Below are 72,089 nucleotides of genomic sequence, written 5' to 3'. Positions count from 1 at the left end.
TCAAGTCAGATGCTTCAAGAAATCAAGGAAGGTGAACTTTCACAGTAAATAACATTGAGGGCTTCCTGTATACCAGGTACTGCTCTGTGTGCTTTACAGACATTACCTCTTAATCTTCACAACAAACCTCCTGAGGTCAGTAATATTGTCTCCTTATCAGAGATGACAAAACTGAGGTTCAGATACACTAATTGGCATGTTCAGCATCACATGGCTAGTAAGTGGCAAAGTGAGAATTTGAACCCAAACTTGTCTGTCTCCAAAGCTCATGTTATTTTCATTACCCCACACAGCCTCTGGTGATAGATCGTCAAACATCATTGCAAGTAACTTGAACCACGCCCATCCCCCAACCCCAGCCTATCTATTGCCATTGCTAATTATATTTAGTACCAGGAGTCAGAGAGTTGGAATGTAATAGAAAGTGAGAAAATTTCTAAGCCTTATTTGGACCAGTTAGTTTCATTTTCTTTCATCACTCCCCTCCAATATCCCCCACCCCTAAAAACTAAAGAAGTGAAATGTAGATGATTTACTTTCCTTCGATGCAGTGATAGAAGCGGGAAAAACCAGGGGCTGGCGGCAGAAATCTGAGAAAGGAGTGGAAGCGTCCTGGGCAAGATGTGATGAATCCACTGGAAACATAAGAAAGTTCATTTTCTAGGCTAGGCCCACTCCAACTAGGGAGGCTTATGGTTTATGCTGGGCCAAAGCAAGAGTCAGTGGCCAGGGAGGGAACAGATGCAGAGTTTTCTGAATCTCAGACACCACCTTATCTTACACTAGGCCAGAGATGGCAACAGTACCCACTTAAGGCTCAGGAAGAGGTAAATCGTGTTGAGTAAAGGCCACAGCACTGCAGGAGCATATTTAAAGAGGTCAAGCATGTTCAATTGGCCTCAGGGCCAGGTTTCTGACTACACCTTCAGTATGGGGACTTTGGGCTCCTGAACATTTCATAGCAAAGTCCACTTATCAGCGTGAACCCCTTCCTGCTGAATGTCTCCTACTTTTCCACACCCTCAGATAATCTTCTCAATGGACCATTTATAGACTCATTTTTTTTGGCTGTGCCGCATGGTCTGTGGGATCTTAGTTCCCTGACCAGGGATTGAACCCAGTCCCTCAGCACTGAAAGCATGGAGTCCTAACCACTGGACAGCCAGGGAATTTCCTAGACTCCTTCTTTCTAATTCCATAATTTTATCTGGAAAGCACACATTCTCACAAAGATTACCTCTAATCTTTATTCATTTCTCTCTCTTTTTTTCACTTTGCTTCCATAATTTTCTTTGCTCCTTTTCTTTTCTTACTGACAAGCATTCACCTCACTCATCAAGTACATATGACTTCATGTTTGCCAAAAAAGAAAAGCTCAGATTTGCAGATATCAGTAAGGGAGGCAGTTCTATTATTTTCTGTGCTTTCACAATAGTTTATCTCTATTAGCTAATAAATCAGATTCTTTTTAGCCAGTCAGATTATTTTCTTGGAGAGTTTTGAATGAGAGCCATGGCAAAATAGTTGGTTATCGGTAGAAATGAGGAAGTGGAGATGCTGAAGCTTAAGAATGCTGGACACCCCAGAGATGGAGATGAATATAGCTCAGGTGTGGGGGAGTCTCTTTTTAGCCTGTGGAGAAATCAGGCATTTTGTCTTACAGTACCTTACTCCAGATGGGGAAGGGTTTGTTATAAGAGTCTCCTCTATTGCTGAAAACCAGTGTTGATTCTGTTAAATAATGCACATAATGGATTCAGGTCATCCCTTCATTAGGCCACCTTATTCTGCTAATCAGCGATCACAAGAACAAACATTCAGGGCTATGATGGAGTTCTTTACCGGAGGAGAAGTAGATCTCAAAAGAGTGGTTCAGTGTTAGGGGAAACTCTGTGCCACTAAGGGTTCTTTGGATGTACAAAGGAAGTCCTTTCTAGACTAAAGCTTCTGTAAGAATGGTGCCCCCATGAGTTTCCCCTCTTCTCTCTCTCCAGTCCTTCAAGACTCTCAGCTGGGTACCCTACCTGTCTAACTAGAAACAACTTCGTTCCTCAAGAATGGAGGAATTTGTGCCCTTAGGTCTTGTAAACTCAAATGGCACCTCGGGTTTCTTTTCTACAGCCCTTTCTGGAATGGGAGGAAATGAGTTCCAGGGCTGATTTCCTCACTACTAATCCTTAGAAGTAAGCCCCTTGTCAATAGAGCATTTTCTCCTTTCTTTTAGTCCTCTTTTCCCAAGGGTTGAGTTAATTATTATGGCAAATTTGTCGTCATTGGTCTTATACAAAGCCTTTCTCTTGTTTTATTTTACTGATTTATTGACTTTTACCCCCATAATCAACTCCCACCCATGTTCTGCATAGGCATCTCTTCCTATGTTTTATTATGTATATTTTAGTGTGTATATCTCTTTATTTTACACGTGTGGTTTTCTGTCATATATCTCATTCTTATTTTTTTTAATTGCTTGTTTTTTAAAAAACCAGCTCTAGTTTTTAAAGAAGTCAACTTTACTGAGGTATCATTTACATAAAATAAAACGCGCCCCCCTCATTTTAAGTGTAAAGTTTGATGAGTTTTGACACCTGTGTTTAGAACATTTTCATCATCCTAAAAGTTCTCTCATAACGGTTTATTAGTCACCAAAAGGGAAGAGGCAAAATGTGGAGGGGAGGGCAAAATGTGTAAAGTGGGTCAACTGTATGGTGATGATGGAAACAAAACTTTTGGTGGTAAGCACGGTGTAGTGTATACAGAAGTTAAAATACACGTAAAACTTATGTAATGTTATAAACCAGTGTTACCTCACAAAAAAGATTTGGGGAACCAGACCCAGAAAGACAAATGCTGCATGATATCACTTATATGTGGAATCTGAAAAACATTTTTTTATTTTTTAAAGTCCAACTCATAGAAACAGGGAATAGAATGGTGGTTGCCAAGGGCTGGGGGCGGGGTGGTGGGTCAAATAAAGAGAAGTTGGTAAAAGGGACACATTTCAGTTATAAGATAAATAAGGCCTGAAGAGCTAATGTGTAACATGGTGGCTATAGTTGATAATGCTGCATTGTATAATTGAAATTTGCTAAGAGAGTAGAACTTAAATGTTTGTACCAAAAAAAAAAAAAAAATGGTAAAGATGTGAGGTGTTGAGATGTGAGGTGATGGGTGAATGTGTTAATTAACTGGATTGTAGGAATTCTTTCATAAGGTATATGTATATCAAATCATCACTGTGTACACTTTGAATAAAAATTGACAGTTTTATTTGTCAATTATACCTCAATAAAACTGAAAAAGATAAGCTCTCTCATGACCCATCCTACTCAATGTCCATCTCCTCTCACCAGCTCCAGGCAACCACTGATACATTTTTTTATAACTGTAGATTAGATTTGTCTTTTCTAGAGTTTTACACAAATGGACTTATTCAGTATACAGCAAGTCCCCTACATATGAACGAGTTCCATTCTGAGAGTGTGTTTGTAAGTCCAGTTTGTTCGTAAGTCCAACAAAGTTAGCCTAGGTACCCAACTCACACAATTGGCTATTGTAATAGGTTTATAATACTTTTCACACAAATAGTACATAAAAAACAACCACAAAAATACAGAAATCATTTTAAATCTTACAGTGCAGTACCTTGAAAAGTACAGTAGTAGAGTACAACAGCTGGCACACAGCATCTGGCATCGAGTGATAAGGCAAGAAAAGTTACTGACTGGAGGAAGGAGAGGAGGTGGGAGGTGGTAGAGCTGAAGAATCGTCAGCAATAAGAGACGGAGGGCAAGTTGCAATTTCACTCACGTCTGACACTGATGGTACAGGTTCTGGTTCCTTGCTGGATTCAATTCTATCTACGTTCTTGAAAAAATGATCCAGCGATATCTGGGTAGTAGCTCTTTTTTTTCTCGTCATAGATGACATGGTAACACTGGGTTGCATTCTGAACAGCAGCTGCAACCTTTGTGTACCGTTCTATGTTTGGGTTCTGTGCCTCAAAAACTAACAATCCCTCCTCAAATAAAGAAAATCCCCTTGTCATTTCCTGCATGGTGAATCTCTTCGGTTCTTCAGTTACTTCTTCTTCTCTTGTCTCTCTTTGTCCTTTCTCTGAGCCTCCGATTCCATCAGGTCTTCATTAGTAAGCCCATCGTGTTGCAGAGCAAGGAATTCAACAAAGTTGTCCTCTTGCAGATCTAGCTCCAGCTTCTCGCCGAGGGTCACTAAGTTGCTGAAGACCTCTTTGAACTCCTCATCCACCTTCTCAAATCCATGAAAATCTTGAATGTGGACAACTGTTCTTCCAAACCCCATTCATAATGACGACCATAACCTCATGCCTAACAAAGTCAATGTGTTTTTTGTTTGTTTGTTTGTTTTGCGGTACGCGGGCCTCTCACTGTTGTGGCCTCTCCCGTTGTGGAGCACAGGCTCTGGACGCGCAGGCTCGGCAGCCATGGCTCACGGGCCCAGCCGCTCTGCGGCACGTGGGATCTTCCCGGACCGGGGCACAAACCCGTGTCCCCTGCACCGGCAGGCGGACTCTCAACCACTGCGCCACCAGGGAAGCCCAAAGTCAATGTTTTTTATGGCCTTGTAGATGTTATAGTCCTTCCAAAATTGTCGCAAGGTTTTTCCTGATTCGTCACTCACCTTTACTGCCTGACAAAAAGTGTGATGTAAATAATATTTCTTGAAAGTCGCTATAACTCCCTGGTCCATAATTTGGATGAGTGATGTAGTATATAGTGGCAGATGCACTACTTTGATGTTGGGATGAAAGTTGTCCATGAATGGGGGGTGGCCCAGAGAACTGTCGAGCAGCAAAAGAACGTTTTGAATTGGATGTCCATCTCCAAGAAATATTTCTCTACCTCCGGGATAAAGTGGTGGAAAAATCAGTCCTGGAGAACGGCCTGTGTAACCCAGGCTGTGCGGTTACTCTTCCACACAATGGGAAGAGAGCCCTTGGCTATGCTTTTAAGGACTCTTGAGTTCTCTGAATGATAAACTAAGGGAGGATTCAGCGTCATACTGCTGGGAGCATTGTCACCAAGCAACACAGTAGCCTATCCTTTGCTGCTTGGTAACCTGGCGTCAACTTTTCCTCCTTACTGATGTAACTTTGGTCTGGCATCCTCCTCTAGTACAGTCCTATCTCATCCACATTAAAAACCTGCTCAGGTAAATAAGTACCTTCATCAATAATTTCTTGGAGTGTTTCAGGAAATTCCTGGGCAGCTACCATATCTGCACTCACTGCCTCGCCACTTATTTTACATTGTGAGAGTTGGTTCTGGCCTTGAACCTATGAAACCAGCCATGGTTGGCATTAAGAGATGTGCCCTCTGATTCTTCACCGTGTCTCTTCTTCAAGTCTTCATAAGGGCTTTTAGTTTTCTCTTGAATCAGCATTAAGCTGAGCGGGACTCGACACTGATGCTGATCCTGTATCCACACACTGAGAAGTTTCTCCATCTCCTCCATCACTTTTCCATGCTTCTTCGATATTATTGTCGACGTCATCGCACAGCAGACTTCACGTGTTCCGTGATCTTGTCCTGTTCTTTAGAATTGTGCTGAGGGTTTAATGACTCATGTTATAAGAATAAGCAGTGTCTACCATCTTTTTACCTTGCTCCACTTTCTCAGTTATTTTCACTTTTGTTTCCATCGTTATCACTTGGTGCTTCTTAGCAGTACCTGCTACATCACCACTGCTCTTAAGCTTGCTTCCGGACATACTGGGCTTGAAATAAAGATACTGTACTCTATACAGTACTGTACAGTAAAGTACACTAAAGCACAACCACTTGTAGAGGATGCACTCATGTGACAACATATGCCAGACACATGAACTAACTTACGTGATTGGACATGCCAACGCACGTTCGCATCTTTGAATGTTTGCAACTTGAAGGTTCGTATGTAGGGGACTTACTGTATTCCCTTTTCATCTGGCTTCTTTTACTCAGTCAAATGCTTTTTAGATTCCTCCAGATCGTGTGTAGCAGCAGTTAGTTCTTCTTTATTACTGAGTAGTATTCTATTGTATGGCTATAGCGTCATTTATTGTTTACTACTTGATGAATATTTAAGTTGTTTCTACTTATGATGGATAAACCTGCTGTGAAAATTCATGTGTCTGGGACACATGACTTGATTTATCTGGAATAAATACCTAGGAATGAATTGCTGGGTTTATGATAAGTGTATGTTTAACTTTATAAGAAATTGTCAAACTGTGTTCCAAGTGGTGATGCCATTACAGTCAGCACTAGTTTTAAACATCCATCCATACTTATTTGTATACACCCAATTCTCTAACTTACGACTGCTACATAACACTCTATGGAGTGTGTCCATCACGTTTTACCTTTCAACTCTCCCAGTGATGGAGTCCAGATTATCTACAAATCCCTGTCACCATGAACCTTTCTTTAACAGAAGTCCTGTGCATATTCTCTTATGACATGTGTGTAGCCTTCTTTGGGACATGTACCCAGGAGTAGAATTTTTAGGTTAGAACAAATGCTTACACTTAATTGGACTGAAGGTCATTAGATTCCTACCCAGAATGGCTGCCTCTATCTCAGAGGAAGATCTAGGTTTTGTGGGGCCTTATACCTTTACAATTTGGGGATTCTTTTTAAGAAGAACACAAAATTAAAAATTCAAAGTTAGGTCCAAAAGTTAATATTTATTTAGAAGAAGCTAAGAAATTACAATAGATTATTGGGATCTCTTAAGATAATTTACCTGAAATGCTTACTTACCGATGTTTCCTGATTGCAACCTGGTTTTCCTTCCTTACCTAGAATATTTTAGAATTCCCATCGCTCACATGGGTCCAAGAAAGTGAAGGGCCCTAAACCTTCACAGTTGTTTTGTCTCTGATCTACATCCCACCAGCAGCATGTGAGTATTCCTCTATCCCATGTCCCTGACATTATTTGGCATTATTCATCTTTCTAATGTTTGCCAGTCGACATCTAGCTGGCTGCCTGATTTTGCATGGCCCATGAGCTACGACTGGTTTTTACATTTGTAAATAGTTGAATAAAAATCAAAAGAAAATAATTTTTGACATGAAAGTTATGTGAAATTCAAATTTCAGTGTCTATAAATAAAGTCTGATTGGAACAGAGCCACACCCATTCATTTACGTACCGTGTATAGTTGCTTTTGTGCTATAAATGGAGAGTTGAGTAGTTGTGACAGACTGTGTGCCCTATAAACTCTAAAATATTTACTACCTGGGCCTTGACAGAAAACGTCTGAAGACCCCTAGTCTAGAGCATTAATTTTTCTTGGAGACGACAATCCTATTCTATATCGGAAGGAACAGTTTCTGATATAGTTTGTTAGTTTGTCTTTGTTTCTACCCATTTTGAAATGATAGACCCTGCCATCATTGTGCTAAAAAGCATTTGGCTCTTTTCTGATCTAACTTCTGACCTTATGGATTAGGACGCCATTTCTATGTAACACTCCACTCCAAAATTTGGCTTAAAACAGCAATCCTTTATTATTGCTCGTATGTCAGCAGCTAGCTGGAGTTTGGCTGGATTACTCTGCTTGAGGCTGGAGTGACAGGGGCAGCTCTATTTCTCTATTTCTCTGTAGATCTGTGGGTCATCTGGAATGCCTCTGCTCTCTGCTCCATGTATCTCTCACTGTCTTTGCACCATCAGTGCATATTCTTCTCATGGTGATGGCAGAGGCACGAAAGGGCAAGTGAAAACATTCATCACCTCTTAAAGCCTGGGCTCAGAACTGGCACACTGTCACTTCTGCCCATACTTCATTGACTAAAGCAAGTCACACAGCCAGGATAAAAATGAAGGGACAGGGAGTACCTTCCTTTTAGGATGAGACCTTGACAAAAGTGTGGATTCAAGTAGGGGTGAAGGATTGGGGTCAATAATGCAATCTGCAATACATTATAAGAAATACCACAATAGTGGTAAATGGCTTTTCTTTGCTACCTACAAGGATGCTACTTGTTCTTATTAAACTTGTGCTGTTAAAAGTAAGGTCTGTGATCTTCCTGCTTATCTCACTTCACAAATGTTGACATTTTAGTTTCCAGTGGTGACGGCCATGGAGCTATCAAGGTATTTCCTTCTGCTTCTGCCCTTCTTTCAGTGTCCTTAAAATGAACCATTAACATATGGGACATCCTAAGATGTCCTATTGCTGGAAAGACCCCAAGGAACATAGAAGTACCATTTCTCTCTCTCTCTCTTCTCATTACCAGAAATGAATTAATAGTAAAAACAAACATATATAAATAGCTCATACAACTCAACATCAAAAAACAAACAACCAAATTGAAAAATGGGCAGAAAAACTGAAAAGACATTTTTTTCCAAAGAGGTAATGCAGATGGCCAAGAGGCATATGAAAAGATGCTCAACATTGCTAATCATCAGGGAAATGCAAATCAAAACCACAATATCACCTCACAATTGTCAGAATGGCTACATTAAAAAGAACACAAACAACAAATGTTAGCAAGGATGTGGAGAAAAGAGAACCCTCGTACACTGTTGGTGGGAATGTAAATTGCCTTACAGCCTGCTACCCTGGGACCTGGTTCCACCAACCAGTGGGCTGGCAACAGCCCCAGGTGTCCCTGGCCCCCCCAAACAAGCTGTACTCGGGCCCATCTCCACCCACCAGCAGGCTAGCACCAGCCATGGGCCCCAAGGGCCAGGCAGCCAGCCACACTAGGACTTGTTCCCACTCACTAGTGGGCGAGCACCAGCTTCAGACACTCCAGCTGTGCTGGGACCAAGCCCCACATACCAGTGGGCCAGCAACAACCCTGGTCACCCCAAGCCACAGAGCCAGTCAAACCAGGAGTTGACCCCACGCATCAGTGGGCTGGCAGCCTCCACATGAGACAAAGCATGACAGCCAACCAGGCCAGGGGCCTACCATCATGCCCACAGTAATCAGCCCTCCTGCAGCAGAATGGCCAATGCAGCCCACATAGAAGGCACCCCTAGAGCATATACCACTGTTAACCAGAGGAAAATGTGCTGCTGAGTCCCATAGGATATCTCTTACACAGGGCCACTTCTCCAAATTCAGGAAATGTAACTGACCTACCTAATACATAGAAATAAAAACAGAGAATTAAGCAAAATGAGGAGACAGAGAATTAAGCAAAATGAGGAGACAGAGAACTATTTTCCAAAAGAAAAAACAAGACAAAAACCTCAGAATAAGAACTTTATGGAGATAAGCAGTCTACCTGATAGAGTTCAAGGTAATGATCATAAAGATGCTCAATGAACTCAGGATAAAAATGGATGAAAACAGTGAGAAGTCTAGGGGTGCTGAGCAGAGGCCAGTGAGTCCTGTGGCTGAAGCTGGCCCAATAGTGGGCACGTAAGCCCCCAGCACTAATAGGTTAGGAGGGAGACTCAAAAATGGTGATGCTAGAACCAGTGTCTCTGTGGTAAAATGACTTCCCAAAATGGCTGCCACCACCATCTGTGTCCCCAGGGGGAGTCCAAGTTGCCTCCTGCCCCTCTGGGAGGTTCTCCAAGTGGGTCTGACCCAGGCTCCTTTCAAATTCTTTCCTCTGTGCCAGGACTTGGAGTCTGTGAGATTTTGTCTGTGCCCTTCAAAAGCGTAGTATTTGTTTCTTACAGCTATCCAGTTCTCCCATATGCAAGCCCCATTGGCTTTCAAAACTAGATATTCTAGGGGCTCATCTTGCCAGTGCAGGAACCCCAGGCTGAGGAGCCTGATATAAGGCTTGGACCCTTCACTCCTTGGGAATACCTCTGCAATTGTGATTATACTCCCATTTTTGTGGGTCATCTACCTGGGATCAGGCATCTTGACTATACTGTATCCCTGCCCTTCCACTCATCTTGCTGTGGTTCCCTTTTTAAATCTTTAGTTGTGGAAAATCTTTTCTGCTAGTCTCCAGGTCTGTCTCATAGATGGTTATTCTGTAAACAGTTGTGATTCTGATGTGCCCACTGGAAGAGGTGAGCTCAGGGTCTTCCTACTCTCCCATCTTGGGCGCACCTTCTCTATCAGTAATTACATTAAATGTGAATGGCTTAAATTCTCAAACACACACACACACAGACTGGCTGAGTGGATTGAAAAAACAAGATCCAACTAAGAGGCTCACTTTAGCTTTAAGAACACACATAGGCTGAAAGTGAAAGGACGGAAAAAGATATTTTATGCAAGTGGTAACCAGAGAGAGTAGAGCTGGCTCTATTTATGTCAGAAAAATTAGTCAAACGAAAGAAAGGTAGTCACTACATAATGATAAGGGATCAATTAAAGGGATATAACAATTATAAATATATACACCTAAAATTGTATTACACAAATATATAAAACAAATACTATCACGACTGAAGGAGAAATATACAGCAATACAATAATAGTAGAGACCTTAAATACCTCACTTTTAAAAATAGATGGATCATGCAGATGGAAAATCAATAAGAAAACTGGATTTTAATAATATGATAGACCAGATGGAACTAACAGACATTAACAGAACATTCCACTCAACAGCAACAAAATAAATATTCTTTTAAAGTACATGTGGAAATTTCCCATGACAGATCAATTATATGTTGGGCCACAAAACAAGGCTCAACAAATTCAAGAAGATAGAACTTATATCATGTAGCTTTCCTGACAACAATGGAATAAAACTAGAAATAAGTAACAGGAAAAAAAGCTATAAAATCCACAAATATGTGGAAATTAAATACACATTCCAGAAGAACCAATGGATCAAAGAAGAAACCAAAAGGGAAATTGAAAAGTACTTGAGACAACCAAAAATGAAAGCTAAACATACTCAAAGTCTTGGGATGCAGCAAAAGCAGTTCTAAGATGGAAGTTTTTAGTGCCAACTATTTATATTAAGAAAAAAGACAGATCTCAAATCAATAACCTACTTTATGGCTCATGGAACTGGGAAAAGAACAAACTAAGCCCCAAGTTATCAGAAAGAAGGAAATAATAAAGATTACAGCAGAAATAAAAAGAGACTAGCAAGACAATAGGAAACGTCAACAAAACTGAGTTGATTTTTTAAAAACATAAACAAAATAACAAAGCTTTAGCTAAACTTAACCAAGGGGGGAAAAAAAGACATATTACACCATACACAAAATCAACTCAAAACTGATTAATGACTTAAATGTAAGACCTGAAACCATAAAACTCTTAGAAGAAAACATAGTGGAAAGCTATGTGAAATTAGTCCTGCAATGTTTTTTTTTAATTTGACTCTAAAAGTACAGGCAACTAATGCAAAATTAAACATGTGACTACATCAAACTAAGGAAACAATCAACCAAGTTAAAAGGCAATCTCCAGAAATATTTGAAAACCATACAACTGATAAGTAGTTAATATCCAAAATATATAAAAAACTCATACAACTCAATATCAAAAAACAAACAAGACAATCAAAAAAATGGGCAGAAGACCTAAATAGACATTTTTCCAAAAAAAGTCATACAGATGACCAAAAGGCACATGAAAAGATGCTCAACATCACTAATTATCAGAGAAAGGCAAATCAAAAGAAAAATGGTACAGCTGGACCTATTTGCAGGGCAAGAATAGAGATGCAGATGTAAAGAATAGACATGTGGACATGGTGGGGAAGGGGTGTGGGATGAATTGGGAGATTGGGATGACATATATACACTACCATGTGTAAAATAGATAGCTAGTGGAAACCTGCGCTATATGTATAATGGAATGTTACTCATAAAAAAAGAATGAAATATTGCCATTTGCAGCAACATGGGTGGACCTAGAGATACTAAGTGAAGTAAGTCAGAAAAAGAAATACAAATAACATATGATATCAGTTATACGTGGAATCTAAAACATGATACAAATGAACTTATTTGCAAAACAGAAACAGACTCACAGACATAGAAAACAAACTTATGGTTACCAAGGAGAAAGAGGGTAGGGGAGGGATAAATTAGGAATTTGGGATTAGCAGATACACTCTACTATGTATAAAATAGATAAAGAACAAAGCCCTACTGTATAACACAGGGAACTCTATTCAATATCCTGTAATAAACTATAATGGAAAAGAATATAAAAAAGAATATATATATGTATAACTGAATCACTTCACTATACACCAGAAACTAACACAACATTGTAAATCAACTATACCTCAAGAAAAAGAAATTTTAAAGGGCAACAATATGAGGTGGTGGCTGTGTTAATTAAGTCGATTATGTATACATATATCAAATCATCATGATGTTATCTTAAACATATATACAATTTTTATTTGTAAAAATATAAATAAAGATTCCTCTTGAGGAAAAAAAGGAATGAATATATATGGCTTAGGGAAGGTAGAAGAACGGTTTGGGTGTTGCTTACAGAGAAGCATAAGTCTGGTTTGCAAGAAGAACCTTCTCAGCAAAAGGGGACATGTATAAAAAAGGGCAAGAAATATATTAATTCCCAAGAACACAAGTTGCTTGTGAGGTCCATGGTGGGCATTGAAAGGGACACTACTGAGGTGAGCAGGGGATTATCATAAAGGGAGTTTAGAATTGATTCCTGTAATCACTGTACAGCTTTTGAAGGGTTTGGGAGGAAAAACGAAAATGTCAGATTTGGGTTTTAGAAATGATCCCCTGGCAACTGTATGGAAAGATTGCAGTGAGTCAAAGGCATAAAGAGAGACAAAGAGGTCAATAGGATGCAAATGTTATAGTATGTGCGCATTAATCTGATAGGGTTGCCATAATAAAGTGCCACAGACTGGGCGGTTTAAACAGCAGAACTTAATTTTCTCACAATTCTGGAAACTAGAAGTCAAGGTGCTGGTGAGATTGATTTCTTCTGAGGTCTCTCTCCTTGATTTGTAGATGTCCATCTCCTCTGTGTCTTCTCATGGGTTTCCTTCTGTGGTGTGTCTGTTTCCTAATCTCTTCTTATAAAAATGTCAGTCATTTGGATTAGGACTCACCCTAATGATCTCATTTTAGCTTAATTACCTCTTTAAATTACCTGTTTATCCTATCTCCGAATGCAGTCCCATTCTGAGGTACTGGGGATTAGGACTTCAACATATGAATTTTAAGGGATCACAATTCAGCCCATAACAATGGTCAAGGAAAGATGATGGCTGAATTAGAATAGTAGGGGTAGGGATGGAGAATAGGTGCTATGGAGGCAGACTTGGAAGCTCTCTGTGGCTGACATGATGAGTGGGGGCAGGGAGCAGTGAGGAAGAAGAAGGTATCTAGGATGTATTTTAGGATTACGGTTTGAGTATTTATGTTGAGAGCACTCTCCTCTTTCTCAGTCTCTTTTCATTCTTCACGCCTTTGCTATCTAACATGGCATCTTCTGAAGTCATAGGTAAAGAATGGATCTTCACCATAATTTAAAGAGTGAAAATGGCTTTAAGAGTTGAAAGGCATATGGATTTTATAATCTAATACTTCCATTTTGGGGCTGGACAAAGTAAGTAGTAAGGTGACTTAGTCCCATCCTATTAACATATCTGTATTTCCCCTGCATCCTTTTCACTTCTTTGGGACTGTGGACATGGAGTCATGTTTATGAAACTCTCTAAGACTCCTGGGTCTACTTGTGGGCATAATTCCTCTAGCCAAAAAATACATTAAAATACTTAGTTCAAGAACAGGTAGGCTTGTAGGTATTATCTGCAGCCATTGGTGTAGTCTGGGTTGGAATTGAAGTGTTAATTGGAATCACTGTGCCTAGGTAATCTGAGATCCAGTCTCTAAGCCACTCCCCCAGATATCCCAAGGACATCCTTTAAGGTTTGGGACATGAATGTTACCACATATTATCACAGTGGGAAAAAACTAGAGAACTGAAGTGAAAGTACTTTGAGAAATGAGTTGAAGGGTTAGAAATTGCCATTATTTGATGATTTATGTACCTTGTCTTCAGTGTACATTCTCCAGTTATTATGTCAACAGAGGCTAGAGATAATATTCAACTTTAGACCTGACTGGCATTGGCCTCTAAACCAAGACTGTCTGCTAAATGGGAACAACTTCCTCCTTAACTGCAACTGGGGATAATTTCTAGTTGTGCCTGGATATACCATTTAGTGCTGGGTTTGTTACACATTTTAACCACAAGGAGGCTCACAAAACTTTCCCTTTCACTACACCTTCCACATTAAGGAAGTAGATCCTGGGTGGGAAGAGTAAAGGGAAGCTTTTATTACTGCAGCAATCATTTTTCCACCTTAAGGAAGAATAATGTCTGAGCTCAGGCATCATGGGTTCAAAGTCCTGCTACTGAGCTAGATATTTGTACCACTTGGGGCAAGTCACTTAAACTCTCTGTGACTTGGTTTCCTCTTCTGACCAAAAGACACAATACTATTTCCTACCTCATGGAGCTATTGTTAGGGCAAAATGAACTTATATATGTAAAGTGCTTAAGACAAGGCCTTGCACACAGTAAGTTCTCAGTAAAATTTGAGGGTTTTTTTGTTGTTTAGTTAGTTAGTTTTCTTGTTTTACTGTTTTCCCCTTCCACTTGTTTGGGACTGGTAATTGTTTTTGTTTTTGTTTTTTCGTTTTTGTTTTAACATCTTTATTGGGGTATAATTGCTCCACAATGGTGTGTTAGTTTCTGCTTTATAACAAAGTGAATCAGTTATACATATACATATGTTCCCATATCTCTTCCCTCTTGCATCTCCCTCCCTCCCACCCTCCCTATCCCACCCCTCCAGGCGGTCACAAAGCACAGAGCTGATATCCCTGTGCTATGCGGCTGCTTCCCACTAGCTATCTACCTTACGTTTGGTAGTGTATATATGTCCATGCCTCTCTCTCGCTTTGTCACAGCTCACCCTTCCCCCTCCCCATATCCTCAAGTCCGTTCTCCAGTAGGTCTGTGTCTTTATTCCTGTGGGACAGGTAATTGTTGTCTCCTGGTCAGAAGGCATGCCAATCTTTTAGCAGCCAAGTGTGATTAAGGGGTTGGGGTAAGGGGCAAATTCCAAGAGTGAGACAATAAGGCAGAGCCTTGGGGTAAACCTTGAGCCAAAGAGGCAAAAAAAGATTTCTGGATCACACTGGCCTGTCCCAACAATCCAGGATGGGACAATAGATAAGAACGTGTGACCACGGTGGAATTTGCACTAGCCTGGAAAACTTCCACATTCAGAGACTTACAGCATCTAGTTAGAGGCTTAGGAATTCAGGATTCAGATTCTATAAAACTGGTTTACCATGAGAACTGCTATCCCAGTCATACCCTGGGACAACCTAGGGATGTTAAGCTATAGAGGACTGGAGAGACAAGAAAGAATGATAGCTGGAATGAGCATATATATATATATATATATATATATATATATATATATATTTTTTTTTTAAGAAGATGCTGGGGGTAGGAGTTTATTAATTAATTTATTTATTTTTGCTGTGTTGGGTCTTCATTTCTGTGCGAGGGCTTTCTCTAGTTGTGACAAGCTGGGGCCACTCTTCATCGCGGTACGTGGGCCTCTCACTATCGCGGCCTCTCTTTTTGCGGAGCACAGGCTCCAGACGCGCAGGCTCAGTAGTTGTGGCTCACGGGCCTAATTGCTCTGCGGCATGTGGGATCCTCCCAGACCAGGGCTCGAACCTGTGTCCCCTGCATTAGCAGGCAGATTCTCAACCACTGCACCACCAGGGAAGCCCGAGCATATATTTTTTAATGGATCGTGTAAGGACCCAGTATCCTTAGCTACTAAAGATCTAAGGACCATGCAGGTGACCTGGATGGCAACCTTACTGACTCATTACAGTAACTGCCAAAACTCTCTTGTCAGAAGTCTTAAGTTGATACTTAGCTGTACTTGCCATAGCCCTGTAGGTCATCTCTTCTTTCTTGGCAGGTTCTGATGGTTTATGCTTTGCAGGGATGCAACAAAGCTTTCTTAACCCACATTTTTCTTTCTTCTTCTCATTTTCTTTGCAATGCTTCCTGCACCTGCCAGTTCCATAACCACACTTTCTGGCCCATCCATCTATCAAAATAAACAAATACATGAAAAAGTAAAGACAATTATACTAAAGACATTGGTAATTGTAGTAATAATGGTTAGAACAAACTACTGGAGTGTAATGGCATTCTTGGGAATATCAAATAAAGCTGTGCATGTAGGATGCTTACTGCTGGTCTTGATATGTATTAGATATGAGTAGTTATTGCCCTTCCTCCAACCAGATCTAATTGGACTTTATTTTTATGCTTAGGCTATTTCCATCTCCATCATTTTTCAGTCTCACCAACACTGGTTCTTCCTTGTTCCCAAATCTACATGCTTGCCAAGGAATGAGACTATGCCTTCAATTACCTGTTTTTTCCCTCTGCATTCATTATTCACTCAACAGTGATTTTTTGAGCACCTACCATGTGCCAGGCACTGTTCTAGGTGCATGCCCCAGATGATGTCTGGAGCAGTACTTTGAACACTGAGTGATCAATTTGTATTGCTGATCGGCAGGCAGATGGTCTAAGCTCTACATAGGTCAATAGAACACAGAGTATAGACCCAGCTTCCTCAGCACATTAAGTTCAGTTGAGAGACCATAATACCTTGGTTTAAATTATGATTACCTTTACTTGTTTTTTCCTCCAAACTCCCCTCCTGGGAGATAACTCCCAATTTTTTCTTTCTCACTAGGATATCTGGACTGGAAAAAGATCAGAGTCAGGATGACTGCACTCCCTCATCTATTCCAATTGCCCTCACTGTAGTTTAAGGCAGGCTGAAGCCAACTCAGGGTTAGCCCATGATTATCTTCTTTTGCTTCTTTTGCTTCTTTTGCTTCATGGCTCAGCAGCCATGGCTCATGAGCCCAGCCGCTCCGCGGCATGAGGGATCCTTCCGGACCGGGGCACAAGCCCATGTCCCCTGCATCGGCAGACGGACTTTCAACCACTGCACCACCAGGGAAGCCCTAGAAGATCATTTTTGAAGGAACTTCAAATGGCAGAGGAGTAAGACGTGGAGATCACCTTCCTTCCCACAAATACATCAAAATACATCTACATGTGGAACAACTCCTAGAGAACACCTACTGAATGCTGGCAGAAGACCTCAGACTTCCCAAAAGGCAAGAAACTCCCCACATACCTGGGTAAGGCAAAGGAAAAACGAAAAAAAACAGAGACAAAAGAATAGGGATGAGACCTACACCTGTGGGAGGGAGCTGTGAAGGAGGAAAAGTTTCCACACACTAGGAAGCCCCTTCACTGGTGGAAACAGGGGGTGGGCGGGGAGGGGAAGCTTCGGAGCCATGGAGGAGAGTGCAGCAACGGGGGTGCAGAGGGCAAAGCAGAGAGATGCTTGCACAGAGGATCAGTGCCGACCAGCATCACCAGCCTGAGAGGCTTGTTTGCTCACCTGCTGGGGCGGGTAGGGGCTGGGAGCTGAGGATCAGGCTTCAGACTTCAGATCCCAGGGAGAGGACTTCGTGAACACAGCCTGAAGGGGGCTAGTGCACCAAAGCTAACTGGGAGGGAGTCCGGGAAAAAGTCTGGAACTGCCTAAGAGTCAAGAGACCATTAATTTGGGGTGGGCGAGGAGAGGGGATTCAGAATACCACCTAAACAAGCTTCAGAACACCACCTAAATGAGCTTCAAAGATGGACGGGGGCCGTGGCTATCAGCGTGGATACCAGAGACTGGCATGAAATGCTAAGGTTGCTGCTTCAGCCACCATAAAGCCTGTGTGCAAGCACAGGTCACTATCCATAACCCTCCCAGGAGCCTGTGCAGCCCACCACTGCCAGGGTCCCTTGATCAAGAGACAACTTCCCCAGGAGAACACACTGCACGTTTCAGGCTGTTGCAACATCACATCAGCCTCTGCCACAGCAGGCTCTCTCCATGTTCCATACCCCTCTCTCCCTCCAGCCTGAGTGAGCCAGAACCACCTACTCAGCTGCTCCTTTAACCCCCTCCTGTCTGGGCAAAAACAGACGCCATAGGGTAACCTAGATGCAGAGGCAGGGCCACATCCAAAGCTGAACCCAGGAGCTGTGCGAACAAAGAAAAGAAAGGGAACCTTTTCCATGCAGGCTCAGGAGCAGCAGATTAAATCTCCACAATCAACTTGCTGTACCTTGCATCTGTGGAATACCTGAATAGACAACTAATAATCCCAAAATTGAGGTGATGGACTTTGGGAGCAACTGTAGACTTGGGGTTTGTTGTATACGACTGATCAGTTTCTGATTTTTATGTTTATCTTAGTATAGTTTTTAGCACTTGTTATCATTGGTGGATTTGTTTATTGGTATGGTTGCTCTCTTTTTTTTATTACTTTTTAAATTTTAATAATTTAATTTCTTTTTCATTTTAATAACTTTATTTTACTGTATTTTCTTTCTTTCTTTCTTTCTCTTCTCACTTTTCTTCTGAGCCATGTGGCTGACAGGGTCTTAGTGCTCCAGCTGGGTGTCAGGCCTGAGTCTCTGAGGTGGGAGAGCCGAGTTCAGGACATTGGTCCACCAGAGACAACCCGGTCCCATGTAATATCAATTGGTGAAAGCTCTCCCAGAGATCTCTGTCTCAACGTTAAGACCCAGCTTCACTAAACATCCAGCAGGCTCCAGTGCTGGACACCACATGCCAAATAACTAGCAAGACAGGAATACAACCCCACCCATTAGCAGAGGGGCTGCCTAAAATCATAATAAGTTCACAGACACCCCAAAGCACACCACCAGGTGTGGTCCTGCCCACCAGAAAGACAAGATCCAGCCTCATACATCAGAACACAGGCACCAGTCCTCTCCACCAGGAAGCCTACGAAACCCACTGAACCAATCTTACCAACTGGGGGCAGACACCAAAAACAATGGGAACTACGAACCCGCAGATGGCAAAAAGGAGACCCAAAAACACAGTAAGTGAAGCAAAATGAGGAAACAGAGAAATACACAGCAGATGAAGGAGCAAAGTAAAAACACACCAGACCAAGCAAATGAAGAGGAAATAGGGAATTTTGTAGCAATACAATTCTACCTCAAGAAACAAGAAAAATCTCAAATGAACAACTTAATCTTACACCTAAAGCAATTAGAGAAAGACAAAAAACAACAACAAAGTTAGCAAAGGAAAAGAAATCATAAAGATCAGATAAGAAATAAATGAAAAAGAAATGAAGAAAACAATAGCAAAGATCAATAAATCTAAAACCTGATTCTTTGAGAAGATAAACAAAATTGAAAAACCATTAGCCAGACTCATCAAGAAAAAAAGGGAGAGGATTCAAATCGAGAGAATTAGAAATAAAAAATGAGAAGTAACAACTGACACTGCAGGAATACAAAAGTCCATGAGAGATTACTACAAGCAACTATACGCCAATAAAATGGACAACCTGGAAGAAATGAACAAATTCTTAGAAAAGCACAACCTTCCGAGATTGAATCAGAAAGTTATACATAATATAAACTGACAAATCACTAGCACTGAAATTGAAACTGTGATTAAAAATCTTCCAACAAACAAAAGCCCAGGACCAGATGGCTTCATAGGTGAATTCTATCAAATACTTAGAGAAGACCTAACACCTATCCTTCTCAAACTCTTCCAAAATGTAGCAGAGGGAGGAACACTCCCAAACTCATTCTACGAGGCCACCATCACCCTGATACCAAAACAGGACAAACATGTCACAAAAAGAAAACTACAAGCCAATATCTCTGATAAACATAGATGCAAATTCCTCATCAAAATACTAGCAAACAGAATACAACAGCACATTAATAGGATCATACACCATGATCAAGTGGGGTTTATCCCAGGGATGCAAAGATTCTTCAATATATGCAAATCAATCAATGTGATACAACATATTAACAAATTGAAGGAGAAAAACCATATGATCATCTCAATAGATGTAGAAAAAGCTTTCAACAAAATTCAGCACCGATTTATGATAAAAACCCTCCAGAAAGTAGGCACAGAGGGAACTTACCTCAACATAATAAAGACCATATATGACAAATCCACAGCCAACATTGTTCTCAATGGTGAAAAACTGAAATCGTTTCCTCTAAGATCAGGAACAAGACAAGGTTGTCCACTCGCACCACTATTATTCAACATAGTTTTAGAAGTTCTAGCCTCAGCAATCAGAGAAGAAAAAGAAATAAAAGGAATCCAAATCAGAAAAGAAGAAGAAAAGCTGTCACTGTTTGCAGATGACATGATACTATACATAGAGAATCCTAAAGATGCTACCAGAAAACTAATAGAGCTAATCAATGAATTTGGTAAAGTTGCAGGATACAAAATTAATGCACAGAAATCTCTGGCATTCCTGTACACTAATGATGAAAAATCTGAAAGTGAAATTAAGAAAACACTCCTATTTACCATTGCAACAAAACGAATAAAAAATCTAGGAATAAACATACCTAAGGAGACAAAAGGCCTGTATGCAGAAAATTATAAGACTGATGAAAGAAATTAAAGATGATGCAAATAGATGGAGAGATATACCATGTTCTTGGATTGGTAGAATCAACATTGTGAGAATGACTCTACTACCCAAAGCAATCTACAGATTCAATGCAATCCTTATCAAACTACAAATGGCATTTTTCACAGAAGTAGAACAAAAAATTTCACAATTTCTATGGAAACACAAAACACCCCAAATAGCCAAAGCAATCTTGAGAATGAAAAATGGAGCTGGAGGAATCAGGCTCCCTGACTTCAGACTATACTACAAAGCTACAGTAATCAAGAGAGTATGGTACTGACACAAAAACAGAAAGATAGATCAATGGAACAGGATAGAAAGCCCAGAGATAAACCCTCGCATATATGGCCATCTTATCTTTGATAAAGGAGGCAAGAATATACAGTGGAGAAAAGAATGCTTCTTCAATAAGTGGTGCTGGGGAAACTGGACAGGTACATGTAAAAGTATGAAATTAGGGGCTTCCCTGGTGGTGCAGTGGTTGAGAGTCCGCCTGCCAATGCAGGGGACACAGGTTCGTGCCCCGGTCCAGGAAGATCCCACATGCCGTGGAGCAGCTGGGCCCGTGAGCCATGGCAGCTGATCCTGCGCATCTGGAGCCTGTGCTCTGCAACGGGAGAGGCCACAACAGTGAGAGGCCTGCGTACTGCAAAAAAAAAAAAAAGTATGAAATTAGAACACTCCCTAACACCATACACAGAAATAAACTCAAAGTCGATTAAAGACCTAAATGTAAGGCCAGACACTATCAAACTCTTAGAGGAAAACATAGGCAGAACACTCTATGACATAAATCACAGCAAGATCCTTTTTGACCCACCTCCAAGAGAAATGGAAAAAAAACAAACAAATGGGACCTAATGAAACTTAAAAGATTTTGCACAGCAAAGGAAACCATAAAGAAGACCAGAAGACAACCCTCAGAATGGGAGAAAATATTTGCAAATGAAGCAACTGACAAAGGATTAATCTCCAAGATTTACAAGCAGCTCATGCAGCTCAATAACAAAAAAACAAACAACCCAATCTAAAAATGGGCAGAAGACCTAAGTAGACATTTCTCCAAAGAAGATATACAGATTGCCAACAAACACATGAAAGAATGCTCAACGTCATTAATCCTTAGAGAAATGCAAGTCAAAACTACCATGAGATATCATCTCACACCTGTCAGAATGGCCATCATCAAAAAATCTACAAACAATGAATGCTGGAGAGGGTGTGGAGAAAAGGGAACCCTCTTGCACTGTTGGTGGGAATGTAAATTGATACAGCCACTATGGAGAACAGTATGGACGTTCCTTAAAAACTACAAATAGAACTACCATACGACCCAGCAATCCCACTACTGGGCATATACCCTGAGAAAACCATAATTCAAAAAGAGTCATGTACCAAAATATTCATTGCAACTCTATTTACAATAGCCAGGATATGGAAGCAACCTAAGTGTCCATCAAGAGATGAATGGATCAAGAAGAAGTGGCACAAGTATACAATGGAATATTCCTCAGCCATAAAAAGAAATGAAATTGAGTTATTTGTAGTGAGGTGGATGGGCCTAGAGTCTGTCATACAGAGTGAAGTAAGTCAGAAAGAGAAAAACAAATACTGTACGCTAAAACATACATATGGAATCGAAGAAAAAAAAAAAGGTCATGAAGAACCTAGGGGTAAGATGGGAATAAAGACACAGATCTACTAGAGAATGGACTTGAGGATAGGGGAAGGGGGAAGGATAAGCTGTGACAAAGTGAGAGAGTGGCATGGACATATATACACTACCAAACGTAAAATAGATAGCTAGTGGGAAGCAGCTGCATAGCACAGGGAGATAAGCTTGGTGGTTTGTGACCACCTAGAGGGGTGGGATATGGACGGTGGGAGGGAGGGAGATGCAAGAGGGAAGAGATATGGGAACACATGTATATGTATAACTGATTCACTTTGTTATAAAGCAGAAACTAACACACCATTGTAAAGCAATTATACTCTAATAAAGATGTTATAAAAATTATAAATGTGTCTAACTTTTGACTCAGTAATCCACTTAGGGAATATCTACTACAGAAATAAAATTATCAGCCTGTAAGAAAGTAAAAAAAAAAAAAAGAAAAGAAAAGAAGTATAGCTGTCACTGTTTGCAGATGGCATGATACTATACATAGAGAATCCTAAAGATGCTACCAGAAAACTAACAGAGCTAATCAATGAATTTCGTAAAGTAGCAGGATACAAAATGAATGCACAGAAATGTCTTGCATTCCTATACACTAATGATGAAAAATCTGAAAGAGAATTTAAGGAAACACTCCCATTCACCACTGCAACAAAAAGAATAAAATACTTAGGAATAAAGCTATCTAAGGAGAGAAAAGACCTGTATGCAGAAAACTATAAGACACTGATGAAAGAAATTAAAGATGATACAAGCAGATGGAGAGATATACCATGTTTTTGGATTGGAGGAATCAACATTGTGAAAATGACTATACTGCCTAATGCAATCTACAGATTCAATGCAATCCCTATCAAACTACCAATGGCATTTTCCACAGAACTAGAACAAAAAATTCCACAATTTGTATGGAAACACCAAAGACCCCAAATAGCCAAAGCAATCTTGAGAAAGAAAAACGGAGCTGAAGGAATCAGGCAGCTGGACCTCAGACTATACTACAAAGCTACAGTAATCAAGACAGTATGGTACTGGCACAAAAACCAAAAATATAGATAAATGGAACAGGATAGAAAGCTCAGAGATAAACCCATGCACATATGGTCACCTTATCTTTGATAAAGGAGGCAAGAATATACAATGGAGAAAAGACAGCCTCATCAATAAGTGGTCCTGGGAAAACTGGACAGCTACATGTAAAGGAATGAAATTAGAACACTTCCTAACACCATACACAAAAATAAACTCAAAATGGATTAAAGACCTAAATGTAAGGCCAGACACTATCAAACTCTTAGAGGAAAACATAGGCAGAACACTCAATGACGTAAATCACAGCAAGATACTTTTAGACCCACCTCCTAGAGAAATGGAAATAAAAACAAAAATAAACAAATGGGACCTAATGAAACTTAAAAGCTTTTGCACAGCAAAGGAAACCATAAACAAGACAAAAAGACAACCCTGAGAAATGGGGAAAATATTTCCAAACGAAGCAACTGACAAAGGATTAATCTGCAAATTATACAAGCAGTTCACGCAGCTCAACACCAAAAAACCAACAACCCAATCCAAAAATGGGCAGAAGACCTAAATAGACATTTCTCCAAAGAAGACATACAGATTGCCAACAAACACATGAAAGGATGCTCAACATCACTAATCATTAGAGAAATGCAAATCAGAAGTACAATCAGGTATCACCTTACCACTCAGAATGGCCATCATTAAAAAAATCTACAAACAATAAATGAGTGTGGGGAAAAGGGGACCCTCTTGCACTGTTGGTGGGAATGTGAATTGATACAGCCACTATGGAAAACAGTTTGGAGGTTACTTAAAAATCTAAAAATAAAGCTACCATATGACCCAGCAATCCCACTCTTGGGCATATACCCTGAAAAAATCATAATTCTAAATGAGTCTTGTATCACAATGTTCATTGCAGCACTATTTGCAATGTCTAGGACATGGAAGTAACCTAAGTGTCCATCAACACATGAATGGATAAGAAGATATGGCACCTATATACAATGGAATATTAGCCATAAAAAGAAGTGAAATTGAGTTATTTGTTGTGAGGTGGTTGGACCTAGAGTCTGTCATACAGAATGAAGTAAGTCAGAAAGCGAAAAACAAATATCGTATGCTAACACATATATATGGAATCTAAATAAAACAAAATGGTTCTGAAGAACCTAGGGGCCAGACAGGAATAAAAGACGCAGATGTAGAGAATGGACTTGACACAGGGAGGGTAAGCTGGGACAAAGTGAGAGAGTGGCATTGACGTATGTACAATACCAAAGGTAAAATAAATAACTAGTGGGAAGAGGCCACATAGCACAGGGAGATCAGTTCAGTGCTTTGTGACCACCTAGAGCTGTGGGATAGGGAAGGTGGGAGGGAGATGCAAGAGGGAGGGGATATGGGGATATATGTATACGCATAGCTGATTAACTTTGTTATACAGCAGAAACTAACACAACATTGTAAAGAAATTATACTCCAATTAAAAAAAAAAGAAAAGAAATCCTGGACTCTGCTGATGTTTACCAGGTTCCCCTATGAGAAGCACCATCATGGTCAAGGTTACAGTCTGCCTTTACAATGGGGCATATTCATTATAAGGCTTTTCACCAGATCTGTACCATCCCTCTGAGCTGTTCTCATTCCCATACATGTTTAGTTTTCCAATGATTCTATGAGTTGAACCCCATTGTTACTCCTTTTTCCCTCCTCTCCATGATCTCGTTACCTGGGGAAGCCTGAGTCAGGACCACAAGGACAGCTAAGGCCAGGAACAAGAGTTTGCTATATCCTGAGAGGGGTGAGGAACCATCCAGCAGCATACTGATTGTGCTAGGGAGGGTAGGTTTTCACTCTGTGTTTTATTGACTTGGGTAGGGCTGAGTCACAGACAATAAATCAGAGAAGGACAGAATGTTCCGCTACCCAGGACATCAACCTATAGGTCAGCAATGTAAATTGATCATCCAGTATTGAGTCCTTCTCTTGACATCATCTGGGAAGGTGGAAGGCATTAGCAGAGGACATACAAGTCCTGCAAGTCTGTGGCATTGTGGAGAGAATGGACCCGCTTTCCAAGAAGCCTTTCCCACTCCTCTCCTTGGGCAGTTGAGCCCCCTCCCTTATATTCTCACAGCCTCTGTGCTTCCTTTTTTCTGTCATAATGTTTATCATGATAAGTTGGAACTAAGTATTTTTCTAATTTATCTCCTCTATTGGATGACACTGGCAACTTTTACAGACCACGAGACCTCTGAAAGTAGGGACTGGCTGTGATTTCTTTACATCCAGACTGTGCAGTGAACACTTGTTGAAAACAATGAATGAATAAATGCATTATGGTATTCCCTTATAGCCACATAGATCTTAGAATTGGCATTTCTCAGTTAAGAAAATGCAGGCCCACAGAGTGGAAGAGAATTGTCTAGAGTTACACTATGGGCAAGAAAGAAAAGACTGAGGGCCCTCATAACCCAACTCATAGTCCAGCTCTTTTTAACTGCATTTTTCTCCTTATTACCTACTCCAAATCCTTGATATTAGTGCTTTGAGGCCTTTCTTGGACTCTGGCTCCGAAGAAGGGAGCAACAAAGACGGTATAGAAGGGGGCATCCCTTGGCTCCTTCAGGACGTCTGTGAGTCCACTGGATTTTCTTTTTTGACTCCTTGGTATGTCTTACGGCTGTTTTACATCTTTTAATACGTCCAGTGTTCTTCTATTATACTCTCTTCTTTGTGAAGTTGGCAGGTGTTAGGGGCAGCATGATGGGGTTCATGAAGTCTTTTTCCCTTGATATCCAGATAGCATGTTGCCCAGGAAAGCAGTGAGCATTGAGCCACCCACTGAATCTCACTGTCTCTCAGTAACTGTGATAAAAACTTTACATACTTGACCCCTTAGAATCCTCACAGGATCCCTGACGGGTAGATGCGATATGCTCAGGGTTACATAGTGTTTAGAGTGAAGTATGGATTTAGATCTGGTTTACCTGTCCCCAGAGCATATGTCCTTTCTATCATCCCAGAGGATCAATGCCTGAGTAATGAAGGAAGAAGAGGCCCCTTTAACCTGAAAAGCAGTAATGGGCTGAAGAGAGTTATAGTTGTTATCTTCTGAAAAGGCATGTTCTGTGCAAGCCTAGAGGGCAGAACTAAAAGTTCTGGGTGGAAACTGTGGGGGAGCAGGTTTAAGCTAATTGGAAAGACCTCTGATGATTGAAGTCATCCAGAAACAATTGGACAGTCTGGGAGAAGTGGTGGCTCCCAATGTCCAAATGCTGCAAACTGAGTCTGTGTGACCACTTCTCTCAGATTCTGTAGGAAGCACTGCTGTGTTCGCTGGATATGGATCTATTTACTAGGCACAGTTCTAGGCACTGGGTCTAAAAGGAGAAGAGAGCAATGTCCTGCCACTCTGGTTAGGGAGAGAGACAACAAACATATAATGCCAGATGGTGACGTGTACTATAAAGAAAAATAAAGCAGGATAAGGGATACAGAATAATATGATATATGGGGGGTGTGTGTATTTTGAACAGGTTGTGCAGGGAAGGACTCTCTGAGGAAGTGATATTGAGTAGAAAACTACGTGTACTGAGGAAGTGAGCCACATGGATATCTAGAATCTCCAGGCAGAGAGAACAGCAAGAGCAAAGGCTCTAAGGAAAGAAAGTGCTAGATGTGTTAGGAAGAGCAAAAGTCAAGTGTACCTGCAGTAGAATGAGTTGAGGGGATGAATAAAAGAAGCGAGAATCATACAGGCAGGCAGAACTATAGTATGTCAGATCTTGTAGGTCTCTATTAAGTACTTTGTAATGTATTTGATATATGATAGGGAATTGTGACTTACATTTTAAGAGATCATTTAAATCTGAAAGTTTGTTTTTGTCTTTTTGCCTGTAAGACATCACTTTCTCCATCTGTGAAAGTAAAGTATTTGGGCTAAACAAGTGTTTTCTGGAATGTGTCACTGCCCACGTCACTGGCAGTATGTGTTTTTCATAACTTTTATTTTAATGCTTATTTGAGAAAAAAAATCACTAGACCTTGATCTGCTGATTTTACAGATAACATCACTTAGGATGTGATCAAATACAGATTTAAGAAAATGGTCTGTTGGTTTCTATAAAAAATATTAAGTAAATAATTCTACAGCTTATAGATGATAATGCAAAAAAATTGTAAGATGATATATAAATGGCTAAAGTTTGGGCTACAAAATTGAAAAAGATCATTCTTTGGAAGAGAAAACTGAAGGCCAGAGAGGTCAGTCAACTTTCTGAAGGCCACACAGCTGGTAAGCCATGGAGTCAGGAATGGGACTTTAGTCCGCCTGACTCCAAAGCCATTGCTCCTTACAACAGAGAATATTGTCTCACCAAACACATAAGTCTTCTGGCTGTAATTATGTCTTTATTTATTTATTTTATTAATTTTGGAATTATTATAGATTAACAAGAAGTTGCAAAGATAGTAAAGAAATTCTGTATACATTTTACCCAGTTTCCCCAAATATTACATTTTGAATAACTATAGTACAATGTCAAAACAAGGAAACTGACATTGGTACAATTTATATGTATATTTCAATGTCATGTTTCACAGGTGTTGATTAGTGTAAGCAATCAATATGCAAAACTATTCAATCACCACAAAGATTTTCTTTGTGCTGCCCCTTTATAGTAACACTCAACCCCCTACTTCCTTAGCATCCCTAACCCCTGGCAACAAACTATCTTTTCTCCATCTTTCTAATTTTGTCATTTTGAGAATGTTATATAAATAGAATCATACAGAATATGACTTTTGAGATCACTGTGTATATCAATAGTTTGTTCCTTTTATTGCTGCATAGTATTCCATAGTATGGATGTACTGCAGTTTATCTAACCATTAACATATTATAGAACATTTTGGTTGTTTCCAGATTTTGGTTATTACAAATAAAGCTGCTATAAACATTTGCATACAGGTTTGTTTGTGAACATATGTTTTCATTTCTCTGGATAAATGCCTAGGGGTTTGATTGATGGATTCCATGATATTTGTAAATTTAGCTTTTTAAAAGACTGCCAAACTATTTTTCAGAGTGCCTGCACCACTTAACATTCTCACCAGCAATGTGTGAGATTCAGTTTCTCCTCATCACTGCGTGATACTGTCATGGTTTTTAATTATGTGTGTTCTTAAATTGCATTTCCCTAATTGCCAGTGATGTTAAACATCTTTTCATGTACTTATTTGCCATCCACATATCATCTTTGGTGAAATGTCTTTTCATTTCCCCACTTTCTAAATGTTATAAACTCTATATATGAGTTCTTTGTTGGATATTTTTTTGTAAATAATATCTCTCAGTCTATGCTTTTTCTTTTAATCCATTTCATGTTTTTTTAATTCATTGCCTCACATAGTTATTTGTTTCTTTTTTGTGGTGAAAACAAGATCTACTCTTTTAGCAAATTTGAAGAATACAACATTGTTAACTATAGAAACATTGTTGTACAATAGATCTTCAGCACTTATTCATCTTGCATAACTGAAGCTTTGTACCACTGGCTGACATCTCCCCATTTCCCCCTCCACACAGACCCTGGTAACCACTATCTACTCTCGGCTTCTATGAGTTTAAATATAGAGATTCCACATACAAATGAAATCATAAAGTGTTTTTCTTTCTTCATCTGACTTATTTAAGTTAGCATAATGTTTTTCAGGTCCATGTATGTTGTCACAAAAGGCAGACTTCTTTCTTTTTAAAATGCTGACTAATACGCCACGGTGTGTGTGTGTGTGCGCGTGTGTGTACATACATATATACGTCTTCTCTTTCCATTCACCTGTCGACAGACATTTGGGTTGTTTCTATATCTTGACTATTGTGATAAATACTGCAATGAACATAAGAGTGCAAATATCTCTTCAAGATAGTGATTTTATTACATCCACCAGTGGGATTGCTGGATCATATGGTAGTTCTGTTTTTAATTTTTTGAGGAAACTCCATATACTGTTTTCCATAGTGGCTGTACAATATTTAATAATACTGCTTTCCATCAATGAACACAGAGTATCTTTCCATTTATTTGTGTCTTCAATTTCTTTCCACAGTGTTTTATAGGAAAAATATTCTCTGACATAAATTGTAGCAATGTTTTCTTAGGTCAGTCTCCCAAGGCAATAGAAATAAAAGAAAAAACAAACAAAGGAGATCTAATCAAACTTATAGCCTTTCACACAGCAAAGAAAACCACAAATGAAACAAAAATTCAACCTATGGACTGGGAGAAAATATTTGCAAATGACACAACTGACAAGGGCTTAGTTTGCAAAATATACAAACAGCTCATACAACTCAAAAAAAAAAAAATCAAGAAGTGGGCAGAAGACCTAAGTAGACATTTCTTCAAAGAAGACATAAAGATGGCCAATAGGCACATGAAAAGATGATCAACGTCGCTAATTATCAGAGAAATGCAAATCAAAACTACAATGAAGTATCACTTCACACTCGTCAGAATGACCATCATTAAAAAGTCCACAAACAATAAACGCTGGAGAGGATGTGGAGAAAAGGGAACACTTCTACACTGTTGGTGGGAATATAAATTTGTGCAACTACTATGGAGAACAGTATGGAGGTTCCTTAAAAAACTAAAAATAGAACTACCATATGATCCAGCAATCCCACTCTTGGGCATACATCCAGAAAAGATGAAAACTCGAATTCAAAAAGATACATGCACACCAATGTTCATGACAGAAATATGTACAATAGCCAAGACATGGAAGGAACCTAAATGTCCATCAGCAGATGAATGGATAAAGAAATTGTGGCTCATATATACAATGAAATACTACTCAGCCATAAAGAAGGAATGAAATAATGCCATTTGCAGCAACGTGGGTGGACCTAGAGATTATTATACTAAGTGAAGTCAGTCAGACAGAGAAAGACAAAAATCATATTGATTTTGGATGCTTGCAGCAGTCAGTAGTATCTGGAAGCGAGACCTTAGTTTCCTGATCAGGAGTCCGAATCACTAGACCACAGGGGCCAGCAGCTAGGGCCTAAATCCCCAGTCCTTGCCTACCTTGACAAGAAAAAATTCTGATGAGGAGGCAGAAGGTAAAGAGAAAAGTAAAATGTTTATTGGAAAAGCAGAGTAGATGCGGAAATACGCACGGGTGAACTTTTTTATTATGGCCTGGCATCCCCTGAATTTTGACCTGCAAGGAGGCTTTCTGTGCATGTGTAGTGTCTCCCTTGCCCCAAGGAGGGGAAATATGTGTTCTCTTGATCCTTTACTCAAGCAGGGTTTAGCCCCTCTTTGTTCCTGCCATGACAGCTATCTTAAGGTGTCCATAGGAGATGAAACCTGGCTATGTTTCATCAGAGCCAGGTTTCATCAACAGAAACCCTGTTTCTGTTGTTACTTCCATTTCGGAGAGCAAACAGGAGGCTGATTGTAAATGCCTAACCTGGAGCCCACCTATCTCTTGTCTCAGGCAATGCAAACAGGAGGCTAGTTATAAGTGTCCAGCCTGAAGCACACACTTTTCCTACCCCATGAAATGTAAACAGGAGGCCAGTTGTACATGCTTAACCTGGAACCCTTCTATCTCCTGCCTCAATATGATGTCACTTATATATGGAACCTAAAATATGATACAAATGAACTTATTTACAAAACAGAAACAGACACACAGAAAACAAACATACATAACTGAGTCACTTTGCTGTACAACAGAAAATAACACCACATTGTGAATCAACTAGTTCAATTTTTAAAATGTCTTATAGTGTTCAGGGTACAGGTCTTTCACCTCTTCGGTTAAATTCATTCCTAAGTATTTTATTCTCTTTGTTATAATTGTATATGAGATAGTCACTCGTGGCTCTGCCCAACAATAAACTAATTTCTATACTAAGTAGTTCTGCACACATTTATCATAAGGTAAAATGGTAGATCAAGGGGGAAACAAGTAATCAAATTATAATGTAGGGCTTCCCTGGTGGTGCAGTGGTTGAGAATCTGCCTGCTAATGCAGGGGACACGGGTTCGAGCCCTGGTCTGGGAGGATCCCACATGCCGCGGAGCAACTGGGCCCGTGAGCCACAACTACTGAGCCTGCGCGTCTGGAGCCTGTGCTCCACGACAAGAGAGTCCGCGACAGTGAGAGGCCCGCGCACCGCGATGAAGAGTGGCCCCCACTTGCCACAACTAGAGAAAGCCCTAGCACAGAAACGAAGACCCAACACAGCAAAAATAAATTAATTAATTAATAAACTCCTACCCCTAACATCTTCTTTAAAAAAAAATTATAATGTAAAAAAACATGTAAAATGTATATGATGGCTTTATATAGTAGATAAGTTTTCTTGAAGTCTATTCCTACCCCACACTGGCTTCTCCAAAAGTTATGCATATTCACCCTGATACTATTGCTATATATGTTACGTAAATGTTATACTAAATGTAAATGCTCAATCAGGATCATTTTTCTCTAAGAGAACCTAGGCAAAAGGCCATGGATGTAAACTATGAAATAAATCACTAACAGCAGACTTGTGGTTGACCAAATCTACACATTTCAAAAATCATCAGAATTGTTCGATGACCAGCATCTGGCAAATAACCTCTGAACCCTTAAAATATCCCACCTGAGAAAGTGTCTTTGATACCTGACTTGGACCATGCCAGATATTTTGTCCTAACCATGTGATATACAGTGAATACCTGGTTTATATGATTTTAGGCTAAGCTGTATCAGTTTGAACTCTAGAAGCAGGATTTGAAGATGGGTAGTTAATTTCATGCATGTGAGTGCTCCATGCCTACATGATTCATCCCCAATAAAAACCCTAGGCACCAAGGGTCCAGTAAGCTTCCTTGGCTGGCAGCACTGTGCATATGTTATCACACATCATGGCTGGGAGAATTAAGCTGGGTCCATGTGACCCAACTAGGAACCTTATACTTGGTTTCTTCTAGACTCCTTCTATGTCTTTTTCCTTTGCTGATTTCAGTCTGTGTCCTTTAAAGGTAATAAATTGTACACAGGAGCTTATCTAGGTCTGGTGAATCATCAGACCTGAGAGGTGATGGAGACACTCCAAAATAGCTAGACATATGTAACAATGGAATAGAATTGAGAGTCTAGAAATGAATCTTAATACTTATGTCAACTGATTTTCTATAAGGGTTTCAAGACAATTCAATGAAGAATCATCTTTTTAATGAATAGAATTGAGAAAACTGGAGAACCACACACAAAAGAACAAATTAAGACTCCTGTGTTATATCATACACAAATTAAATTAAAATGGATCAAAGAGCTAAATGTAAGAGTTAGAATTAAAACTCTCAGAAGAAAACACAAGAGTAAATCTTCATGATCTTGAATTAAGCAATGATTTTTTAGATATGATACCAAAAGCAAAAGCGACAACAAAAGGAAGTTCATAGAAATTTAAAACTTACACATTAAAAGATACCATCAATAAAATGAAAAAGAGGGCTTCCCTGGTGGCGCAGTGGTTGAGAGTCCGCCTGCCGATGCAGGGGACGTGGGTTCGTGCCCTGGTCCAGGAAGATCCCACCTGCTGCGGAGCGGCTGGGCCTGTGAGCCATGGCCGCTGAGCCTGCACATCTGGAGCCTGTGCTCCGCAACGGGAGAGGCCACAACAGTGAGAGGCCTGCGTACTGCAAAAAAAAAGAAAGAAAGAAAGAAAAAAATCCTAAAGCAAAGAAAAATTAAAATAGATTTACCATATGACCCAGCAACCCCACTACTGGGCATATACCCAGAGAGAACTATAATTCAAACATACACATTCACCCCAGTGTTCATTGCAGCACTATTTACAACAGCCAAGTCATGGAAGCAACCTAAATGCCCACGGACAGACTAATGGGTAAAGAAGACGTGGTACAGATACCACTATATTCAATGGAATATTACTCAGCCATAAAAGGGAACAAAACTGGGTCATTTATAGAGATGTGGATGGACCTAGTGACTGTCATACAGAGTGAAGTAAGTCAGAAAGAGGAAAATAAATATCATAAATTAACTTATATATGTGGAGTCTAAAAAAATGGTACAGATGAACCTGTTTGCTAGGCAGAAATAGAGACACAGACGTAGAGAACAAACATATGGACACCAAGGTGGGGGTGGGATGAATTGGGAGATTGAGATTGACATATATACGCTAATATGTATAAAATAGATAACTAATGAGAACTTGCTGTATAGCACAGGGAACTCCACTTCGCTGTACAGTAGAAACAAACACATTTTAAAACAACAATACCCCAATAAAAGAAAAAGAACAATTTTGAATCCTCACAAGACCCCTGAAAAGTAGATACTGTTCCAAATTTAGAGATGAGAAAACTGTGGCTCATATAGGTGTGTAACTCACCCCAAATTAGGTCACTTGTAAGTGGTAGACTTGAAAGTCAAAGTCACATCTGTTTAATTTCATCTGTGCTCTTCCTCCCTGTGCTTTCCCTTTTCTTCTGTTCTCTGTCTTGTCCTTTATAACCATGAGGTCCTGAACAAGTGTCTTCTGTCTGAGCTTTTGATTAAAAATTAGCAGTTCACATAGGTATAATAAACATTTATTAAAAAATAATTTTAAAAAAGAAAGCAAAAGCTATCATGCTGCATGATGGTGAAACCTATAATCATGGAAACGGAATATACAGGAATTTTAAAAAAAAACATAATGATCAGAGTATTGGAAAAACAATCATCAGTCTGAACCTGAATTTTTTGGATTTTGAGGGTGTGTTTTTTCTTACACAATTTTAAATTGAGATATAAAATATTTCATCATAAATTTATATAATAAGATGATGTGATTACTGGTGTGTTATAAAAATTGACACGTAAAAAATTACAATTTAAATTTTCAATTCAATCTGAATGCATAGAATTTGTTATTGACAGTAATCCATTTAATAAATATGCAAGGAATCATTTCCTTAACAATTAACAATATTACATCATTTTTTCTCTTTAAACTTTTATTCCAGCTGTTTGTTTTTATTCCAACATACCCATAAAATTAGACCTTAATGTAATATATTTTAGTCTTTGAAACTCTACTGTTGATAATTCTATCATATTTCTCTGCAAAAATGTGGATATATATTGTAATTTTTATTGTGAAATCTGTGTAAATATAAGGCTCTAAATATTTAACAGCATATTCAAGACTGAGTCATTATTGCAATATTTGGAACAAAATTGATTAAAACCACATAAATGTATTATAAAATGTGAAAAATATTTATTTATGAAGAATAACATTTTTTTGTACTACAAATGCATCCTCTTAGTAAATACATATTGCTTTCTCTCAATTAGCTTATGTGTAGGTAGATGAATATTATTTTTTACTGAGATGAGAGTCAGTACCAAATTTCTTCCCAGTTTTTATTTTTTTAAATGTAATCACTGAGACATCTTATTCACATGAAAAGGTAAATGTGAAAGTTTAAAGATTAGGTGGTAGGTAGATAAATGATAGATACATGGGGAGAGAGAGAGAGTACACAGTTCTTTTAAGTCCTTGCAATTTATATGCCCAAAATCCCATAGTAATCTATCACTAAATTTCATTTACAAAGATCTATCACCCACCAGGTGATTTGCCCTGCTGTCATTGCTATGGTAAATGAAAAATGCAAAGTCACTTGAATTTCTAAAGGATTTGTTATCCAAAGTCTATGATTACTTACTTTCTGAATACCAGCACCAATCTTTCAATTATCGACTGGTTTGACACGTGGACCTTTTTCCACTCTGAGCAATCCATGATTGGCAGAAAAAGAAGAGGTGAGAGGTAAGTTTTCTTTCAAAGTTAAAGAACAAAAATTTACAAAGTGGAGATAGAAGAGCCTGTTCAGTGATATGGAAGCAACCTAAATGTCCATCAACAGATGAATGGATAAAGATGTGGTACATGGGCTTCCCTGGTGGTGCCATGGTTGAGAGTCCGCCTGCCGATGCAGGGGACACAGATTCGTGCCCCGGTCTGGGAAGATCCCACATGCCGCAGAGTGGCTGGGCCCATGAACCATGGCTGCTGAGCCTGTGCGTGTGGAGCCTGTGCTCTGCAATGGGAGAGGCCACAACAGTGAGAGGCCTGCGTACAGCAAAAAAAAAAAAAAAAAAAAGATGTGGTACATATATACAATGGAATATTACTCAGCCATAAAAAAGAACAAAATGGGGTCATCTCTAGAGATGTGGATGGACGTAGAGACTGTCATACAGAGCAATGTAAGTCAGAAGGAGAAAAACAAATATCATATATTAATGCTTACATGTGGAATCTAGACAAATGGTACAGATGAATTAATTTGCAAAGCAGTAATAGTGACACAGACATAGAAAACAAACATATGAACACCAACAGGGAAAAGGGGATGGTTGGGATGAATTGGGAGATTGGGATTGACATACATACACTACTATGTATAAACAGATAACTAAAGAGAACCTGCTATATAGCACAAGGGACTAGTCTCGATACTCTGTGGTGACCTAAATGGGAAGGAAATCCAAAAAAGGGGGATATATGTATACATAAAGCTGATTCACTTCGCTGTACAGCAGAACCTAACACAACACTATACTATAGTAAACACTTTACTATAGTAAAGCAACTATAACCGAATTAAAAAAAAAAGAATGCTCTGAGTATCACAAGATATTAAAAAATTGAGGGTCAAAAAATATTTCCCTTAAATTATCAACATGCATATCTTGGGAAAAAATGTTGTAACCAGTATTCCAGTTTGAAGATTACTACTTTATTTATTTATTTATTTATTTATTTATTTTTGTGGTAGGCGGGCCTCTCACTGTAGTGGCCTCTCCCGTTGCGGCGCACAGGCTCCCGACGTGCAGGTTCAGCGGCCATGGCCCACGGGGCCAGCCACTCCGCGGCATGTGGGATCTTCTCGGACCAGGGCACGAACCCGTGTCCCCTGCATCGGGCAGGCGGACTCTCAACCACTGCGCCACCAGGGAAGCCCGAAGATTACTACTTTATATTGTCAGATCTTCTCATATTGATTGAGATGATTTCATGAACAAGTGCAAAAATTTTTATTGAGCATCCACCATGTGCAAGGCACTGGTCTAGCAGCTTGGGACGCAGCCATGAATAGGACCACAGTGTAAGGGCTCTATGTACATTATAGTAGTGATGACAGGCTATATGTAAGTAAATGATAAAATAATTCAGAAGGAGAGCAAAGAAATCTACAAAATAATTTCAAAGAATTTAAGTGATTGGAAGAAAATAACGCAGAGTAGCGTGAGGAGTGGTCTTGTGGCCAAGGATTATTTTTAAGGAGGTGACATTTAAGGCAAAGGTATACAAGAAGAGTACTCTAGGCTGAGGCAGACTGGTGGCCTAGGGATGTCTTTATGGTGAAAGAATGCCTCTGTGAAGAGGTGTCAGCCATACAAAGAAATGGAGAAGAGCAATTTAGGCCAAGGTACACTAGAAAGAAGTCGATCACCTTGTCCAGGTTTGCTAAAGACTTTCTTGGTTTTGGCACTCTAATTCCCATGTTCTGGGAAGACCCTCAGTCCCAAGCAAAGTAGGATAGTTTGTCAGCCAACAAGAGACCCAAGATCTATTGGAATATGAGGCCTACTTAAAGGTCAGTGGCCTGATGGCCAATATCAAATCTACAGCTGGGGTCACTGACAGCTTGACCCTAAGAAAATAAAAAGAACTAGAGAAAAAAACCTTCTTGATTCTGAGACATTTAGGCATCTGGGGCTGTGGCTCTCAGTAGCACACCAGCCTTAGTTCAGCACGTTAACAATTAGTCAACCTTAGAGTGAATTACTTCTCTGTGATATCAGAGAGTAAAGTCGCTGATCCACCAGCTGCTGTGCAAATAGCACTCACACGCACAGAGACAGACAAAGCAGAGACCCCCTACACACAGCTAGTATTTGTGGACAAAATGAACATCTGGAGAGGCACGCAACGAGACCACCGCAGTTGGAAGTTTTGAGTAGACTTTTGAGTGGAAAGAGCATTGGAAAGATAAGGAGAATTTGTGATGTAGCTCCTAGTTTAATATGATGTACTCTTAAGGCAAGTCACACGTGCACCTCTATCTAGTTAAATCAGTGTTTGTGGTGAATGAGGTAGTTTCTAACTAAAACTGGGTTTGTTTCGGGTTGAAGTATTAAACAAAATTTGACCTCATGATACAAACAGGGCTTTAAAGTCAGCACTTACAATAAATGTTGGTGAGGACAGAGGGACAGGAAAGGGAGGATTTGTCTGGAACTTTTTATGTGCCTTCATAGGTTCTTCCATCTATGAGAGTAAGTGTTTCAGGCATTACTAAAATCAAAATTTCAGTCTCAACTATACAGGCGACTTCAAACTGTGGTATTTATTTATGTGTTTGTTTGTTTATTATGGAAAAATACACACACAAATATCCCCTGAGGCCAAATATTAGCACATGTATATTAGTATATCAGAGGAAAACAAAGAAAAAATTTAAGCCCAAAATAAAGAATCCCTATATCTTCTATACACTTCTCTTTATACATTTCTAATTGTGAGGTAACTCTCTCAGTTCTTGCCTTGGCAGTAGCATTATGTCCATCTCTATGTCATCCAATTCTCGATTGAACTGTCCCCAGTGAAATAACATCTGTAGAATTGGCTCCCAGGATATTAGTCCCAATGCTTATATAGATCTGCTGTCTCAGGCTCATGAGAAAATGTTGTACCCTCAACGCTCTGAGGAACAGTTGTCAAAGTCTAGGTAGAATCTCTCTCGGAAGCAGTCGTCCCAGTTACTGTGGTTTCTTGAGTCTTAGTTGTTTTAATTGTTACCTCATCATCCAACCCAGATATGGGAGAAAAAGGAAAACCATCGTGAGTACCAAATCCAAAAGTTACATCTTCACCGAATGTGGGACGTATTGGCCATTGAGTGTAAGGATTGTCACTGCTTAGGGGAATGCAGCATGACAGCTTGTTCATACAAAGAAGTTTGTACCTTTCGAGATGTAAACATCGTTTTCTGCAGTATCCTACATCATTCTTCCAGCATCTTTCAACAAACCAGCCAGCTGCAGGGTTAAACAAGCAGTCAATTTTTAAATTCTAGCCACAAGACAACAAACATTAATTCCAAAGTTTGACAACTACTACTATTGCCATCTAAAGTAATATGATAACAAATACCACAAGCCATTTGGAGAGACAAAGAAGAAAACTAAAACTGTATATTAAAAACTGTGACATGTGCCATCAAGGAAATTGCTGGTGGTGGGGAGAGGAGAGAGAGAAGGAGAGGGGAGGGGGCAGGAGAAAGACCAGAGAAGAAGGAAAGAGGAGGAGGAGGAAGAAAAAGAGACAGAGAGGGTAGACATATGTAAAGCTAATAGTTAAGCCACGGCAAGGCAAGAAGTATGAAAGGAGGCTACAGGATACACAGGAGGCAAAGATTATTTCAAGAAAGGACCATCAAATGCTCAGTCCCAGTGTGGAGAAACAGCATCGTGTCTTTAAGGTATTAAGAGAAGGCTGAAGAGCCTGAAGTATAATGTGCAAAGAACAAAGGAGCACGAGATAAAATGAGCTTGAAGTAACCATGCCATTGCCTAATCAATTTGGCCATTATTAAGCATTTTTATTTCAAACCATTATGTGAGTTAATTTACTTCAGTTAGCTGGGATTTCACATGGAAATTAGATAAGGGAAAAGGAAAAATAGAATCTGGAGACACGTTAGAAGCTTTGGCCAAGTAAAACATGAAGATGGCTGGAACCAGGGCTGTGAGAGTTGTAAAGAAGAGAACAGATTAAAGACATCGATTGTTTGGATATAAGTCAGCGGAGGATGGAGAAATGCAAGTACATTAGTACATTTCTGAGCTGATACAGGGGAGATTCGTGATACTTGCTATTCATAGAATAGTAAACAGAGGAAAGAACACGATTTGGAGGGAAGAGAAAAATGTGGTTACAAGTACTTGTTTTGGGGTATATAGCACAATATACCTCAGATGTCCAGAGGGCAGTAGGATATAGCTGTAGCAACTCAGTAGACAAATTTGGACTGTAGATGTAAATTGTGGAATCATTGCTATGGATAGTATTTAAAACTACAATTATAGATAAAGTACATATAGTGTTGGAATAATGTGAGATAAAAGGGGGCCATAGTTAAATTCTGGGGAGTGTCAATATTGAGAGCTCAGATAGGAGGAGAAGGCTCAGAAGGAACAGCCAGATACTTAGAGCAAAACAGGAGAATGAGACACTAGAGAATTAGATTAGTTTTCCCAAAAGCAGACCTTGGGATAAATTTTGACTACTGTATAATAAATGAGTTGAGGGCATTCAGCCCTCCCCACATCGCCAAATCAGTTTGGAAATGGGGAAGTTACGGAAATAAGGCAGCCAAAAAGAGGAGAGTTATACAGTTAGTTACCACTGTGATTGACTAGAGCATGACCCCATGGGGAAATCCGGCAATTAATGTATGGCTAGGATAAAGGTCCAAGTTATCCTTCTTGAGGGTCAGAGGAGCTGGAATATTTTTCCACCATCCAGTAGTTGATAGATGATACCAGAGTGAGCTGACAATTCCCTGCCACTTCCGGACTGCCGCGTACAGGACTAATTTGCAAGCAATCGACCATGCTTTGAGGATACTGCCAGGTGTGGGTCAGGCTGGTGTGCATGAAAATGGCAAATGCCAAAGGGATACAAAGAAAGTTGTATCAGGTATGACTAGATTATGCAAGTGAGGAAAACGTTTCCTAAAGGAACACATGGACACTTGTAGGCAAATACTGCTGTGAGGTTGAGCGAGATAACGCAGGAGCTGGAGCCTCCATTGCATTTAACATGATGAGTGTCACTGGTAATCTTCAGAGTGGTAAGAAGAGGAGAAACAGAAGTGAAGTGGTTGACATGTGAATGAGAAGTGGAAATAGCACCTGGAGACCAAACTCTTAGGAAGTTTAGCTGTGAGGAAGAGCAGAGAAATAGAGAAGTACTTAGAGGACAATATGGAGTCAAGGAAAGGTTTTTCAGGTTTGTTTTGAAGGCTGGGAAATAAGAGCGCATGTTTGCAAATATTAAGAAGGAACAAGTAGAAAGGGAGAGATTAACGTAGAAGAGGGAAATGAGGCAAAAGAAGGGCATAGTCCTTGATTAGGTGACAAGGATTAAGAACACATACAGCATCTGACTGTATGTGATATGGAGAAGCACACTTCCTCAGCTATGTCAAGAGGGAAAGAGAAGATGGGTGAAAAGCCATACTGGTATGAGTGTCGGCAGCGGTAAAAAGTGGCATTTGAATTTTTAAAATCTTGAGATGTGGGGTAAAGTCCTAAGCTGGGAGGGAACATCACAGACAGGAGTGGAGCAGGAGAATTGAAAAGAAAGAAAGGTCAGTGCAAAAAGGTGGTCTAGGAAAGAGGAAAGATGAGCTCACACAAGAAATACAGTAGGATTACGAAGCAGCGTGATAATTCATTGGAGGAGGGAGGATAGGCATCTACCGTGAAACTAGTCTGTTCCATTGTATGATCATTTATCAAGCAACTATATGACCATCTTTCTCAGCAAACCACCCGAGAAGCACCAAGGTTGGTGTATTCTAGGAAACAGCTAGTGCAAAGGCTCTATGTTGGAGGAAGCCAAGGATGTATGAAGAAGGTCAAGTAATTCTCAAAACAACCCTTTTTGCATTTAACTTGATAAAGTATGAAAAGTACCTTTCATGAGTTGAGATAGAGAGAGAGAGAGCACAACGAAAACTTGGCTCCTATTTCCTCCCCTGGGGATGTTGGCTTTATCCCAACTTCTCCAATGATTCATTGTTCTTTTATTATTTTACTGGCTTCAATTCTATTGCCCTTGGTAGAATTTTCTGTAAGTTTCAAGGGTAGCCGTACCACTTATTTCATCCTGGACAAAGTCTAACATTGCTTCCTCATTCCTAACTTCTACAAAGATTACCTCTCTATGTATTTTTTTTTTTTTCCTCCGGGGTACCCATCCTCGAAATCTGAGTCCTGTCAGCATTTCTCTTCCATTCCCAAACACGTTAAATCATCTTGTTCTGTCAATTCTTCTTTAAACTTGCCTCTCACTTGCATTGCTCACTACTCCTTTTCAACTATTCCCCCCTCAGAGTTAAAATTTCGGGTACAGCCCATCACTCAACAGAGGTTTGAGCCCCTAACTATGGTACAGACTCTGTTCTAGGTGCTTGGGGTACATTTGTGAACTAAGCAGACAAAATCGCATGGAGCTTACTTTCTAGCAGGGGAAAACAGACAGTAAAGAAAACGAGTAAATTATCCTGTATGCGAGAGGATCATAAGTAGTTTTCAGAAATAAGAGAGAATAGATTTAAGTGGAATCTATTTGGTGTGTCATGGGGACAGATGACAGTTTCTTAAACAGCAGTTAGCAGGGGTCTTGAAAGAAGGTGACGATTAAACGATGACTTGAAGGTGGTGAAGGAATTAGTCACACCAGTATGTAGGGCAAGTGCATTCTAAGCAGAGGAAAAAACAGAACTCTGTGGGTTGAGCAAGCCTGGCATGTTTGAGGAAGGGCACTGTGGAAAGCCACACTTTGCCAGTGTGGCTCTGGCAAAGTGAGCAAGGACTAGAGGACTAGAGTAGTGGGAGATGAGGTGAGAGAGGTCATAAGCACCAGATCATGGAGGGAATGGTGGGCCACTGTAAGGACCCTGGTTATTGTTCTGAGTGAAGAGGGGACCACTGCAGAGATTTGAGCAGAAGAGGTACATGGTCTGACTTCCAGTGTGAGCAGATCACACTCTATGCTATCTTGACAGAAGACAGCAGGAGGCAAGAGTAGAAGGACAGAGACCTGTGAGGAAGCTATAAGAAGCAGTAACAGGTGAGAGATGATACTGACTTGAATCAGAGCGGTAGCAGTGGATGGAGGCGGTGAGATCAGTTGGTTCTAGACATAATTTGCAGGTAGATGTAATAGATTTCCTGGTAGATATGGATATCACAGCTTAGAATATCAAAGATAGTTCCAAGAATATGGCTTAAGCAATACAAGGATGGTGACTGGGAATAATCTATAACAATGTTTTTTTTTTTTTTTAGAATGACAGCCATCACTTATTTCAAAGCTCCTCAGTCTGGAATTATTATGTCATTAGGAGTTGTGACCTCCATCACCAATATTTCAAAATCATAAATCTAAAAAATATGAATTACAGTGGTATTAATTCAGGCACATAAGCCATCTAGCCAAAATATTATCCCTTGTGTGAATTCTCTCTGAAAAAAAAAAAAGAAGAAGAAAGAAAACAGATACAGAATCAGAGAGCATCAACTTAAATACAGCTCTCAACAGCACTCCACTGATGGACAGTTCGGCTTGGTAAAATGTTTCTTTACAAAACCCTCAGGTGCCATCTCAATTTAAAACAGAAAAATACACTCAAAACATTAAATCGTAAGTTGAAAAATAGAACCTATAAGCAAAAATTTATAAATCAGCAGGAAACAAATCTACTGCCCTCACAATAAAAGAGGAAAATAAGCAGAACCACACACTTTATAGAAAATTCGAAATACATGATCAATATATATTTGAAGTTTGACTTCTCCATAGTCAAAGAAATAGAAAATATTATAAACTTAGATATGTTCCTTCATTTTAAACATTTGCAATATTCTGAATTTGACAATGCACTAAGCAGACAGGAATAAGGTGCATGTCTAGGAATTTTATGTTGAATGGTTTATGTCTATGAATGGTTGTATAGAATATACTTGTATATGAAACATAAATACACTTCTTAGCAAAAATGATAAGTACATAAATGTCCAAATATGAAATTGGATAAAAAAGGTACAGAGGGACTTCCCTAGTGGCGCAGTGGTTAAGAATCCGCCTGTCAGTGCAGGGGACACGGTTTCGAGCCCTGGTCTGGAAAGATCCCACATGCCACGGAGCAACTAAGCCTGTGTGCCACACCACCGAGCCTGCACTCTAGAGCCCGTGAGCCAGAACTACTGAGCCTGTACGCCACAACTACTGAAGCTCACACGCCCAGAGCCCATGCTCCACAACAAGAGAAGCCACCACAATGAGAAGCCCGCGGGTAGGCCCCGCTCGGCGCAACTAGAGAAACCCCGCGTGCAGCAATGAAGATTCAACGCAGCCATTAAATTAATTTAAATTAATTGATTTTTAAAAAGGTACAGAGCACCCACTGCATGAAATTCTATGCAATAATTAAAAGTTCAGTTTTTGGAGAATATTTAATATGTGGGAGAATACTCATCATGTTTTAGAAAATTTTAAAGGAGGATATACATTTTTTCCCCACATGTTATCCAGGAATCTCAGGGAGAGTAAAAGAGCAAAACCGTATTGTTACTTATTTATTATTTCAAAACTTTCCAAACTTTCGGTGAATAGTTCATAATCAGAATTGAGTGTAGGTGATAATTCTTTACGTCACTTACATGTGTCCATGTGAATCAAGATATAGACACATAGGCACATGTATGTCCATCTCACAGTAGTGATTACCTTTCTAAGCAAGATACAACGTCTCCAAGTTTGGAGTCCATTTTCTTAGTACATAAAAACTCTTAAAAATCAATAAGAAAGAGTTCAGAAATACAATGGAATAGATGTTCAAACTCATTTATAATTGAAGCGTGATGAATTCAAACAAAGATGAGGCAACATTTTCACACATTGAAATGTAATACATGAAAGAATGTGATAAAAAAATGGAGTGATCAGTGTGTGGGAAGCTGACACTATCACACACAAGTGATAAGAGTGCGCATGCTGTAGTCCATTCGGTCAGTTGTTTGCCAATCTTGCGTGTGTGTGTGTGGGTTTGTGTGTGTGTGTGGCCATAAGGGGAAAGATATACATTTGTTTACTAATTTTCCTAGCTGAATTTTTTCTGATAATTAAAAATTTCCTGCTTAGCAGACCAATTAAATTAAGAAAGGAAATTCACAACCTCACCCCCATATATTCTACGTATACATTAAAAATAATGAAGTAGGTTCAGGCACTGATAAGAAGTCTCCGAGATATTGTGCTAGTACATTTGGAAGAATCCGTATGATTGATTTACATTGGTTTTTTTTTTAACATCTTTATTGGAGTATAATTGCTTTACAATGGTGTGTTAATTTCTGCTTTATAACAAAGTGAATCAGTTATACATATACATATGTTTCCATATCTCTTTACATTGGGTTTTTAAAAATCTAAGGTATATAAATATTTGGATCTACTAGGATATACAACTAATTGGTAAGATTACTTCATTGAATGATTCAGAGATTCTGAAAGAGAAGACTGAAGAACTGTTATTCCAGGGTAGGAGGGTCCTTTTCCTTAAACTCATATAAGCCTATCGATTGCTTGATACTTTTTAATCAATTGCAAATATTATTTTCCAATAAAAGTAGATACGTTTCCAAAGTAACATTATTAAAAAGAGGGAGTAAGCTAATTCATTACTGATCTATTAGCAGAAGGTCCCTATTGGTCACTTACCTTTTTACTCTGTCTTAACTTATCCCCACTTCTAACTTCAATTTGTGTTATCTTTCTCATGACAGCTCTGCAGATCCTACAAAAAGTGTGATGAACTTGCTCAGCATACCTCAGAACATAAACAAACGAGCACCTCTCTTGAAAGCACTTTCACGACATAAGAGACTTCAAGATGGTAGTGAGAGTTGGACTAATGGGACACAACAATAAAACAGGTGCAACAATGAAATCGTTAAAATAGAAGCAAAGTCAGGCTGAGTTAACAGTGGTTAGTTATAGAGAGAGACAGAGAGAGTTGCTCAGAAGACTGAGGAAATTCTGCCTTTGGAGAAATGTTTCAGAAGACACCCCAGTCTCATAGGTGCCTCTAACAGATTCTTAGAGAGCAGGAACGTGGAGCTGCCAGCATGCCATCATAAGAGCACTTGTGCTGCTCTTTATTGGCCCAAGGCTTTTCCTGTGGACCCCCTTTCCCCCTCAAGACACCTGGGAGCCCAGGGTCAACAACTCATCCTAGTTCCATCATCTCTCCATTGTAGGGTTCCATTACCTTTGGTCACCAGATTTAGTAACCCACATATCATGAAGGTCAGTATCAGGAGATTCATGGCTTCTGGGACAGAGGGAGCCCTGTGTCCTGAGGAATGCAGAACACTTTGCACAGTTAGGACTCTGAGTGGTCACCTTTACTGGCCTATCATGGGTGATGAACCAGAGAGGAGGAGAACGCTATGCCACCCAGAACACCAGATGATTAACTTGCACCATTGAGTGTGCATGACAAAATAATGCTCTGTTCTAGAAACTGTTATAGGAAGCTGAGGCCTTATGAAATGAAGTATAATCCTAAGGATGTGCAGGGTCTGATGGAAAGAAACAACTCCCCAATAAAGTCCTCCTTAACCTTGGATGGGACCAATTACTTCTCCTCTCTCTGTATGCAACACTGTGTATATACCCATGATAGCAGAATGCTATATCATGATCCAACTTGTTTCGGACCAGTAAGCTTATGACATCGAGTAGATTATCCCCCTCTCCATCTGAGTGATGCCCCAATCCACTGTGTATTAATTTTTTTATAAGTTGTGAAGTTTGCTTTGAATGGATTTTTTTTTTTTTTTGCTATGGATATTCAATTTTTGCAGTAACCATTTGTTGGAAGTACTATCCTTCCTCCATTGAATTGCTTTGGCAGGTTTGTCAAAAATTAGTTGGCCATACTTGGTGCTCTATTCTATTGCATGGATTATGTACCTATTCCTCTGCCAGTACAACACATTCTTGATTACTGTAGCTGTATAATATGTCTTGAGATAACGTAGGGATACCTCCTGCTTTATTCTGCTTTCTGAAAATTGTTGTAGCTCCCCCAGTTCCACTGCCTTTCAATAAAAATTTTAGAACAGTCTTGGGTATATCTACAAAAGATTTTGTTGGGAATATGAAAGCAATTGAGTTACAGCTGTGTTGTAGTTTGAAGAGAAATGACTTCTTTACTATGTTGAGTCTTCCTATCCATAGACATGTGTGCCCATGCCACCTATTTAAGTCTTTTTTCTTATTTTTAACATCTTTAATGGAGTATAATTGCTTTACAATGTTGTGTTAGTTTCTGCTGTATAACAAAGTGAGTGAGCTATACGCATACATATATCCCCATATCCCTTCTCTCTCACTGGTCCCTCCCACTCTCCTTATCCCACCCTTTTAGGTGGTCCCAAAGCACCAAGCTGATCTCCCTGTGCTATGCAGCTGCTTTCCACTAGCTATCTATTTTACATTTGGTAGTGTATATATGTCCATGCCACTCTCTCATTTCGTCTCAGCTTTCCCTTCCCCTCCCTGGGTCCTCAAGTCCATTCTCTACGCCTGCATCTTTATTCCTATCCTGCCCCTGGGTTCATCAGAACTTTTTTTTTTTTTTTTTAGATTCCATATATATGTATTAGCATACAGTATTTATTTTTCTGTTTCTGATTTACTTCACTTTGTATGACAGAGTCTATGTCCATCTACCTCCCTACAAATAACTCAATTTCATTTCTTTTTATGGCAGAGTAATACTCCACTGTGTATATGTGCAACATCTTCTTTATCCATTCATCTCTCAATGGACACTTAGGTTGCGTCCATGAAAGAAAAAAAGAGCTGGAGGAATCAGGCTCCCTGACTTCAGACTATACTACAAAGCTACAGTAATCAATACAGTATGTTACTGGCACAAAAGTAGAAATATAGATCAATGGAACAGGATAGATAGCCCAGAGATAAACTCATGCATATATGGTCACCTTATCTTTGATGAAGGAGGCAAGACTATTCAATGGAGAAAAGACAGCCTCTTCAATAAGTGGTCCTGGGAAAACTGGACAGCTACATGTAACAGAATGTAATTAGAACACTTACTAACACATACACAAAAATAAAAACAAAATGGATTAAAGAGCTAGATGTAAGACCAGAAACTATAAAACTCTTAGAGGAAAACATTGGCAGAGCACTCTGTGACATAAATCACAGCAAGATCCTTTTTGACCCACCTCTTAGAGAAGTGGAAATAAAAATAAACAAATGGAACCTAAGGAAACTTAAAAGTATTGCACAGCAAAGGAAATCATAAACAATATAAAAAGACAAGCCTCAGAACGGTAGAAAATATTTGCAAAGGAAGCAACAGACAAAGAATTAATCTCCAAAATTTACAAGCAGCTCATGCAGCTCCATATCAGAAAGACAAACAACCTAATTCAAAAATGGGCGGAAGACCTAAAGAGACGTTTCTCCAAAGAAGATATACAGATTGCCAACAAACACATGAAAGGATGCTCAACATCAGTAATCATTAGAGAAACACAAGTCAAAACTAAAATGAGATATCACCTCACACCGGTGAGAATGGCCATCATCAAAAAATCTAGAAACAATAAATGCTGGAGAGGGTATGGAGAAAAGGGAACCCTCTTGCACTGTTGGTGGGAATGTAAATTGATACAGTCACTATGGAGAACAGTATGGAGGTTCCTTAAAAAGCTAAAAACAGAACTACCAAAGGACCCAACAATCCCACTACCAGGCATATACCCTGAGAAAACCATAATTCAAAAAGTGTCATGTACCCAAATGTTCATTGCAGCACTATTTACAATAGCCAGGACATGGAAGCAACCTAAGTGTCCATTGACAGATGAATGGATGAAGAAGAAAGGCACATTTATACAGTGGAATATTACTCAGCCATAAAGAGAAACAAAATTGAATTATTTGTAGCAAGATGGACGGACATAGAGTCTGTCATACAGAGTGAAGTAAGTCAGATAGCGAAAAACAAATACCATACGCTACCACATATATATGGAATCTAAAAAAAAAAAAATTCTGAGGAACCTAGGGTCAGGACAGGAATAAAGGCACAGACATAGAGGATGTACTTGAGGACACGGGAATGTGGAAGGGTATGCTGGGATGAAGGGAGAGAGTGGCATGGACATATATACACTACCAAATGTAAAATAGATAGCTAGTGGGAAGCAGCCACATAGCACAGGGAGATCAGCTTGGTGCTTTGTGACCACCTAGAGGGCTGGGAAATGGAGGGTGGGAGGGAGAGGCAAGAGGGAGGATATATGGGGATGTATGTATATGTATAGCTGAATCACTGTTATAAAGCACAAACTAACAAACGTTTGTAAAGCAATTATACTTCAATAAAGAGGTTAAAAATAAATTAATTATTTTTAAAAAGCTAATGGGTACACATGACTTGAATCTTTTCCCCCGCCCATTTAAAGTATCTTACCAGATACTCCGCCAAAAATATTCTGCTTAATATCATTGGCTATAATCACATCACATTCTACTGCCGTGTGTTTGCAAATGTTGGAAAAGAAGTTTACGTGACCATATTGTTGCACTGAGCTATGATTCAGACACAATATGATGTAATAAGGAGCAAATAAATGGAAATGCCCAGAGAACACTCACTCCTCATCAGATCTCAGGTAGCACACTCAGTTCTCCAAGAATGTTGGCACAACCTGCAGGGCCAAACTAATGATCCCTTTCTTCGAACATCAAGATCTAATTGAGCTGATAGCTTGCAGGCATACCACGAGTTTTGTGGAACATCACAGAGGGTCAGGGGAGGAACTGCATGTTCAGACCACAACCTATGAAAGGAGCAGGCTAGAGATGGGGCAAACAGAAGAGCTCAGTTGACAGGTGACCAGTGCCAGTATATAGTTCTAAATCAGTGGACAAAATAAAAAACAGAGAGAGAGAGAAATTTAAAGATATATACAGAAAAATGAGTTCTGTAATTGAAGGTGACCACAAGGAGTGTGATAGGAAAAAGCAAAACAAAAATAAATAAATAAGATTGATTTCCAATTCAACCAAGCTGGAGTATCCCATTCCTCCCTCTTTCATCCAAAACCTCTGGACTTAATATAACAACCACGCCTCACCAGAGTCTGGGGTGGTGAGGGGACCTTCAAGGTGGCAGAGGCGTAACACGTGGAGATCACCTTCCTTCCTACAAATACATCAGAAAGACATCTACATGCGGAACAACTCCTACAGAAAACCTACTGAACACGGGTAGAAGACCCCAGACTTCCCAAAAGGCAAGAGACTCCCCACGTACCCACGTAGAGCAAAAAGAAAAATAAAGAATAAACAGAGACAAAAGGATAAGGATGGGGCCTGCACCTCAGGAAGGGAGCTGTGAAGGAGGAAAAGTTTCCACACACTAAGAAGCCCCTTCACTGGCGGAGATGGGGGCCGGGCGGGGGGGAAGCTTCAGAGCCATGGAGGAGAGCACAGCAACAGGGATGCAGAGGGCAAAGTGGAGAGATTCCCACAAAGACGATCAGTGCCGACCAGCAATCACCAGCCTGAGAGGCTTGTCTGCTCACCCACTGGGGTGGGTGGGGGCTGTGAGCTGAAGCTCGGGCTTTGGAGGTCAGATCCCAGGGAGACGACTGTGTGAACACAGCCTAAAGGGAGCTAGTGCATCACAGCTAGCTTGGAGGGAGTCCAGGAAAAAGTCTGGAACTGCCTAAGAGGCAAGAGACCATCGTTTTGGGGTGCACGAGGAGAGGGGATTCAGAGCACTGCCTAAACTAGCTCCAGAGATGGGCGTTAGCAGCGGCTATCAGTGCGGACAAAAGAGATGGGCATGAGACACTAAGGCTGGTACTGCAGCCAACAAGAAGCCTGTGTACAAGCACAAGTCACTATCCACACCTCCCCTCCCAGGAGCCTGCGCAGCCTGCCACTGCCAGGGTCCCGTGATTCAGGGACAACTTCCCCAGAAGGACACATGGCGCACCTTAGGCTGTTGCAATATCATGCCGGCCTCTGCCACTGCATGCCTGCCATTCGTTCCATACCCCTCCCTTCCCCCAGCCTGAGTCAGCCAGAACCCCCTAATCAGCCTACTTTGACTCTGTCCTGTCTGGACGGGGAACAGACGCCATCAGGCGACCTACACGCAGAGGCAGGGCCAAATCTAAACCAGAGCCCCAGGAGCTGTGCGAACAAAGAAGAGAAAGGGACATTTCTCTGTGGAGCTTCAGGAGCGGCGGAGTAAATCTCCACAATAAACTTGATGTACCCTGCAGCTGTGGAATGCCTGAATAGACAACGAGTCATCCCAAAATTGAGGCGATGGGCTTTGGGAGCAACTGTAGACTTGGGGTATCCCTTCTGCATCTAATTTGTTCCTGGTTTTATGTTTATCTTAGTTTAATGTTTAGAGCTTATTATCATTGGTAGATTTGTTTATTGATTTGTTTGCTGTCTTCCTTTATATATCTATATATCTATATATATATAGATTGGGCTTCCCTGGTGGCACAGTGGTTGAGAGTCCGCCTGCCGATGCAGGGGACACGGGTTCGTGCCCCGGTCCGGGAAGATCCCGGCTGCGCCCGTGAGCCATGGCTGCTGAGCCTGTCCGAAGCCGGTGCTCCGCAACGGGAGAGGTCACAACAGTGAGAGGCCCGCGTACCGCAAAAAAAAAAAAAAAAAAAAAAAATCGGCAGAAGAGCTAAATAGACACTTCTCCATAGAAGATATACAGATTGCCAACAAACACATGAAAGAATGCTCAACAGCACTAATCATAAAGAGAAATGCAAATCAAAACTATGAGGTATCACCTCACACGGGTGAGAATGGCCATCATAAAAAATCTGCAAACAATAAATGCTGGAGAGGGTGTGGAGAAAAGGGAACCCTCCTGCACTGTTGGTGGGAATGTAAATTGATACAGCAACTATGGAGAACAGTATGGAGGTCCCTTAAAAATCTAAAAATAGAACTACGATATGAACCAGCAATCCCACTACTGGGCATATACCCTGAGAAAAGCATAATTCAAAAAGAGACATGTACCACAGTGTTCATTGCAGCTCTATTTATGGTAGCCAGGACATGGAAGCAACCTAAGTGTCCATTGAGAGATGAATGGATAAAGAAGATGTGGCACATATATACAATGGAATATTACTCAGCCATAAAAAGAAACAAAATTGAGTTATTTATAGGGAGCTAGATGGACTTAGAGTCTGTCATAAGTAAGTCATAAAGAGAAAAACTAATACCATATGCTAACATATATATATGGAATCCAAAAAAAAATGTTCTGATGAATCTTGGGGTAGGACAGGAATAAAGACACAGACATAGAGAATGGACTTGAGGACATGAGGAGGGGGAAGGGTAAACTGGGACGAAGTGAGAGAGTAGAATTGACATATATACACTACCAAATGTAAAATAGCTAGCTAGTGGGAAGCAGTTGCATAGCACAGGGAGATCAGCTCAGTGCTTTGTGACCACCTAGATGGGTCGGATAGGAGGGCGAGAGGGAGACGCAAGTGGGAGGGGATATGGAGATATATGTATACATATAGTTGGTTCACTTCGTTATACAGTAGAAACTAAAACAACATTTTAAAGCAATTATACTCCAATAAAGATGTTAAAATAAAAAATATCTGGCGCAAAGTGGCAAACTAGATTTTGAGAAAGAACTTCCTAACAGAAAGAGAGTTGTTCAATAACCTACAGCCTGCATCTAGAGATCGATTTTGTTCTCTTATAATAGAAGACTGTTCAGGTTGATGGATAAGAGAAAATTAATAATAGTATGAAAGTTGCCTCAGAATATGCTTCTGGTCTACAGTATCTTTGAAATTCTATAAGTTTAGATTACATGATTTCTCTCTCTGCCTCTGGGACATTGATGACATACATCACATACACACAGGGTGTTCTACTTCTAAACTGAAGGCCCTGAGAACACTCAGGTTCCCTTTCTAGACAAATACAAGCAATTCACAATTATTCTCTGAGATTAGCCAATCCATCCAAGATCTGGTAGCATTAGAAATGGAATGCTGGGACTTCCCTGGTGGTCCTGTGGCTAAGACTCAACACTCCCAATGCAGGGGGTGTGGGTTTCATCCCTGGTCAGGGAACTAGATCCCACATACAGCAACTGAAAGATCCCACCTGCCACAACTAAAGATCCTACATGCCACAACAAAGATTCCCGCATGCGGCAAAGAAGACCCGGCACAGCTAAATAAATAAATATTAAAATAAATAAATGAGCCTTTTAAGAAAAATAAATGGAATGCTTAGGAAGGATATATGGGGGAAAAAAACTCAACAAAACCCAAAAAAATGTGGAACATTAGGAGTGGAAAGACAGAAAATATAGACTTGATCTTAGATCTCCATCCAGATTTCCCAGCTGAGGAAAGACACTTGAGTGTCACATTCATAGAGATGTTTGTGACAGTGAGGAAAAAGTGGATAATAGATGGAGCAGCTGGAAAGGAACTTTTAAGTCCAAGGACCACTGTGGGGAGCCTTGAAGCGTGCAGAAGAATATGAAGAGGAAGAAGAAGAGTCATTAAAACAACAGTTCAACAAATACATCAAGCTTTTCACCAGCTCATGGCCTTGCAAATACAAAAGCCCTTTGTTTTTAACAATCTTCTTCTAACTCTTCACATAGCTGGATCCTTTTCATCTCTCAAGTCTAACCTTGAATGTCACTCCCTCAGGGATAATTTCCTATATCACCCTGTCAGTAGTAGCTCTACTCAGTTACTCTGTGTTACATCACATTATTTCTTTCCATAATTATATTTATATCAATCTGTAGTTATTTATTTTCTTGTTTATTTTCTTTCTCCTCCTCTCTAATGTAAGTGCCTGGCCTTGTCTGTCCTGCTCAGTAGGGATTGATTTCATATATATATTGAATAAAAGAATAAATGGACTCAACATAGAGAAAGGCAAGAAGAGCTCCAACATCTCTTGAAGCCCTTCTATATGTTAAGCCAAGTGACGGGAGATTTTATATATGTATATAGTATATATATATATTTACAGGCACTGTAAGAGTGTCTCTCTGATTAATATATTCCTAGTAAAATGCCTCTTATATATTTTATTCCTAAAATTACCAAAAATGTGCATATATCTCAATATTATATATAATCAATGTTTATACATAAAAAGTTTATATGTACTTGTCTATCATTCAATACATTTTAATATAATATATAAGGCAATCATAGAGTTACATTCCAAATGTAATTTGTAAGACCTCACGAACATGTAAAGACATTTTGAAACTCCCACCAAGTGTCAAAATAAGCCATGTGTGTTTTGGATAATGCTAAGAATCATTACAACAATAATTTAAACATTTTATATTTTAAGATGATGGCTTGTGAGTTCTATCTAGATGTATAAGTGTGTTTTGGTTACAGTTTAGGAAATTGGTTGGGGATTTTGTGTTGATGTGTAATGATGTGTTATATTTTTCCCATGTGGTTTAAAAAAAAAAAGAGAGAGAGAAATAGGATTCTGGTGAAAGCTGGAATGCAGAATTCTGATTTCAGGAGTGGTAAGTCCATACATACATATATCTACATGTTTATGTGTGGGTAAAATCTCATTTATTCCTCAGAGGAGGTTTTCACTATTAGAACAAATATAAGAAAGCAACTGGTAAAGACTTGAATAGTCAATGCTCAAAAAAGCTTGTTGGGCTTCACTGGTGGCGCAGTGGTTGAGAGTCTGTCTGCCGATGCAGGGGACGTGGGTTCGTGCCCCGGTCCGGGAAGATCCCACATGCCGCGGAGAGGCCCTTGAGCCACAGCCGCGGAGCCTGTGCTCCGCAACGGGAGAGGCCACAACAGTGAGAGGCCCGCGGACCGCAAAAAAAAAAAAAAGCTTGCTGTTTTAAATTTATTTTGATAAATATCTTTGGCTTAATGATTTATATAATTCCTTCATGCAGAGAATTTACTTTTGAGAAAGTGTGAAAACAAAATCAGATATTGCAAGAAGAAATGCAAAAGTGGAGAGTTTCAGAAAGATCATTTTAAAGGGAAATGTGGCAAGCAGAAGGTGAGCTCTGTTCTGGCTATCAACCACAACTTTAAGCCCTCAGCTTCCAGTAATAAAACATCTGCCCCACTGTTAGAATCAATTATCAACTAGGAAATGAACCAAAGTAACGATGATCACTGCTTATACCTAGGATGCCTGGTTCATTAAAGCAAAGGAACTTAATCTGGGGTCAGTCTTCTCTCTATAACCTCTTTCCCATTGTCTCTCCATTCAACAATGTTTGGAAGAGCATCATATTTCCATAGCACCAGCAGTTCCAGGGTAGGGATGAAAATAAAATAGAGTGAAGGTGAATCCGAAACACTCATTAAGACTAATGGACAGAAATGGTGTCAACCTTGAAAACAGTTCCCAGCCCATAGGCTCCCAACCTGCCTTAGCAGTATTACCAAACTTTAAAATGCATCAGAAGCATCTGTAGGGCCTGCTTTAAAAAAAAAAAAAGATTTCTGGTCCTCATTTCCAGTTTCTGATTCCATGGTGGAGCCTGAGAATTAGCATTACTCACTAGCTCCCAGGTGATGCTGATGTTGCTGATCAAAGGACCACACTTTGAGAACCACTGATCTGTAATATAGAATGATTGAAGGTCTCCTCCTACAGATTGAAGGCATTCGCTACATACTTTTGAAGTGGCTAGTAAAACAAAAGCATTTCTACAGAGTGCCTTCATATCCGTTCTCTTATTGGATTTCCTACAACAAACTTAGGGTGTAGATATTGGGACCTCAACTTCAGAGGAGAGAAATATCGATTTTTAGCTATTAGAACTGAGACAGACTTAATTGACTATTAAGAGCACTTTGATATTATGCAATTCTCTTTCTTCCCTGGAAATCTACATTCATATAAATTGCAAACTTAAAGAGGATAGAAGGGAGATCAAGAGTTCTGTACTGTGACTTAAAAGCCATAGGACTTTTCTCGTAAGAACTCTCCCCACATAAGTCAGAGAAGGTAATCAGAATGAAATATCACCTTCATTTATTCTATCTTCACCAGGAAACAAGCCCTACAGATGTTTCTGATGCATCTCCTTCAAGAGATACATCTATGATATATCATTATCTAGTAGAAGAGATTTGAGGAATGGATTATCTCAACTAGTAGGACATCATGGTCTTTTACACTCATGGCTATCACTGTAGGTAGAACTTCTGAACTCACACAGGAAGGTGGGAGGACAGAGGCAGGTCATTTCAGCAAAGGAGGGTAGTAGAAAAAATCATGAGCTTTATGGTCAGACATATATGAGGTCATTCATGGTCCCACCATGTATTCAGTCTTGAACTATGGACAATTGATTTCTCATCTTTGAGCCTAAGTTTATGAACTTGAAGAATAGAGAAAACATTTACTCCCACTCAGGGTACTTTGAGATACTAAGGTAGTATATTCAAATTTACTCATATTATAGGGACTTCGGCTGTAAAAAGTTGATGATTCCTGGATGAAAAGCAAAAAGGCAAGTTTCCTGAGGGCCCTGCCCATCTTTGCTCTGCATGGTTATGGGTGATTATAAGCCATTTTTCACCTGTGGGAAAGTTCATTACTATGCAGAGAAGAGTGTGACAGAGGTTCGGCTCATAGGATCTCTTTGAACAGCCAGATGGTGTTTTAAAGGTTCCTGGTAGACCTCACTGTGCTTTCTCCTCAGTAATCACCTTGATCACTACCTTGAAATCATCATAGAGCTACGATCACTGAGACTATAGAAGAAGAATATAATCTTAGAGCTATATCTTTACTCTCCTGTCTTCTTGTCTTGTACCATTCTTCTTCATCTCATCCTTGAACTTAGGTGGGAAATAACCTTTCCCTGATTTACAGTTTGGGGGAGAAAAGGAAACTACATTGTATTAGAACCCACAATGTGCCAAGCAAATTGACGCACAATCTCTTTATACAAAAGCATTATATAATAATTACGATCACATGATTAAGTCTGACAAAACTGGGCAAAACATATCTAGGTTCACTCTCTACTACTTTTACTTATCACGTGGTCTCTACTGCAATTTCTTCAATGGTGAAACAGGTATAATCACACGCATACCTCCTAGAATGATTCTAACAATTAAATAAAATAAGGCATATTGAACACCGAGCACAGCCTCTGGCACCTGTGAAACGCTAAGAAATGTAGGCTTTAAAAAGGTATGTGAGGGACTTCCCTGGTGGTGCAGTGGTTAAGAATCCGCCTGCCAATGCAGGGGACACGGGTTCGAGCCCTGGGCCAGGAAGGTCCCACATGCCACAGAGCAACTAAGCCCGTGCACTACAACTACTGAAGCCCAGCGCCTAGAGCCCGTGCCCCACAACAGGAGAAGCCACCGCAACGAGAAGCTCACGCACCGCAATGAAGAGTAGCCCCCGCTCTCCGCAACTAGAGAAAGCCTGTGCGCAGCAACGAAGACCCAACGCAGCCAAAACTAAAAAATAAAATAAAAAGGTATGTGAGGTATAGGTTATTACCATTTAAAATATCTAAAATATGAGTTCGTGGAGGAAAGGATTTTGAACAAGAAGGGACGACCACATTTGGGAAGTGGTTCTGCCTGCTCCAAGGCCACATATGTCTAATTCATCTCATGCTAATCCTGAAGATATATTCAAAGCTGACTTCTAGCTGTTAGCTTTTCATCTTGCATAGCCATATAGTCCTCAAGAATAAGCTCTGCAAACAGAGAGTAGAGGACCGTTACCCAGGGTGGGAGGATGGGGAGGGGGAGCAGGAGTCGAATAGGGAAATGTTGGTGAAGGGTACAAACTTTCAGTTATAAGATGGACAAGTTCTGGGGATGTAACGTACAGCATGGTGACTTTAGTTAAGAATACTGTATTGTACACTTGAAAGTTGCTAAGAAAGTAAATATTAAAAGTTCTCACCACAAAGAAAAGGAGCTGTGAGGTGATGGATGTGGTAAGTAACATTACTGTGGTAATTCTTTTGCAATATATGCATATATCAAATTATCACGTTGTACAACTTAAACTTACACAATGTTATATGTCAATTATATCTCAGTAAACTTGGAAAAAGGAAGAAAAGAATGAGCTCTGCAAATGTGCATTCATATCTGTGTGCATGCAGGCTCTAGTGCCTTTGAATAAGTTTTTGCCTTAAATAAATTAAATGAGAACTCAATTTCAATGTTCATTGGTATTTGATCCTAATATGATATTTAAAAGTTTGACTCCAAGCCTCATGACAACCACAAAGCAAAAACCTATAGTAGAAAATACACAAAATATAAAGAGAAAGGAATCAAAGGATACCACTAGAGAAAATCATCAAATCACAAAAGAGGAAAAAAGGAACAAAAGATCTTCAAAACACCCAGAAAACAATGAACAAAAAGGGTAATAGTAAGAACCTAATTATTCAGCCTTTAAAAAGAAGGAAATTCTGCCATTTGCAACAATCTGAATGAAACTGGAGGACATTATGATAAGTGAAATAAGCCAGACACAGAAAGGCAAATATCACATGATCTCACTTATATGTGGAATCTTAAAAAAAAAAAAAAAGTTGAATGCTGTAGAATAGAATAGTGGTTGCCAGAGGCTGGGTGCGGGGGGAAAGGAAAATAATCAAAGGGTACAAATCTTCTGTTATAAGATTAATAAGTTCTGGAGGCCTAATGTACAGCATGGTAACTATAGTTAATAATAGTGCACTTTATACTTGAAACTTGTTAATAGAGGCGATCTCAAGTGTTCTCATCTCACACACACAAATGGTAAGTATGTGTAGTGATGGGTTTGTTAATTAATTTGATCTTGGTAATCACTGCACAGTGTATATATGTATCAAAACATCATGTTCTATACCTTAATAAGAGCAATTTTTATTTATCAATCATGCCCAACAAAGCTGATAAGATAAAATCTTCTGAACTAAATTATATTAGAGATATAACATATCAACTAGAGTTCTTTTTTAATTAACTAATTAATTTTTGGCTGCGCTGGGTCTTTTGCTGCTGTGCGTGGGCCTTCTCTAGTTGCAGCAAGCGGGGGCTACTCTTTGTTGCGATGTGAGGGCTTCTCATTGCAGTGGCTTCTCTTGTTGCAGAGCACAGGCTGTAGGTGCGCAGGCTTCGCTAGTTGTGGCGTGCAGTCTTTACTAGTTGTGGCACACTGGCTCAGTAGTTGTGGCTTAGTTGCTCCACGGCACATAAGATCTTCCCAGACCAGGGCTTGAACCCGTGTCCCCTGCATTGGCAGGTGGATTCTTAACCACTGCGCAACCAGGGAAGTCCCTCAACCAGAGTTCTTAGAGGAAAATTTATACCATTCAATCCATATATTAGACAAGGACATACGTTTAAAATAATTTTTTAGAGATTCATATTGAAAGAGTAGAGAAAATTTGGCACATCAAACTTAAATACAGCAAATAAGATAAATAGTAAAAATAAAGAGAAGAAATCAAAATACAACACAAATTTTCAATAAAGCAAGTTTTTTATTAAGAAAGAGATGAGGGACTTCCCTCGTGGTGCAGTGGTTAAGAATCCACCTGCCAATGCAGGGGACACGGATTTGATCCCTGGTCGGGTAAGATCCCACATGCCACAGAGCAACTAAGCCTGTGTGTCACAACTACTGAGCCCACGCTACACAACTCCTGAAACCCGCGTGCCCTACAGCCTGCGTGCTGCAACTACTGAGCCTGCGTGTTGCAACTACTGAAGCCCTTGCACCTAGAGCCTGTGCTCCACAACCAGAGAAGCCACCGCAATGAGAAGCCCACGCACTACAACGAAAAGTAGCCCTCGCTTGCCGCAACTAGAGAAAGCCCGAGTACAGCAATGAAGACCCAACACAGCCAAAATAATAATAATAATAATAAAGTTTTAAAAAGAGATGAGACGAGAATAGAATATCTAAGCAAACAGAAATTACGGAGACAAAAAAATGGTCAATACACAAGTTAATTCACAATGGCTAATAGAAAAGCAGGACAAGTATATAAAAATACATGAATATATATATGGTCTTTATTCAACTAAACTTTAAGTTATATAATATCCCTTATGTCACTCTGTCTTGCTACAATGTCACATTCAAAGAAAAACAGACCGGTAATCAAAAGTAAACAAAATCCAATCTGGTCTTAACTGAGCCTGTGTTGGCCAAATACTTTATCCCATTAAATTTCATTATGTAACTATTTCACAAAGAGTTATTAATTCTAAGCCATAGATGTACGTGATGAAACATTTTCAAATATTATTGAATGAAATAAAATATGAGGTAAAAATCCCCTGAAACATCCCTCAAAAGGAAGATTTCCGAAGCCTGATATTCTAATGGTTCTCTTCATGTCTGAATAGTATAAAACCTTTTCTTTACTTATGAAGTTAAAATTGTACCTAGAGCTCCTTGTTTTCACTTATGTAGGAGGTTTTAACTTAGTCCCACTTTTTGTTAGTAATATTATTCTTTAGTTCTCCTATTAGTTAGCTTTATAATATGAAATTATATATGCAAATATTTTATTACCATCTATTAACTTTAGACGTCACTTTGGATTCCTCATGATGTTAAATACACCTCATCTCCTCAACCCAACGTCTCTACCTACTTTGTCAATTATTCATTATGCTTACATGGTCAGGGCTGTCATTTCTGTTGTAATGTTAGAAGACGTGTCTCAAGGGATTCTTGGAAGTTGGTGACCTGACTTTCATTCCTTGCTCCTCTACTCTGAATTTCAATGTATCTAATTCTCCTGTGTCAAGGAGCTGTTAATACTTCTGCGCAGGTGCACAGGTAAAGACTTAGCTCTACTGGGCAACAGGCAAAGAGAAATGCTGTGAGGTTTTTTCCCTTGACTGAGGTAGAGAAATTCCTGGCAGTCCTTAAGAATTTCCCAGTTTTCAGAGACCTGTGAAGGCTGTGGAGAGTCAACTTTGGCCCCACATGAGTGTATGAGGCTTATGTCCACCAAGGAGATTAAAAAAGGAGTTGAATGAGTATACCGACCTCTCCCTGATTTTAGCCTGAGAATGCATAGGTTCAGGTAAGCTGTAAAGGTTTCTAACAACAAAAAAAAAATCCACAAAAAACTGGCAGACATTTTACTCATACATTGCCAAATGGAATAGAAGGCTGCTTCAAATTCACATGTAGAGAAAAGATTAACTTAATTTTAAAACCATGATTTCCCAAATGAAATATTCAAGGCAAAAATGTACGACCACTACTCAGACCCAATTTAGTAACCTGGATAACAAAGTGCTAAAAATGCCTTAAAGCATCAACAAAACCCAAAGGATGGAAATAATGAGGGAGTAGATGAGAACCTGGAGGAGTCATCCAAAAAACTTCAACAGTTTCAGAAGAATGCATAAAGGATAAAAAATTAAATTGAGAAAAAAATTTTAACAAAATAATTCCGAAATTTAAAAATAAGACTTAAGTCTGCAGATTTAAATGTCATTGGATCCAGGATAGGTTGATGATATGTCACTTTCCTAAGCAAATCCAGGTAAAATTCCTGAAGTCTAGGGTAAGAGAAGAACGTCCAAGCCTCTAATTAGAAAAAACAAATTACTAACAAAGGAAAAAAGTAATTAGACCAACATCTCACACCTTATAGCTAAAATATAGGAGAATACACAGACTTCTGTGAGGAAGTGTTGCACCCAATTATTATATGCCAAGCCAGATCTCCTATTTCAGCCTTAACATGAAAAGAGCTTGGAGGTTGTCACTCCAACATTAAAACAAGAAAAGGAACTTTTCTGGGCATGTGTCCTTCCCTCTGCATGTGTGTAGCTTCCTGAATTCCCAGTATACACACGGATTTTTGAACTCCTTAATTTGTCAAAGCAACTTTTCCTGCTAGGCTTTCAACACCTAAATAAAGGTAGCCTCAACTGTAACTTCTGCCACCAGGAGGCAGCAAAGTGTTCATTTTCCTTTCAAAGTTTTCAGTGAGTGCCCGCAGTTTCTGCCTTGAGTGGGTTCTGAGTTAAGTAAAATAATGGTGAATACATTGTGCCAGTCGAGGTATCCCCCTGATAGGTTAGAACAAATAAACATAATGCTTTGAGAATGAGGTCTGCCCTGCTCTCTCCGGAACCAGACGCTGGCTCACACACTACAAATATAGGCTGCTATCTTTCAGACCACTGCTGAGTAAGGAGTTACTGGAAAGACAAGTAAAAATGCTGCAAAGTTTTCCTAATATGTTAACATTTCCTTTTTCTTGATTCAGTGTTCACTTGGTTGCTGTTAACCTTTGACTATGTTCCAGAGTTCTGACAAAGTTAATTCTGACACTTTTTGCTTGATTTTTCAATGTGTCGATGTAGGGATGGGCACTTGGAACTCCCCACTCCATTATTTTCACTGATAAGACCCATCTTTCCTTTTTCATGAGTGATAGCATATATTTACTGCTCAGTAATTTTATCACCTTGTTCTCTGCCCATAGAATTTTGGGAGTCCAAAGGTCTTCTTTCATTTGTTTCTGTCTCTATTACTTTCAGTACAATACATACATACATATGTATATGTATAACTGATTCACTTTGTTATAAAGCAGAAACTGACACACCACTGTAAAGCAATTATACTCCAATAAAGACGTTAAAAAAAGAGAAATTAATGGCAGAAAGCAAGTTGTTAAAGTCATGAATTTGTGAAAATTAAACAACACACTCTTGAACAAGGGGTCAAAGAGGAAATCAAAAGAAAAATTAGAAAATATATTGAGGCAAATGAAAATAAAAACACAACACACCAAAACTTATGAGACATAGCTAAAGCCATACTAAGAGGGAAGTTTAGAACAATAGACACTTACATTTAAAAAGAAGAAAGGTCTCAAATAAACACTTAACTTTACACCTCAAGAAACTAGAAAATAAGTACACACTAAGCCCAAATTTAGCAGAAGGAAAGAAATAACAAAGATCAAGCAGAAATAAATGAACAAGAAAAGAGAAAAAAAAAAACCAATTTAAAAATCAGTGAAATTAAGAGATGATTTTTGAAAAGACTCATTTTTTTAAAATGAAAGAAAAGGGATTACATCTGATGCCAGAGAAATAAAAGTGATCAGAAGAGACTACTATGAACAATTATATGTCAGTAAACTAATAACCTGGAGGAAATGGATAATATTCCTAGAAACATAAACCTACAAATTGAATCATGAAAAAATAAAAAGTCTGATTGGACCTATAACTTGTGTAGAGATTGACTCAGTAACTGAAAAACTCTTAACAAAGAAAAGCTCAGGACCAACTGGCTTCACTGGTGAAGTCTACCAAATTTTCAAGAAGAATAAATACTAATCATTCTCAAACTCTTCCAAAAAAATTGAAGAAAAGGAAACCATTCCAAACTCATTTTAAGGCCAGCATTACCTTGATACCAAAGCCAGTAAAAGAAAAAGTACAGGCCAATATCCCTAACAAACATGGATGCAGAGACCTTCAACAATACTGCCAAACTAAGTTCAACAGCACAATAAAGAATTGTGCAGCATGACAAAGTGGAATTTGTCACTGAGATGCAAGGATGGCCCAACACACAAAAATCAATCAATGGGATACACCACATTAACAAATAAAAGATAAAATCACATGATTCATGGGGCTTCCCTGGTGGCGCAGTGGTTGAGAGTCCGCCTGCCGATGCAGGGGACACGGGTTCGTGCCCCGGTCCAGGAGGATCCCACGTGCCGTGGAGCAGCTGGGCGCGTGAGCCATGGCCGCTGAGCCTGCACGTCTGGAGCCTGTGCTCCGCAGCGGAAGAGGCCGCGTCGGTGAGAGGCCCGCGTACCACACACACTCACACACACACACACAAAATCACATGATTCTATCTCTAGATGCATAAAATTCATCTAACAAAGTACAACAAACTTTCATGATTAAAATCACTCCACAAAATAGAAATAGAAGGAAATTATCTCAGTAAAATACAGGGATTTGTGACAAAGTAAGGCTATTGGAAATCAGGACTTTCACTACCTCTCAGTGATAATGAAACCACTCACACCATGGTATCAGTAGACAATGTTAAGATTCTGAACTTTCACCCTTATCTGACAGTAAGGAGGCACCCTTCCTACCCACTGCTGTCAAAAAATTTTAGTCATTACTTTCACCACTACTCAGGGGTAATGAGACGAACACACACAGACAAACACACACACAGAGTCAAAGTCAGTTAAATCAGGCCATGTTTGAATAAGTAATGAGATATTTTTCCCCCTCTTAGCCAGAGTTGTATCAGTGGAAGCTTTGTGGGAAGCCTGAAATCCCTCTGTTTCCCAACAGTAATGAGGAGTTCCTCCTGTCCTTCATGTTGACAGAGACCAAGTGAAGAACCTGGACTTCCACCCCCACCAGGTAGAAATGAGACTATGCCAATGCAGTTGTATCGGAGGAGGCCTGATTTGAAAAAAAGATATAATTAAGATCCAGGACCTCATGATATAATACCCAAATTGTCCAAGTTTCAAACTAAAAAATTATTCAAAATACTAATAATCAGGCAGATCTCAACTTGAATGAAAATAGAATCAATGAATACCAACACAGAGATGAACAGATGTTTGAATTATTTGACAAGAATTTTAAAGTAGCCATCATAAAAATGCTTCAACATACAATTATTAACACATTAAAAGGAAAGAAAGACTGTAAACAAATAGAAAGCTTCAGCAAAGAAACAGAAAATATAGGCATACCACTTTTTATTGCAGTTCACTTTATTGCATTTTGCAGACACTGAATTTTTTTTTTTTTTTTTTTCGGTATGTGGGCCTCTCACTGTTGTGGTCTCTCCCATTGTGGAGCACAGGCTCTGGACGCACAGGCTCAGCGTCCATGGCTCATGGGCCTAGCCACTCCACGGCATGTGGGATCTTCCCGGACCAGGGCATGAACCCGTGTCCCCTGCATCGGCAGGCAGACTCACAACCACTGCGCCACCAGAGAAGCCCAGACACTGAATTTTTTTTATAATTTAAAGGTTTGTATCAACCCTGCATCAAGCAAGACTATTGGCACCATTTTTTTCCAACAGCATTTGTTCACTTTGTATCTCTGTATCACATTTTGGTAATTCTCATAATATTTCAAACTTTTAATAATTATTATATTTGTTATGGTGATCTGTGATCAGTGATCATTGATGTTACTATTGTCATTATTTGGGGGCACCAAAAATCATGCCCATATAAGACAGCAAATTTAATCAGTAAATGTTATGTGTATGTTCTGACTCCTTCACTAATTGGTCATTCCCCCATCTCTCCCCTTCTCCTTGGGCCTCCCTACTCCCTGAGACACAACAATATGGAAATTAGGCCAACAAATCACCTTACAATGGACTCTAAGTGTTCTAATGAAAAGAAGTGTCAATCAATGCCGCAAACTTTATTGTTGTCTTATTTTAAAAAATCGCCACAGCCACCCCAACCTTCAGCAACCACCACCCTGTTCAGTCAGCAGCCATAAACACTGAGGCAACACTCTCAACCAGCAAAAAGATCATGATTTGCTGAAGCCTCAGATGAGGGTTAACAGTTTTTAGCAATAAAGTACTTTTTAATTAAGGTACATGTTGTTTTTTAAATGTAATGCTACTGAACATTTAGTAGACTATAGTATAGTATAAACATAACTTTTATGTATACTGGGAAACAAAAAGAAATTGTATGATTCACTTTATTGCAATATTCATTTTATTACAGTGTTCTGGATCCAAACCCAGAATATCTTTTATGTGTGCCTGTATAAAGAATCAAATGGAAATTTTAGAACTGAAAAAAATCAATACGTATCCAAAATAAATAACTCAATAGACAGTTTCAATAGCAGAATGAAGGGAACAGAGGAAAAACTCAATAAACTTGAAGATAAAACAGAAGAAAGAGAGAAAATAGACTGAAAAATAAATGAACTAAGCCTCAGTAGCCTATGAGATTACAACAAGAGATACAACATTTGTGTCATGGAAATTCCGGAAGAAAAAAAGTGGGAAAGTGTGGGGCTATAAAATGATTCAAGGAAATGGTTAAAAGTCTTTCAGTTTGAAAAAAGATAAACCTACAGATTCAAGAAGATGACTAAAGTAGTTATCTTAAAAATATGCACCTCAAGACTTATCAAATTAACTTTTCTGAAACTGAAAACAAAGAAAAAAGTCTTTAAAACTGCTGGAGAGAAAACACTCATACCGAAAGAAGAAAAGCAATTCAAAGGACAGAAGATTTCTCACATGAAACTACAGAGGCCAGAAGGAAGTGGTGCAACATTTTTAAAGTGCTGAAAGAACATTGTCAACCCAGATATCTATATCTAAGAAAATATCATTCAAGAATAAAGAGCAAATAAATACATTCTCAGTTGAAGAAAAAAATGATCACAAGTAGACCAACCTAAAAGAATGACTAGAGGAAGTTCTCCACCCAGAAAGGAAGTAAAAAAAGGAAATCTTGGTATATCAGTAAGGAAGATAGAACAGAAAGAACAAAAATATTGGTAAATACCATAGACTTTCCTTCTACTTTTCAGTTTTCCTAATTATGTTTGAGAGTTGAAGCAAAAATTCTAACACTCTATTGTGGTTCTCAATGTATGTAGAGAAATATTTGTCGATTGTTTTAAATGGGGAAGGTCAAAGAGACATAAGGAATATAGTGTTTTAAAATTCACCTGAACTGGTAAAATGATGCACCAGTAGGCTGATTAACTGTGGATATAAATGTAATACTGAGAGCAAACCCTATAAAACCTATGTTAAGATGTACACTAAAAAATACTTTAGATATATCAAAATGATATTATAAATAATGTCCAAGTAACTCACAGGAAAAAGAAGACAGAGGAAAAAAGGGAAACAAAATAATACAAAAATATTTAATCCTTAACATATAATTACATTTAAATTATTATATTTAAATGATCTAAATACACAGAAATGGAGATTGTCAGAGAGTATTTAAAAATAACACCAAATATAAGTTGTCTGCAAGATACTCACATTAAATATAATGATATAAGTAGGTTGTAAGTAAAAGAATGGGGAAAATATACCATGCAGACATTAATGAAAAGATAGCAGGAGTGACTGTATTAATATCAGATAAAGTAGACTTCAGAGCAAAGAAAATTATCAGGTTTATAGACATCATTACTTAATGATAAAAGGGCAAATACACCAAGAAGACAGAGCAATCCTAATATGTGTGCTCCAAACAACAAAGTTGCAAGTGCCTTTATAGGGCACTCTACCCAACTACAGCAGAATAAGAATTTCTTTCAAGTTCCCATGAAACTTATATCAAGATAGACTATATCCTAGGCCATAAAACAAGCCTCAACTAATTAAAAAGAATTGAAAATCATACAGAGTTTGTTCCATGTATGATTGACCATAATGGAATCTGACTAGAAATCAATAACAGAAACAAAACAGGAAAATCTCCAAACACTTAGAAACTACACAACACACTTCTAGGAAAAGAGAAAATATCAAGCGAAATAAAATACACACTTAAGTGAACAAAAATGAAAATTCAACTTGTTCAGAATTTGTTCTAAATAGGTGCTCAGGGGGAAATTTAGAGTACGAAATGCTTATATTAGAGAAGAGGAAACGTGTCAAATCATTCATCTACGCTCTCATCTGAAGAGATTAGGAAAAGTAGAGCAAATTAAACCTAGAGCAAGGAGAATAAAGGATGTAATAAAGACAGGAGTAGAAGTCAATGAAATTGAAAACAGAAAAACTGTAAAGAAAATCAATGGAACAAAAAGCTGCTTTTTTGAAACGATCAATACAATTGGCAAACTTCTAGCAATTTCAACACAAATTTTCAATATGAGGAATGGAACAAGAGATAGCACTATAGAAACTGCAGAGAGCAAAATGAGAAGGAAATGCTATAAACAATTCTATATCCTTGCCTTCCCAGCAAAAAACCTACTAAGCATTGGTGCATTGTATTATTTCCATATTGCTTGAATTTATTTACTAATACCAGTTTAAGATGACTGTCTATGATTATAAGGGATATTTATCGGTAGTTTTCATGTTGTCTTTGTCAGATTTTGGTATATGTTATGATGGCTACATGAAACAAGTTAAGAAGTGTTTCCTCTTCTTATCTTTTCTTTAAAATTTCGTGAGAAAGTCTTCCTTAAATGTTTGATATGAATCACTATTTGAATTATCTGGGGCTAGAGTTTTATTTTTGAGATTTTGGATAATTTACTCATATTCTTAAACAGATATGAACTGTTCTGATTTTCTATTTAATCTTTTTTCTGGTCATATTTGTCTTTCAAACAACTTGACATTTCATCTCATGTCAAATGTATTGACATAAAGTGATTAATAATACTTTCAGTATCCTTTTAATGTTCATATGATCTATAATAATAACCCTTCTTTAATTCCTGAAACAAGAAATTTTTCTTGATCAGTCTTGCTAGGGCAATGTTAATTTTCTTAATTTGCTCAAAGCAAATTAAGCTTAATTTTCTTAATTTCTCTTTTGCTAATTTTCTTATTTTTCTGTTTTCTATTTCATTGATTTATGGCCATGTATTTATTAGTTCCTTCCTTCAACTTACCTTGAATGTAATTTAGTTGTCTTTTTTCTTCATTCTTTAGGTAGAAAAATTAGATCTTTGTTTTTAAACCGTTCTTTGATGATACATGCATCTACAGTTATAAATTTCCCTCTAAGCACAGTAATAGCTATATTCTACACATTTTAATAAGTTGTTTATGTTTGATATTTCATTATCATTTAGCTCAAAACATACATAAATTATCCTTATGATAATTTATATTATATTTATATATATATTTATATAAATATAAAATATATTTATATTATATTTATATATATATTTATATAAATATAAAATATATTTATATTATATTTATTATGATATATTTAACACATGGCTTACTTAGAAGTATGTTGTTTTTTGGGGTTTTTTTTGTTTTGTTTCATTTTTTATTATTTATTTGTTTATTTATCTTGGCTGCGTTGGGTCTTTTGTTGCTGTGCACGGGCTTTCTCTAGTTGTGGTGAGCGGAGGCTACTCTTCATTGCAGTGCACGGGCTTCTCATTGCGATGACTTCTCTTGTTGCAGAGCACGGGCTCTAGGCACACGGGCTTCAGTAGTTGTGGCACGCGGGCTGTACAGCACAGGCTCAGTAGTTGTGGCGCACGGGCTTAGCTGCTCCACAGCATGTGGGATCTTCCCGGACCAGGGCTCGAACCCATGTCCCCTGCATTGGCAGGTGGATTCTTAACCACTGCGCCACCAGGGAAGCCCAGAAGTATGTTGTTTTGTTTCAAAATATTTTGTGTTTTTCTTACGTTATTTTTATTGATTTCCAATTTAATTATGAAATTTTTTCTGGATAACATTTTTAACTTATTTCTACTGCAATACATTGCAATATTTCAATATTTTTACACTTAAAGAACTTAGTTTAAGGATCACCATCTGTCTGTCTCCGTGAAGATTCCATGTGTACGTGAAAAGAATGTGTATTCTGCAGCTGTTTGATGTAAAGTTCAATAAATATTAATTAGGTTGAGGTGGCTAATAGTATTATTCAAATTTGTTATGTTCTTATTGAATTTTTGTCTAATTATTCTATCAGTAATTGTCAGTGAATGATAAAGTTTCCAACCATGAACTTGGATTTGTCTATTTTCAATTTAGTTTTGTCAATTTTTACTTCATGTATTTTTCGGATCTGTTATCAGCTATTTCATGTCTGTCTGATGGATTTCATCATTAGTAAATGGTTTTCATTATCTCTAGTAAACACTCGTTGTCTTAGAGTCAATTGTGTCTGATATTAATATAGCCACTCCAGCTTTCTAATTCTTACTCTTTGCATAGTATAGCTTTTTCCATGCAAAACTGTTTCTCTCCAATTGTTCTCTATCTTGATAAGATACATCTATGTTCTTTTAGACAGTACATACTAGGATCATACCTTTTTATGAAATTCAAATATTTACTTTTCAGGTGGAGTGCTTAACCCACTAAAATGTAATGTAAATATTAATATTACTGAAATTATGGTCACCACTTGCTATTTGTTTTTGTGTAATATTGGGTTTTGGTTTTTATTTTTCTATTTCTCTTTATTCCTGAACAACCATTTTCCCTCTCTCTCTCTCTCCCCCCACAATGTCTTTCACACACACACACACACACACACACACACACACAAATACACACACACGATTAGACAAGTCCATTTGAATAACTTATCTTTGCAACACTGAATGCTTTAATTCATGAACAAATTATATACCCCATTTTGGGGGGTCTTTTTATATTCCTCTCAAAATAATTGTTTTCAGTATATAAATTTAGAACACATCTTGTTAGATTTGTTCCTGGGAATTTCATGGTTTTGAAGCCATTATAAATTGTGTTTTTATAAAAAATTCATTTTCTATTTTTTGTTGCTGATACGTAAAACAAGTTGATTATTTTATAATGATCTTATATCTTGCAACCCTACAAAATTCACTTTTAAATTCTAATAATTTCAAATTCTTTTGTATTTTCTATATATATAACCATGTTGTTAAAGAAACTATGAAAGATTTGTCTCTATCTTTTCAAACATATGCTTTTAAATTATTTTTATTGTATTATTACATAACATAGTATCCCCAATATAATTCTTGAATGATCTTGATATCAAGGAAAAACTTTGAGTAGTTAACATGAAGTATTATGCCTTACATTATTTTAAGCTACTCCTTACCAGACTAAAAAGTTCCCCTTCTATTTTTACTTTAAGAGACATTTCATCATGAATTTCTATTGAAATTTTTTAATGCTTGAGCTACATCTTTTGAGATAATCACAATATTTTTCTCTTTTTTCATTTAAAGTATTGAATTGCATTAATTAATTTTTAAATATTAAGTGATATACTCAAGGAATAAGCCCTTTTTAATGATGATGTATTATTCTTTTTATATACAGGTTGTTTTGATTTGTCAATATTTTGTTTACAACGTTTGGTCCTAGGTTGATAAAAAATGAGTTTTAAATGGCCTATTCTTATAATATTATTGACAGGTTTTAGTATTAATATTATGCTCTCCTCATAAAGAAGTTAGAGAATACTTCCTCTTTTCATAGTCTGTGAAACTCTTTGTGTGAGATTAGCAATATTTCTTCCTTAAAGATTTTTTAAAAATTAACTGGCCGGGCTTCCCTGGTGGCACAGTGGTTGAGAGTCTGCCTGCCGATGCAGGGGACACGGGTTTGTGCCCTGGTCCGGGAGGATCCCACATGCTGCAGAGTGGCTGCGCCCGTGAGCCATGGCCGCTGACCCTGAGCCTGTGCGTCCGGAGCCTGTGCTCTGCAACGGAAGAGGCCACAACAGTGAGAGGCCTGCGTACCACAAAAAAAAAAAAAAAAAAAAAAAAATTAACTGGCCATCTTGGATTAGGTTATCTCTTTGGAAAAGGTCTCGATAACGCATTTAATTTATTTAAAATACATTGGAGTATTAAGATTTTATATTTTCCTTCTCACAGTTTTCTTAAATTGTTTTTTTGAAGAAATTACCTATTTCATCTAAATTGTCAGTTTCTTAATGTAAAATTTTTCTTAAATTTGTTTTAAATCTTCAAATGTTTGAAGTATCTTTACTGAGACCCTAATTTTCATTATACTTATTTGAAATTTTATCCCTGTTTTATAATCAGTCTTACTAAGGAACTATCAATTTTATTCTTTGTTTAAAAAAATTGACTTTATTGATTATTCTCAGTTGTGTTTCTGTTATTTCTTCATTTCTAATTTTATCTTTTTTTTCCGCCCACATTTCGTGAATTTAATTTGCTGCAGTTGTTTTTTTTTTTTTTTTTTTTTTTTCTGGTCCCTTGAAAAGGAAACTCAGATTATTGATTTTTCCACCTTTTCTCCAGGATTTGCATTTAATAAAAACTTTTAATTTTCCTCTAAGGTACTCTTTTAGTTGTGTTCTGCAAGTTTTTATGTGTTGTGGATTCATTAGTATTCAGTACAAAATGTTTCTTTTATCAATTGTAAATTCTTTAGCACATGAATTATGTAGAAATAAATTTTTCATTTCCAGGTAATTGGGCATTTTCTAGTTATTTTCTTATTTTTTATTTCAAACATCATTCCATTTTGACCAGAGAATACACAGATGATGTACATCCTTTAAACCACTTAGCTTTTTATTTAATTTTTTTTTTTTTTTTTTTTTTTTTTGCGGTACACGAGTCTCTCACTGTTGTGGCCTCTCCCATTGTGGAGCACAGGCTCCAAACACGCAGGCTCAGTGTCCATGGCTCACGGGCCTAGCCGCTCCACAGCATGTGGGATCTTCCCGGACTGGGGCATGAACCCGTGTCCCCCGCATCGGCAGGTGGACTCTCAACCACTGTGCCACCAGGGAAGCCCGCTTTTTATTTAATTTTAATCACTGGAAATTGTTGAGATTGGCTTAATGTATGGCCAAGCATATGGTCACTTGATAATGTACCATATGTCCTTCAATAAAAGATTAATTATATAATTACTGAGTGTTTTATATGCTGGTTAGGTAAAGTTTCTTAATCACATTGTTCAGATCTACTGTGCTTTTCTGCCTTAATTATTCTATCAACTGTAGAGAGATGTACTAAAAACTCATTATAATTTTGAATTTTCTACTTCTCCTTTTGGTTCTTGTGGGGTTTTCTATAGATATTTTACAGCCATATTGTTAGATACATATGGACTTTAAATT

General features: G+C 38.8%; 2 protein-coding genes across 2 annotated transcripts; both read right to left on the bottom strand.

Annotated features, from left to right (window-relative positions):
* Positions 1–15,438: 15,438 nt before the first annotated feature.
* LOC149747475 (beta-defensin 115-like) lies at positions 15,439–25,082 on the bottom strand. The gene is made up of 2 exons (XM_089896668.1): positions 24,965–25,082; positions 15,439–16,051 (listed from the first exon to the last, which is right to left on the bottom strand). The coding sequence occupies exons 1-2, from the start codon at positions 25,056–25,058 to the stop codon at positions 15,813–15,815; spliced, it is 333 nt and encodes a 110-aa protein (XP_089752794.1). The 5' UTR covers positions 25,059–25,082; the 3' UTR covers positions 15,439–15,812.
* A 12,403-nt stretch (positions 25,083–37,485) lies between these two features.
* LOC111184411 (beta-defensin 125) lies at positions 37,486–47,006 on the bottom strand. The gene is given in 2 exon segments (XM_022592941.2): positions 37,486–38,373; positions 45,399–47,006. Coding segments are annotated over 2 exon segments (459 nt in total). The 5' UTR covers positions 45,457–47,006; the 3' UTR covers positions 37,486–37,972.
* Positions 47,007–72,089: the final 25,083 nt, after the last annotated feature.

The sequence above is a fragment of the Delphinapterus leucas genome, chromosome 15, assembly GCF_059928025.1.
Source record: "Delphinapterus leucas isolate spDelLeu-1000000601 "Yukka" chromosome 15, BTC_Dleu_Yukka2, whole genome shotgun sequence".
NCBI classification, from domain to species: domain Eukaryota; kingdom Metazoa; phylum Chordata; class Mammalia; order Artiodactyla; family Monodontidae; genus Delphinapterus; species Delphinapterus leucas.
Note: the sequence above shows the minus strand (reverse complement) of the source record. Positions and strands in the feature narration are given on the sequence as shown.

What these genes read in the sequence shown, in the direction of transcription:
- LOC149747475 (XM_089896668.1), bottom strand. Translation starts at nt 25,058, where the DNA reads ATGCTGCTGGATGGTTCCTCACCCCTCTCAGGATATAGCAAACTCTTG. An exon ending in CCTGACTCAGGCTTCCCCAG is followed by an intron (nt 16,052 to 24,964) that starts GTAACGAGATCA and finishes TTATTTTGATAG; the next exon opens with ATGGATGGGCCAGAAAGTGT.